Below are 71,639 nucleotides of genomic sequence, written 5' to 3' on the forward strand. Positions count from 1 at the left end.
CCAGAAGTGAAAGGTTCAACGATTACAAGAAGGGTCAGAAAAAGAGAGAGCTGACAGACCGGGTGCTCTTTGACCCTGGAGAATGATACTGGGACACTGACAGAAACAATGCACAGTGATCTGTTATACAGACCTTCTGCCAAGGACGGGTTTTATCCTGTCTGATCGATATTCTGCAGCAAAGTCTGATTAACTGGCTGTGCTTGTTGGAATCTTAGTGTAGCCATGATCCTATTCTTTGTCATATTCCCTTGATTTTCTCTTTATTTCCTCTGCCAGAAAAATGTTGCTTTATTCAGGAGGATCTGAACTGCTGCCTGTTAGGTTAAGCTGATGGGTGCCCAGAAATAAAGACCCCAACAGAGGCTGCAGAAGAGATATTTGAGTCTAGGCTCTTGGTCAAAACCATGGGAATGTTGGGGTCAACCCCAAAAGGTGCTGGAAGATACCATAGGCCAACGTGGACCTGGGGAGAGCTGGAAAACCAGGGCAAGGCACCGAGTCATGTGAGTAGGCATTGTGGAGACACCTAAGATAAGCATTAGTATGGCACCCATGCAATGGGGGTCAATGAGTATCAGCAGACTCTATGAGCCAAATAAACAGTTATTATTCTGTGCATTTCCTCCTACTTTGTATCGATTTTGCATTAGTCAAATCCCAGTTCTCCCTGACCTGCAGCCAGCTGAATTTGGACAAGCCAGCTCTGCCTCCTTGCACTTCCATCTTGCTGTCTGATTGCCACCAGTGGAAATGACACAGCTCTCAATGTAGGGCAAGTAATTACCCTGCACTTCAACTGGGTAGACTCTCTGTGTAACAGCTTTAGGGTCAGGAAAACAGAGCTGCTTCAATTCTCGGCAGTGGGGGGTAGGAGGGATGGAGAAAACAAGGTACTGAGCATTTGGAGGTCTTTTCTCCCCAGCTACTTGCATCAGATTTGGAGATTAAATCACTTGACACTGTTCCTTTGTCATAGGAGATGAACATCTCACTTTGTCCCTGATAGGTTTCAGAGTGGTAGCTGTGTTAGTCTGTATCAGCAAAAAGAACGACGAATACTTGTGGCACCTTGGAGACTAACAAATTCATTTGAAAATAAGCTTTTGTGGGCTAAAACCCACTTCATCGGATGTGTGCAGTGGAAAATATAGTAGGAGGATATATATACACAGAGAACATGAAAAAATGGATGTTGCCATACCAATTGTATTGAGAGTAATCAATTAAGCAGGAGGAAAAAAAACTTTTGTAGTGATAATCAGGATGGCCCATTTCCATTATTGCAAGATCATCCTGATTATCACTACAGAAGTTTTTTTTTCTTCTGCTGATAACAGCTCGTCTTAATTGATTACTCTCGTTATAGTTAGTATGGCAATACCCATTTTTTCATGTTCTCTGTGTGTGTATATATATATATACACATATATATTCCTACTGTATTTTCCACTGCATTCATCCAGTGAAGTGGGTTTTAGCTCACAAAAGCTTATGCTCAAATACATGAGTACTCCTCGTTCTTTTTGTCCCTAATGTTACCTTGTACAATTTGTGTCAGTGTATTTTTTATATAGTTTTAAGAGGTGGGTGGCATAGTTCTTGGGACCTACCGGTGTGTGGTTCACCCAACTATACTCACTCCTACAGTAGATCCTGGGCAGGAATGGATTGAAACAGGACTCATGAGCCCCAGGGCTAATGGACAGAGGGTGCCTAGGCAGAGCAGTGTGCCTGAAGCAGAGGGACATACCTGCTGTTTCCCTGACGAGGTGGGGCTGGGCTGCCTCATTTCAGGGGGATGGGCAGAAGGTACCATTTGGGAAGGAAGTGACATTTCTGCCCCACAGTGTTGAGTGGTTTATTCCCATCACCTATTTGGACCCCACACCTGTCGTAAGGTGACATTTGCCATTTCTCTAGGTGGCCATTAGATGTCGCCATTGCCACACTGTGATCCAGCACACCATGCACTTGTCAGTCAGCAGTGGGCAAAGCACCCTTAAGGGGATGGGTCAGACCTCAGCTCCCTCAAATAATCCATAGGAACTGGCCACAGGACGGGCTTCAGCCACAAGAGAGCATCCCCAGCAGCAGACAAGTCCATGAGAGACTTGTGGGCCCTGGTTGGGGAGTTCTTAATCGAGGTGACAGGAGGGTGAAGCATGCACCTTTGGGTGAGTCCTGTGTTGCTTCTCACCCCAGTAGGATGGGAGCCTTGGATTGGAGTCAATGACCATATCCCAAGAGCCTGGAAATGAAGACATGCTGAGGGCAAGGCCGGGGAGTGACTATTCAGGACACCAGCACCTCCCACTCAGCAGTTGCTGCTCTTCCAGACACTCTCCACTTCCTGTTGCTGCTAGACGAGAGCAATAAAGCTGGGGAAATGGCTGGGCAGGCAGAAATGCAGGGGACTGGACTAGCAGAATACTGGGGACAGCAGAGAGAGAGGAAGAGAGGACCTGGTTTTGAAGGTGCTCAGAGAGAAACAGAGCAGACGTCAATCTGTTATACCGGATGCCAAGCTGCAGGGAGTGGCCTAATCCATCACACTCACTCTCCCATAGGGTGTATGTGGGGGGGGGCGCACAATGGAGATGCACTGGCTATGGCCGCAGCCTCTCAAAGAGCAAAACCCAGCAATGGTGCAAGCATCCCCATGTGGGAGTCTAGCTCCCGTCCCCACGTGGTCTTACAGTGTCAAAACCACTGGCCAGTCCCAGGGGAAAAAGCCCTGGTCACAGCTGCTAACCCTGGCAGAGTCTGGGCTTGCAGAGAGATTCCTCTGACTTGGGTGCTTTCTGCACATCTTTGTGAGGACACAAACAGCCGGGCTGCCTCCCACTCTCTGCAGAGCCAGGGAAAGGCTGTGGGAAGAGAGTGGGTGGGAACTGCTGATCTATCTTATGGAAGGACACTTCTCAACACTGCACACAGATGGGCTGCTGATGTGACTTCTACCAATCCCCCCAGCACATTCCCTTTGAAGTGAGGACAAGGTGTTAAACACAGATATTGGATTATTTCCTTTTCCTTCCCCTCTGGGTGGAGATCAGATCTTGTTTGTCCCTATTTGCCTCTGGCCCTGGCAACAGGTGTGCCTTATTATTCTCAATAACTCTGTGAAGAGGGCATGTTTTCACACCACTACCCCATCCCCCAGCCACAAGAGCCCAGGGAACACCACGTGGGTCTTTCCCAGTCTCTTTCTTTCCAAGTCTGAAATGTAAGATCCAGGGGAGATCCCACCCCATACTCATCATAGGAGCACTCTCCTGGGAGGATCTATTCCCAGGTTTTAGAGGAGATCCAGTACCCGATGAGGCAGGCATTTATACAGTTGCCTGGTTGGATGTCTCTGACAAAGCTGCTAACTCTTTGCCTTAACAGCAAGTCTTGGTTGGTGTATTAAACTCCACCAGCACACAGGAGCGGCGCGAGGGTTTTTGGCATCCTAGGTGCAGCGCCGGCTCGCCGGTCCCACGGATCCAGTGGACCTCCCACAGGTGTTCCTGCGGATGGTCCGCTGGTTCCGCGGCTCCGGTGGACCTGCCGCAGGCATCCCTGCAGACAGTCCGCTGGTCCTGCGGTTCCAGTGGACCTGCCGCAGGCGTGCCTGCGGATGCTCCACCGGAGCTGCGGGACCAGCGGACCGTCCGCAGGCACACCTGCGAGAGGTCCACTGGAGCAGTCTGCCGCCCTCCCAAATCCTGGTGCCCTAGGCGACCGCCTAGGTCGCCTAAATGGAAGCGCCGGCCCTGCCAGCACAGCTGCAACGTGAAAAAAATAAAAGCCAAGAATGTTTCACCATAAGCCCCTGAGCTACTTATGAGATTGCAATTAACACTTCATAGAAAAGTAACAGGAGCTGCACCCTTTCCCTTTATACACCCCCACCCTCAGAGGCCGCTGCCTTCCATTGCCTCTAGCTGTCACCTGCTTGGATCCTGTGCTATCCACAGAGAAATACCTGGGGTGAGAACAGCACCCTGGGGCCAATCATGCAGCAAGGATCACCTGGGTCCCTTGGAAACTGGAAAGGAAGTGAGATGCCTCTGTGAAAAGATAGATTTAAAACCAATCCCTGTGGTTGGCACCGACAGGGAACTTGCGTGTAGGGCCAAAGGCTCCGCCTCTCCCCCGAACTGCTTTGTTTCCAAGGGAGTGACAAGCAGGGGATGACTCCAGGGCCTCTGTGGCCTGCAGGCCCTCATTGTGGTGGAGAGAGAGACAGGCCCCCTGGTACTCCTGGGGTGTTACGTGGTGGACCTGCCACATCCTGCTCCCCCATCACTCGGCCAAGCTCTGCTAGTACTCCTTGGCCTCCTGCAGCTGGGAGAGGTATTCCTCCTCAGTGGGGTTATCAGCACACTGCTGCCCATTGTTGGGGGGCCGAACAGCATGATACCGGCTCCAGTCCCCCTTGCACAGAATCCAAGGCAGCATGTCCACCTTGTAGTGCAGCTCCGGGGAGAACTCCGTGCTGATGAGGTTGGGGGCGCCAGCCCCCTTACCCCGGGTGATAAGCTTTGTGTGCTCGTCGTAGCAGCAGTGCTGGGCAGCCAGTGTGGTGCTGTCCAAGGAAAGCATGGACCGCAGGCAGAAGCGGGCTGTAGGCTTGTAGATGTCCAGCCGCTCCTTGGGACCGCTGGCATCACGCCAGCGGAAGTTCTTGCCCTGGTGCTCATCCCGCAGATTCACAGCACTGTAAACAGCCTCCAATGGGTAGGAGCAGGGGCAGCTGGGCAAATCCGTCAGCACCTTGCTCAGATACCTGGTGAGGAAGTCGCTCTTGCAGTTCAGCCACTTCTCACAGCTGTCCACATCTGGAAGAGAGAAACAAGGGCTGGAGGGGACCATGAACAACCTCCCCACTCAGAGGGCAGGGCCAGCTTTATGACTGCAGGGCCCGCTTGGAATACTCGGCGGCAGTCCGGGGCTTCGGCGGCACTTCAGTGGCGGGGGGTCCGGTCCAGGGCTTCCGCAGCACTGAAGGACTCCCCACCGCTGAAATGCACCCGAAGACTCCTGGAGCGGACCCTCCACTGCCAAAATGCTGCTGAAGACCCCTGGAGAGAGGCTCCCTTAGGCACGGGGCCCTCTTCAGCAGGAGGCCCGATTCTGGGGAATCAGGGGAATCGGCATAAAGCTGGCCCTGCCAGTGGGCACCTCTCTGAGGTCCAGCCACAGCCCTGGGAATGGAGTTATACCACAAGAGCTGGGCTAACAATCACAATAGCCTCCATGGAGGAGCTGGTACTAGGGAGGAGATTGCCAGAGACAACAACCCTTGTGGCTTGAGGGCAACAGCTGATGGAAAGATGGGGGTCAGAATAGAATCTGTCTCCATGGGACAGTGTTGCACAGCAAGGTGCTTAATGCAGGCTCTGCACAACCTCTAAGCATCCAGCACCAGCCACTGTTGGAGAGAGGCTACCAGAGCGGCTGCACCGTCGGTCTGTTTCAGGAGGGCACATAGCAGAGTGAAATCACCAACAGGAACATGATGCAGTCCTGGGTCGTGTCCATACCACTACAGCTGGTGCAGATGAGACCTTACCCATGCCTACAATCTGTGCTAAAGCTTCACAGTGACTCAAAGTTCAACGTGCCTCAGGGACTTGGGTTAGGTTCTGCCTACCCTGCATAATGGAACCAGACTGTAACCAGGCTGTGAGACCACTGTGCTGTTACTGGGCTTCCCAACATGAGTGTAGCTGTAGCATGGATATGGGCCATAGACTCATGTGACTGTGAAAACACCTAGGTGTGTGCAGCACCAAATCTCTCTCTTGCTTCAGGGTGGGACTTCCACTGGGGCATTTCTACTCTTCCAGTTATGAAGCCACCCTTGAGTGGAATGCCTAGCCCATGTCAGCACCCTCTGTCAGAACACGGTGCCTGGCACAAGCTAATGCAGAGGACCCTATGTGGAGAGGGCTAACTGACATTTCACGCCTATGTGGATATTTCACTGAAGTCCACCAGAACCTGGGCCCCTTGGCAGAACACTCCCATCCAGGTAGCAGCATCTCCTCCTTGGGGTGCTGCATCATGAAATCCCTTAGGAGCTCCCAGGGCCCTATCGTACAGAGGAGAAACGTGCTAACCTGAGTTGAACATCTCCGTGGTGTTCTCACCCTCAAATGGCGTTTCGTCAGTGGTGAAGACCATCTCCCCATCTGCTCCTTTGGAGACAAAACATACAAACAGAAGTAATAAATCCCATTCCAGGGATGGGCCAGAGGTCCTGGCTGGGGTTGGGCACCAGACCCTTGTATTTCCTCCTGCCCCCTCCCCACCTTCACGGAGGCCTACCCCTATGCACAGAAGATCATCGGGATGGTACTGCAAGGAAGATAACACTAAGGGAGTGTAAAATCGCTGGTTGCGATGGATCCTGATGGTTGGAGCCAGCTCTCAATAAACTTCCAATGAAGATTTCAGGCTTCATATGTAACAGAGTTTTGAAGTTAGGCAGCAGATCTATGATCCATGGGCTACTTATGACTGATTATGGAATGACAAGCCACACTCTCTCTTCAGGATGGAAAGAACCAGCCATTTTTACTGGCCCAGATCAAAAAATTGAAAACTGTTAACCCTTCAAGCACTAGCCAGTATCCAAACAGAGGAAAAGAAAGCTGAGTGTTTTAAGGGTTTAGGAGGCAGGCCAAGGACCACAGAGGGATTTGGCCTATGGGTTTCTTTTCTGGAGTGAGTCCCACCTACATCCCTTCATCATGTTAGAAAGGGATAAAGTTCTCCCTGCCCTGTGAAGATGGAAAATTCCTCAAGTGACCCTCCTGCCCCGAGCTGGAAATCCATCCCTCCCCCCCATAGCAGAAACAGGATCTTGCTGTGGGCAGGGCCCATTGGGTGGATGAGTTTGAGAAAGAGCCCCCTAAGGTGTTAGGGGAGATAGAGAAGTGGCTCTGTCTAGAGCATGAGGAGTACAATAGGCTCACCAGGGCAGCGATGCAGGTCGCAGGTTCTCGACTCGGTGGCTGTGCAGGCGTAGCCACAGGACCGGGTTCTCTTCTGGTTCCCACTACCACAGGTCACACTGCAGGGGGACCAAGAGCTCCACTCCTCTTCATCTTCATAGTCTGGGGATGGCAAGAGAAGGATAAAGCATGAAAGTCCTTGTGCAAAGCCCAGATGGGAATGAAGCCTGGAGCTGCTCTGGACTTCCCCGCTGGCTTCCCTCTGCCTACATCACCCTGCTCCTACCTCCCCCTGTCCTGCCCTCCTGAGCTGTCTCCAAAGGGGAGCTGGCTAGAGCTCAGGAGAGCACTTGAACAGATTTATAGATTTTTGAAGTTGAAGTCATCTAGTTTGATCTCCTGTATATTAGCAGCCATAGAACTTCACCCAGTTATCCCTGCATTGAGCCCAATAAGAAACATAAGAATGGCCATACTGGGTCAGACCAAAGGTCCATTTACCCTAGTATCCGGTCTTCCGACAGTGGCCAATGCCAGGTGCCCCAGAGGGAATGAACAGAACAGGTAATCATCAAGTGATCCATCCCCATTGCCCATTCCCAGGTTCTGGCAAACAGAGGCTAGGGACACCATCCCTGTTCATCCTGGCTAATAGCCATTGATGGATCTATCCTCCATGAATGTATCTAGTTCTTTTTTGAACTCTGGTATTATCTTGGCTTTGGCCAAGCACGATAGTTTTTGCTTGGCCAAAGCATATCTTTCAAAGAGGCATCCAGTCTTGATCTGAAGAAACCAAGAAATGGAGAATCCATCAATTCCCTGGGTAGTTTGTTCCATAGGTAATCAGCCTCACTGTTAAAAACATGTGCCTTGTTCCTACATGGAATTTATTTAGTTTCAACTTCCAGTCATCAGCTCATGTGACGTCTTTCTCTGCTAGACTGAAGAGCTCTTAAGGACCTCGTATTTCCTCTTTGTGAAGAGACTTCCGCCCTGTAATCAAGTCACTTCAATATTCTTTTTGATGAGCTAACCTGATCAAGCTCTTTAATCACTCACTATAAGGCATTTTCTGCAGTCCTCAAATCACTTCTGTGACACTTTTCTGTACCTTCTCCAATTTATCAATATCCTTTTTAAAAATCTGGACACCGGAATGGGATGCAGTATTCCAGTATTGGTCTCACCAATGTTGTATACAGAAGTAAAATCACTTCCCCACTCCTACACACTACTGCTCTGTTTATACAGTCCAGGGTCTCACTAGGCCTTTTCACCACAGCATGACATTGGGAGCTCACATGAAGTTGCCTGTCCACTACAACCCATATATCCACTTTAGAGTCAATTCTTTCCAGGATATAGTCCCCCATTCTGTAGGTAGCCCTGCATTCCTTGATCCTAGATGTATGACTTTGCACTTGGCTGTATTAAAAGGCATTTTGTTTGAATGGGCCCAGCCTACCAGGCGATCCAGATCGCTCTGTGTGACTGTCAAGTCCTCATCATTATTTACCCTCTGCCAATCTTTGTGTCACCCGCAAAGTACATCAGCAGTGATTTTATATTTGCTTCCAGACCATTGATGAAAATGTTGAATAGTGCGTAGAAGCGATCCCTGCAGAACTGGAAACACTTCCATTCAGTGATGATTTCCCATTGGCCCAATGTGAGAGGGCAAGAGCACATGCATACAGTAAGTACCTTAAGGAACTGCTGACAGCACAGCCACAAGCCCTAGAGAGACTAGAGGTGGGCACATCCGATTCCTCTCAGTCCCCCACTCTGGCCAGCTCTGGGAACCACATTGGCTAGTTCTGGAGGGCGCTGCGTCCAGTCCCCACCACTGTGACATGGGGAATGGGGGAGAAGTGGAAACATCAGGGGACCTGAACCGTCCCTGAAGTGCTGCCTTCTCCCCCTTTTCTAATTGCTCAGAGTTGTTCATAGATGCCCCTCCTGACAACCCGGAAGTGCAGGCACTCTTCCAGGTTGGGGCAGCAGTAGATGGCCGCACCTGCCTTCGCTGACACCCTTCTCAGGATGTGCTTCCTGGGAACAGAGTGCAGGCGTCCCGACTCCCAGTCTTAGCCACTAGACTAGTGGTTCGCAGACTTTTGTACTGGTGACCCCTTTTCTCTTAGCAAACCTGAATGTGACCCCCCCTTATATTTAACACCATTTTAAATGATGGATGCAAAGCTGGGTTTGGGGGGGAGGCTGACAGCTCACAATCCCCCATGTAATAGCCTTGCGACCCCCTCAGAGGCCCTGTCGCCCAGTCTGAGAACCCCTGCACTAGACCATTCTCCTTCCCAGAGCCAGGAACAGAACCAGAGCCCCAATTCCTACCCTGGCACACTCTCTCTCAGAGCTGAGAGCAGAACCCTGGAGTCATGGCGCCCAGTCTTCTTGCGCTAAGCGCTATACCAGGGCTCAAATTCATTCAGTGGGGAGGGATGAATTCCATGCTTATTGATGGTCCAGGGGCTGGATATACATTTAGGACTGCACAGTCCCCTATCCACAACCACCTCCCACGGATGGCAGTGGAGGTTTGCCCAGAATCAAGGTTAGAATACAGCCTTGCTGTAGTAACTCAACTTTTAGGTCATTTATTATTTGTTCAGTACCTTAATGCCACATTCAGTCTTTCTCACTTCACTCTCCCCCTCTGCCCCATTCTATCTGCTGGAGTCATCAGCCATAAGATAGTTAATGCTGAGACTGAAAGATCATAAGAGTCACAGCTGTTAAGTCCAGAAGGGGCCATCATCATGTAGTCTGACCTGCATAACACAGGTCAGAGAACCACACCCCCTCATTTCTGCATGGAGTCCATAACTGCTGTTTGATCTATAGCATATCTTCTGGAAAGGCAGCCAGTCTTCATTTAAAGCCTTCAAATGCAGAGAATCTGCCAGATCCCTAGCTAAATTGTTCCAATGGCTAATGACCTGCACGGTTAAAAATCTGTATCTTTTTTCTAGTCTCAATGTATGTACTCATTAGGCTTTAGCATTAGCAATCCAATCAGCTGGGAATTCAATTCACACCTCTGAGTTATTTATCTAGTCTGTCTGCAGACTCAGGCAGACTTCACTGTTTTGGTTCCATTTGGGGCACATTTGGAAAGTTTCCTTCATAACCATAGCAGCTAGAAACTTCCTTTTTTTTTTTTTTTACACACAAAAGCTGAGATTTATGCAAATCCATCAAGCTGCCATCTGTCTGACATCCCTGCACTAGAACAGGCTGTCCTGTGGATGCCCCCAGTGCCTTTAACAGCAATCCAGCCCCTAGTGGACAGGGAGGTGGCCACTGCAGAATTTGGGGGGGCATCTGCTGAGGGGCAGGGGATAACTCACCATAATTATATTTTTCCTTGAAGATCCAGTTCTTCTGACTTGGCCACCTCTGGTCCCAGTTGCCTCCCACTCCACTCAGCACTGTCTCCTCCTCTTCCTCATACTCTGTTGTATAATCTTCCTCCTCCTCTCCTCTGTCCAGGCTGTCATCCTCGTCATCCTCCTCTTCCTCAGTGGGATCCATGTACTCCCAGAAGAGGGGCCAGAAAAGGTCCTTGTGTGACAACCACTCGGAGGAGGTCAGGGACCAGTCATTGCTGGTCTCCTTCAGCAAATCCATCTCTATCTCAGCCTGGGGATCATCCACCACCTCGATGGTTACCTGAGAAGCCAGACACAAGGCAGGGCAATAAGGGAGGTGCCAGCACTTAAGCCAGGGCCCCTGGCTGACTCAGCTGCCAGGGACTCTCTTAAAGGGCAACAAAGGACTTTCCTGTTGGTCCAATAGCTCCCTACTCAGGATCTAGACATTCCAACTAGTTTCCCCCTTTGGCCGGGTTGTGCTATGTGCAGGACACAGTGCTAGGCCCTGCTAGAATCCTCCCACGGCTGATGGCTCCAGTCACTTTGTCCAGGCTTTAATGCTGGGATCTCAAACACAAATCATCACGAGGGCCAGTGAGGACTAGTACGTTGGCCCGAGGGCCATATCACTGACACCTTTTCATATAAAGATGCAAAAGGCCCCCACTCTGCTCCCAGTCCCGCCCCCACTCCACCCTTTCCATGAGGCCTCGCCCCTGCCCACCCCTTCCCCACCCCCATTCCAATCCCCTCCCCAAAGTCCCTGCCCCAACTCCTCCCCCTCCCTGCCCCTATTCCAACCCCTTCCCCAAATCCCTGCTCTGGCCCCGCCTCTTCTCTGCCTCCTCCCCTGAGTGCACTGCTTCCTGCTCCTCCCTCCTGGAAAGCACAACACACCACCAAACAGCTGTTTGGCGGTGGGAAGCACCTGGAGGTAGACAGAGGAGTGGGGACGTGGTACGCTGGGGGGGCAGCGGGTGAGGGGAGCTTGAGGCGGCTGCAGGAAATAACTCCTGGGGGGGCGGGGAGCTTGGCAGGCTGCAGGAAATAACTCCGGGGCTGCATGCAGCCCATGGGCCACCTGTTTGAGACCCCTCCTTTAATGTGTCATTGAAAAAAACTGACATCACAGAGTCTGGAGGCAGCAGGAGGCAGATTGCATAAAACAGCAACAACCCAGGAGACCAGGGTAGATTCAGGTTTGGTAAACAGTCTACGAAGCACGCTGAGGTGCCTGAGGCAGGCAGGGAGTCGGTCAAACAACATATCCTCCAGGAATAGAAACAGCCCCCACACACCTAGAGAAGACGCAGTTTAGTAACGAGATGGGTGCTACAAAGTAAGATGTCTCTGGGGGTTAGCTGGTCCCCTGCTCTGGGAATGGAAAGCAGCAGGACCAGCACTGAGGTGATCAGGTGGGCTGAAACTCCAGCCACACTCCTAGAGAGGCCAAGATTATCTTCTGTCTTGAATCACTAGAGCAGTGAGTTTGGTGGATTTCAGCCTAGTTGCAAGCAGACCTTCCTCCACAGTACAAAACTCAGCCTGGCACAACTGGAAGGAGGGACCCAGGACTGGAATAGCAGGGATTGCTGCAAGAAAGGATTGAGGTACATTGGCAGAGGTGTGTGTGAGTGGGCGAGGGCTAGACTAGCAGGGGGTGTTGTAGGTCAGTCAGGAGACATGTTTAGGGGGTGGCTAGCCCAGCCAGGTAGGGTAGGGGAAAATCTCTCCTGACCGCAGAGGGCCAGTACATAGGCTAGAACTCTTAGAAATTCAGTGCTTGTATCTCCTTAGGAAACTATCCATGAACTCATCCTTGCTCTCTAAAGGGAGGAGTTCTAGAAAGAAGTGAGAGGGTCCAGGAGTACAGAGAATCCTGACCGAGCCGATCTGGTTATACAGCATTCATTCCCTGGTGCAAGGAGTTTATATGCCAGCATCTCCTGTCTTAAATGGGTGTGGCTTATATGTGCCTGAGGATTATTTGCCAAAATATATGGTATCAGCCTTGCAGAGTCTAGGAAATGGGGTCCCCACACAAAAGGTTTCCAATTAGGAGACCAAACAAGGCCAGAGAGAAAACATCTGGTTAATTGACCCCACCCTGCAGTCTGTTTGTGGCACTCCTCAGGCCTGGGTCCAGTTCTAGTCTGCCACAGCGCCCTCCCCGTGACAGTCTCAGCACCCTGCACACATGCCGACTGCCAGGGCCCAGCTAAGGCAGCGATCAGGCCCTTTAGGGATGAAGAGGAAAGGGAGATCAGAGCTGGAAGTATTACCACTCTGCCCAACCAAGTCCACACAGGCCCCAGTCCTTCAGCACATTGAGGGAGTGTTCCCGAGCTGATCCTTCCCCAATGGATTTTGTGCCAGCTCTGTACAGGCAGGGTGAGGGTTAGGGGACTTTGTGAATAGGCTCCCCCCAATACAAGGTTAACCATAGCAGTGGTTTGCTTCCCATTGCTCCTATGTGCTGGGAGTTTATTTTGGCCTCTCTTCCCCAAGACTCTAGGAAAAATGTATCGCCCCAGCCCCTTATACTGCCCGGGTTCAGTCAATTGGTGACTTGGATTGGGCAACGTAAGAGCGGACTCAAAAGGAACCTTTGTGCAGTTTCATCCTGGAGCCAGGTCCCTTCTCTCATCCATTCCAGACACACCCACCTCTCCACTCGGATTCCTTCCCACCCATAACGATGGAGAGCTGTAGCAGATCTCAGTGTCTCCCTGATGGAGCTTGGGTGTAACAGCCATTAAAAAATCTGCCACTGCTTCCCCATTAGTTTGGCCCGAAATGTACAGTGAGCCCATAAGCATATGCCTCTTAGAGCGAGGAAGTTCCTGTCAGATGTGGCAATACTGCCCCAGAAAGTGCCCCCACCCTGGCATACGGTCACTCCCCACTGGCGTCTGCAAGGCACTTTACCCTAAAAACTATTGGTGACAGAGCAAGCTGTGGTGGAATCAACAGCACTGGTGATAATCCAGGCTGAGACCAGCTGCCTGGGATAGTGTACAGATAATGAAATCAATCCTGTCATGGAGCACAGGAAGGAGTTTGGGGGCCCTTCTGGTCCCTACCACACAGCAGATGGACAAGTCATCCCCAATCAGGTTGTCCCTCGGCCGCTCAAGTGATTCTACGCTTGCATAATCCAGCCACATTACTTTTTTGCTCCTGCCTAAAGTGTCCGTGTCCAGCCAGTGACAGAGACTTGTGCTCCTACCTGTATGTTTGGGTTCTGGGCACTCAGGTCAATGTTGGCCAACCCTGGCAGGTTCTGTAAGTCCAGCACAAAGGGTGTGCTCTCCTCCTTGCTAGCGCCACCAGGCCAGAGTGGCACTGGCTGGTTCCTCGCAGCCCGCTGGGATGACCATCGGCGTTTGTGCCGGCGAGTCCCAGCCTGCCCGCTTTGCCTCAGGCTCCGAACCTTGTTGGACTGTGGCATCTCCTCTTCCTGCGTCAAATGGGTGTCAGATGAAGTAGAGACCTGGCAATGAAAGAGGCAGCAATGGCAGTTCCAACCCCACCCTGACCATCTCCATAGCTACCATTCAGGACTTCCTCCACTACATCCTCACCCCAGAGACAGGGCAGGAGAGCAGGCACTATGGAGGTGAACAGCTGCCTGCAAATGTCAAGGAACAGATCCCCAAAACACGACTACTAAGAACAAACGCAAGGCTGATTGACCCACCATCTCCCTATTCCTCCAAGTGTGGGCTGAGACAACAAACAGGCCATACAAGCAAACAGCATATTGACTGCTACATTAGATCTGGCCACCGACTTATCTATTCCACTATCCTCACCTCCCCTGCAACACCCAAATGGAACAATTGACCATCTAGTCCAATATCCCTGCCACTCTCGAGCAGAGCAATGGCTCTATTATGTCTGGCATTTCCCTGCTTTCCGCCACATCAGAAACCAGTCCAGTATTTGCACCTCTCTGCTATAACACTGTCCTATCTAATCTGGCATTTTGATTTCCCTGCCCATACCAGACCAGTCTGCTAGTCCACCTTGTTTGGGATCTTCACTTCTGACAATGTCCGAGACCAAATTCTTTGGAGGAAGGACAAAAATATATAATGCATCTGCCCAGCTGTTCCATATTTTACATGGAGGGAAAATTCCAAAACGCCCCCCACCATGATCAGCCCCTGCAAACTATCAATTTTCACCTTGAGGCACGAGATTTGATAACTTCTAGCTGGAAAATGACAAGTGCAAAGATTATTAATGGTCACAAAGTCACCCAGCCCAACACTCATATCTGGTGAATTAATCTGAGGTGAAACTTTCCCAAGATAACCCGGCCGTGTAAAAACTATTAGTATCAGAGAAAACAACTTAGACTCAGACTTTAAGGTCAGAAGGGACCATTATGATCATCTAGTCTGACCTCTTGCACAATGCAGGCCACAGAATCTCATCCACCCACTCCTGTAACAAACCCCTAACTTATGTCTGAGTTACTGAAGTCCTCAAATCATGGTTTAAAAACCTCAAGGTGCAGAGATTCCTCCAGCAAGTGACCCATACCCCATGTTGCAGAGGAGGGCAAAAAACCTCCAGGGCCTCTGCCAATCTGCCCTGGAGGAAAATTCCTTCCCGACCCCAAATATGGCAATCAGTTAAACCCTGAGCATGTGGGGAAGACTCATCAGCCAGCACCCAGGAAAGAATTCTCTGCAGTAACTCAGATCTCAGCCCATCTAACATCCTATCACAGATCATTGGGCATATTTACCTGCTAACAATCAAAGATCAATTAATTGCCAGAATTAGGCTATCCCATCATACCATCCCCTCCATAAACTTATCAAGCTTAGTCTTGAAGCCAGATATGTCTTTTGCCCCCACTATTCCCCTTGGAAGACTGTTCCAGAACTTCACTCCGCTAATGATTAGAAACCTTGTTTAATTTCAAGTCTAAACTTCCTAGTGTCCAGTTTATATCCATTCACATTGGTACTAAGCTTAAATAATTCCTCTCCCTCCCTGATATTTATCCCTCTGATATATTTATAAAGAGCAATCATATCTCCCCTCAGCCTTCTTTTGGTTAGGCTAAACAAGCCAAGCTCTTTGAGTCTCCTTTCATAAGACAGGGTTTCCATTCCTTGGATCATCCTAGTAGCCCTTCCCTGTACCTCTTCCAGTTTGAATTCATCCTTCTTAAACATGGGAGACCAGAACTGCACACAGTATTCCTGATGAGGTCTCCCATGTCTTATGTAATGGTACTAACACCTCCTTATCTTTACTGGAATACTCAACTTGATGCATCCAAGACCGGCATTAGCTTTTTTAATGGCCATATCACATTGGCAGCTCATAGTCCATCCTGTGATCAACCAATTACCCAAGGTCCTTCCTCTGTTACTTCCAACTAGATGTCCCAGTTTTAACCAAATTGTTATAATCCTAAATGCATGACCTTGCACTTTTCACTATAAATTTCATCCATTACTATTACTCCAGTTTACAAGGTCATCCAATCTCCTGTATGATATCTCGGTCCTTTTCTGTATTAGCAATACTCCCAGCTTGTGTCATCCACAAACTTTATTAGCAACATTCCAACTTTTGTGCCAAGGTCAGTAATAAAAGATTAAATAAGATTGGTCCCAAACTGATCCCTGAGGAATTCCACTAGTAACTCCTTTCAGCCTGACAGTTCACCTTTCAGTATACCTGTTGTAGTTCCCCTTTAACCAGTTCCTTATCACCTTTCAATTTCATATTGATCCCCTCTTTTCCAATTAGCTAATAATCCCATGTGGAACCATATCAAATGCCTTACTGAATTGAGGTAAATTAGATCCACTGCATTTCCTTGGTCTAGAAAATCTTTACCTTCTCAAAGAAGAGATCAGGTTGGTTTGGCACGATCCACCTTTTGTAAAACCAGTTGTATTTGTTCCCAATTACCATTGACCTCAATGTCCTTAACTACTTCTCCTTCAATTTTTTTCCAAACCTTGCACACTACAGATGTCAAACTAACAGGCCTATAGTTACTCGATCACCGTTTTTCCTTTCTTAAAATAGGAACTACGTTAGCAATTCTCCAGTCTACGGTACAACTCCTGAGTTTACTGATTCATTTTTTGCTAAATGGACTTGCAATTTCACGTCCAGTCCTTTAATATTCTAGGATGAAGATATCGGCCACCGATTTTAGTCCCATTAAGCTGTTCAAGTTGCTTCTACCTCGGATGTGGCATATCTACCTCCATATCCTCATTCCCATTTGTTATCCTACATTATCCCTAACCTCCTCATTAGCCTCATACAGACTGAGGAAAGTATTTGTTTAGATATGGCACATCTAGATTACTCTAACCTACATCCACCCTCAATGTTAGCGTCCCCACTTCTTCTTCTTGTTTCTTCTTCTCTTATATGGCTATAGAAACCTTGACTATGTGTTTTTTCCCTTTGCAAGGTCAACTCTACATGGCTTTTGGCCTTCTCATTTATCCCTACATGTTCTGACCTCCCAAGGTAGCTTCCTTGCTAAATCCCTCCATCTTCATCCTTGTAGGCTTTGCTTTTTCTTAATCACCTCTCTGAGATGCTTGCTCATCCAGTTTGCTCTACAACTCCTGCCTATGAATTTTTTCCCCTTTCTTGGGATGCAGGCTTCTGATAGTTTCTGCAACTTTGACTTGAAGTAATTCCAAGCCTCCTCTGCCTTAAGATCCACAACTTATTTGAAGTTGGTCCAGTAAAAGATATTACCTCATCTGCTTTGTCTTTAGGAACCTCTTGAACAAATCGTCTACTAACGGTCAATAGGAAAAGAAACTGCGAAAGATGAATGGATGCATTTTACATTGTAGGAAACAGATAATGGATGGTTAAAGCCCCCTTGTATAACAGACTATGAAGCAAGATAACTTATAAATGGTACCCGTGACTCAAGCTGTGTGTTAACTGACCTGCTCTCACTCTGCTGACATTTTTATCCATTCTGAGGCACACTGTGCTCACCTCTGCATTCCCACTCTGGTCTGGGAGCTGCATCAAGAAACAGTTTCGTGCTGATGTCATCTTCCAGGAAGCCTGATTTTCAAGAGGGTTCCAGACCAGAATGGGTTACGGGTAGATTTGGAAAGAAGCAGGATTAACTCCTCCGAATTAAACCACTTGAACCAGGTCCCCACGTCACTAACCTCTGCGCTCAACACACACTGGGATTAAAGGGTGCAAGTCAAAGGGGCTGCAAGCTTCAGCGCATCAGAGAAATCGGAGCTGGGAACAACCTGTCAAGCTCTCTGCACCCCAGTCCTCACTCAACCAAGGCAGACTTCCCTACAGAAGGTTCTCCAGTGGTCTAGGATTTAACTTCCCAATCTATGTGCCTTCCACCCTGCCTGATCCCCCAGATTAGTGCATCTCGCAGGTAGCAGGTATTTCGTGATGCCCAGCCTAAATCCCCCTTTGTTCCTAGCTCTCTTCCCTGGCACCACCAAACCCTCCTTCCCCTCCATGAGCCCAGACTGTAGCTGCAGGATTAACAAAGACGGAGAAGCTCCCCTCCCCACCAGGGAGACAGAACAGCACTTTTACCTGCAATTAGGACCAGATGGTTTGGGGAGGGACTCCCCTCCCTTTCATCCTGATCACTGGAGCACTTCAAAGAGAGCTGGAGCCAGGCCAGGCTCACATGAGCACACATACAGCATGTCAGCCAGGCCTGTTCCTGCACATCAAAGGCCTGGTGCCCTTCTCCCCCGCCCCCAGAGAAAGGAAGGGAGCAGCGGGGACACTGCTGGTCCCTTTGCTGTTTACCAGAGTGGAGCTGGCTGTGGCAGAGACTGCGATAGCTTTGTCCAGATGGGCCAGAGTACAGGTTGGAAGGGGGTTCTGGGTGAATATTCCATGTGTGGGGAGAGTCGCTGCTCTGTCCTGGAGGAATGATCAGGGAGGACGGATATTAGGCCCAGAGCTTTGTTGGAATTGATCCAGCTCGGATGCCACTGCCCTGGGCAAGCAATGGCTCCAATCTAAGATATTCATGGCCCCAGGGTTTTGTTTGGGGTCTGTCCGTCCCTCTGATTTGACATCCCATTGTGGGAAAGGGGGGACAAATGCAGGACAGGGTTTTTTTTATATTCGCCAAGCAGATGTGGCAACTCAATTAACTCTCCCAAGTCAGCTAGGGCTGTGCAGCAGCAGGGCATGGTGGGTCCTACTGTCAAGGATTCAGGGGACATTTTAATGGGTTCTGGTCAGGGTGGGGTTAACACTCTGAGATTTGGGTTCAAAACACAAAGAACAATCAGTTCCAACAACTTTGGAGAACCTCAAAGCCCAGCCCACGGATGGCCTCTCTCCTCCAACCCCCAGCCCCAGACAGCTTTCACCCGCAAAACCGTGGCCCCTGGAATGCTGCTACCCCCAGCCCCTACCAAATGCTACAATCCAGCCCCTGGATAACACCCCCCCTTAACTCCACAGTGGGCCAGGGCCAGGAGTTAGTTGAGAGCAGGCACCACAAAGAGATTCTGTATAGATTTCACAAGATTCACCACACACCCATAAGCTGAAACAGCTCAAAGGAAAGGCCAAGTCCAATCAGACATGAATTGCAGTCGGTATTTCCAAGGTTCCTCCCCAGTGCGGCTTGCTCTGGAATTCAAGCCCTTCTGTTTCTGGATCCTGACTTGCATCACGCTAAGCCATTTCGAACCTGGGCTTCCCTACCACGTGGCTCAAGACATTGAGAATAAGTCACTACTAAACCACCACAGCGTCTGAGTGCTTTTCACTCCTAGGCTGCTGACCAGTCAGTGAATGTCTTCACCCTCTGAGAGCTATTTGCTACCTGCAATCTCTCAGTCCAGCTCTGAGTGAGAAAAGCATCCACATCATGAAGGTCAGCATCACAGTTAGTCCTTCTCAACAGAGAGGCTGAGGATGAATAGGCCACAGGCTGAAGCACCAACATTGGCTAATGTGACGGAAAATGAACCTGTTCTGTGGATAAAGAGACTCTTGTCGCTAGCTCTGTCAATAGCACATCTTTCATGGGCACTACATTTTCAGCAAACTGTACATTAAACCTTGTATTACAGTAGCACACAGCACTGCAAGAAAGTCACGTCAGTAAAACACTGGTGATACATAGCCCTTTTATAGGGCTTTTCAACTGTAGGCCTCAAAGCGCTTAACAAAGGCAAGTAGGCATCATCATCAGGGCCGGCTCCAGCCACCAGCTAAGACAGCAGGTGCTTGGACGGCCAATACAAAGGGGCGGCACGCCCATGTCTTCAGCAGCAGGTCCCTCAGTCCCTCTCTTCCTCTTTGAGCTACCGCCGAAACGGAAGAGAGGGAGTGAAGGACCCGCCACCGAACTGCTGCTGTAGAATGGAGCGGCGCAATTGAGCTGCCGTCGAAGTGCCACCGATTGGCTTTTTTTTTTTTCTGCCGCTTGGGGCAGCAGAAAACCTGGAGCCAGCCCTGATCATCATCCTCACTTTACATATGTGGAAACTGAGGCACAATGCAGGGACATGTCCATCACACAAGAAGTCACAGTGATAGAGCCTGGAGAAGACCCAGCTCTCCTGATTCCCACTCTTCTGCCCTATCACTGGCCAATACTGCCTGGTTCAGATTTTACACCCTCACCAACTCAGGAAATTCAGATTCTGGTTCTCACAAGGGTAACATAATTCTGCTGAAGGAGACCTGGAAAGAGCTGATAAGCTGACAGACTGCCAGATTTAAGAAACCCCTCACCTATTTACCAAGCATAAAGTCCTCTGGAATCATTAGTTCCTTTTGCTATTCTACCAACATCCCCTGCCTCAATTCCAAGCCACAACACACACCTGGCGTCCTTAATCTCAAATGAGGAACTAGGCAGGGGCACTCCACCATCCCTATATTGCACACAGTGGCCATTGAGCTCCTGGCAATACCAATGTGCTCAGACCCTAATATTTTAAGGATTGAAATAGGCCATCAGACATATTTTTTTAATTTTCCAGTCACTTATTAATATTCACCAAATTGCCCAGCACACCTCCCCAACAACTCAGTGATCTTCTCAAATAGTCAGGGGATGAGTGAGTGTCTCTCTGAAATCAAAAAAGGTTTGTATATATCAGAAGCAATCCCTACTGGCCAAGTTTCAGCACAATATCCCAAGCAAAGGCAGAGGCAAAACGTAACTGTTGATAGAGCGGGTGGAGGGGCATGATTTTGAACTCTGTGAGCTGGTTGGATGTCAGTGTGAAAATATGCATCTTTCATGTCAAAAGCCGAGTCCTCTAATGAGGGAACTATTGATGCCAAGGCTATCATGTGGAATTTTAGCTTTCAAATAAACTAGTTGAACTGTTGCAGATCAAGAATTGGTCTCCAACTCCCATTCTTCTTGGAGATCAGGAAGTAGAATCCCTTCCCTTGATATTGAGGTGGAAACCTTTCTATGGCTCCCCTGAGGAGAAGAGAGTTCACCTTTTATTGTAGAATCTTGTGACAGTGGTCCGGTAAAAGAAACTGAGAAGGGTGTTTGTGAATAGGAGATACCAGAAACACCATCAGATAACCCCATCATGAATAATCTCTAATATCCATTTATCTGTAGGTAAGGCCCTCCAGTTTTTCTGTGAGTTTTATAAGGTGGCCTCCAAATATTAGGGGAGAGGAATGAAATGGCATCAGTAAGGGGATGTGGATCTCAACAGTCCTGTCAAAAGAAACTCTTCATTTGGGGGTTAGAGTACGATGTGGTGGTGGATGTTTCAGAGGTTGGGCTCCTGGGTCTATAAAACTCTGACTGGTGCGTGGTGGCTCCTGAGGACAGTGGTGGTAAAATGGCTGAAAATGTCGTCTTTCCTTATACCCCTCTGTCTCATGTAAAAGCCCAGTGAGCGAAGCATTGGCCTTTAGTCTTAAGAGAGTTGAGAGACTCCACCATCTTCCCATAAAAAAGGTTGACAGTATCAAACGGCAGATTTGGGATGGTGCTCCATAACTCTCTAGGGAAACCTGAGAATTGCAACCATGAGTTCCTCCTCATAACTATGGGTGTAGCCATCCTCCTAGAAGCAGAATCTGCTGCTTCCAGTGTGGCTTGGGGTGGAATTTTGGACACCAGCCTGCTTTCATCCACTAAGCCCTGGAAGCAGGCCCTATCATCCTCAGGGAGCTTGTCCTTGAATTCCAAAAACTTATTATAGTTGGTAAAATCATATTTGGCCAAAAGGACCTGGTATTTTGAGATCCTGAACAGGAGGGAGGTGGAACAGAAGACCTTTCTTCCTAGTAGGTTGAGTCACTTATGTGCCTTATTAGAGGGAGTAGACTTTGGATGCTGTTGCTTGGACGGATCTGTAGCCATCTGCATCACCAAAGAGTTTGGCACTAGGCGACATAAATCTCCCCCCCTCCCCCCAATGGAACAAAGTAGCATTTCTCAGGCCTCATAGGGGTGGGTGGACAAGAAGCAGGGATGTGCCAAACCACCTTTGCTGGGTGCACGATGGCCTCATTGATGTGGAGGGCCAGTTGGTTGGAACTGGAAGGCTGCAGAATGTCCAGTAAACTGTGCTGAGGCTCCTAGACATCCTCCAGCTGAAACTATAGCTTCGCTGCCACATTGTGCATGAATCTCTGATATTGTTTAAAGTCATCTGGTGGAGACAGAGAAGATGGAGTACCTGCCTCATCTGCTGAAGATGACAAAATCGCTCCCAGAATCGTTGGAATAGTTGGATCTGGCTCACCGTCCCCTTCTGAATATTCTGACAGTGCTGGTTGTGCATAATAGGCAATGGCAAACAGGGCTCCTGCACTGAACCCAGATGTCTCTGGTAGGGCTCCCAGGGTTCCCAAGATTGCCAGTAGGATGGATCAAATGATGGAGGAGAATCCAATGCCATTGGCTACTGCCTGTCCCTTGGCCAATCATCTCTAGTCCGCACCCTGATCATTTGGGGCTCGTGGCTCATGCTCCCTCTGACACCACAGAGGCTCCTACAGAGGCTCAGACTTATCCGACAAGAAAGCCAGAAGCCTGATCTCTGGAAGAACCAATGGTACCTATGGTTGCACTTCAAGACTGACAGGGAGGATGGGGACTCTGCCTTGCAAGAAAAGTATCTTCCTCTGGTATATCCGTGTCCCGGAATAGAGACAGTTCTGCTAGGAGGGGTGAATGCAGGCAGGGAAGAAGATGTCCTCTGGGGAACCACAGGTATCAGAATGTCCTGGGTTACCAGCAGAGTCCATCAGCAGAGCCATTGGAACCAGAATGGTCACTGTGGCAGTCAGCTTCCTCTGAAGCCATGTTCCTTCCAGGTACCACATCGGCTCTAAAAGTAGATGGGAATGTCAGGAGCCAGGTCTTCACTATAGTCACTGATGTTCATACCCTTGCACGCCTCCTTCTCCTGTTGAGAAGATTTACTCAGACCTAAGTCCTTGGTGTCCATGAACGCCAGCTCCCCCACTTTGATGGAGTCAGGAAGTGATCCTTTCTCTTTAGGAACTTGTCCTTATGTCTAGCAAAATGCCCCTTATCCTCATGTGAAGCCATCTCTTTAGGCTTAACAGTTTTAGTCTCCATTCCCAAGCTCAAGCCTGCTTGTTGAGACTGATGTATGGGTGGGTTCTGCTGCCTGGATCTGAGTGGGGTTTCATTGCCTTCCCCATAAAATGTTTTCTGAGACTCACGAGACTGGGGAGGAAAAGAGCAGCAGATACTGCACTTGGCAGAATTATGAACCTCATCCAGGCAGTAGGCAGAGTTGATAATCGTCGCTCACTGAAAAGGAATGAGGGCAGAAAATACAGTTTTTGAACCCTGGGACTCTGGGCATAATCCTAGACTTCTCAGAGGGAAAAGATCCCTGAGTGGGTGTAACAGGGTGCAACTCAACACTGTGGCGCCTTCTGCTGGCTGCCCTGGAGATTAGCTCTATGCCTTCTTCTGGTGGTGTCTTGCCTGCCATGTGGCTCCAAGGACCGCAGTGTCCTCTTCAGGCCACAGCCCTCTGGCCGTGCTGCACGATACGTTCTCCCCATTCCAGAGGAATGTACCACAGTGTGACGGTCCAGTGACTTACTCAGTGGTGACTGCGGGTGAGGGGGGAATCGAGGCCCGCCCACTTCTCTGGGTCCTGGCCCAGGGACCCTGTAGATGGCAGCCATGTGCTACGTCCCCTTGAACTTCTCAGTATACTTCCCTGGGCCACTTCCCCGGAGCCCCAGCACACCTCCTCCTTTATCTCAGGGCCTCAGCATGCCAGCAGTCAGACGGGAGCTTGCTTTCACTCCCCTGATCCTGCCCTACACTGTTCTGTCCAAGGTGCTAGTGTTCTTCTTCCTGCAAGGTAGGCAGGCAGTCCTCCCTTCTCGAGCTCCAGGGAGCAACTGAACCTGCTCTGCCCTGCCGCTCTTCTTAGGTGGGCCAGCCTGGCCCTGAAAGGCTGGTCCTCACAGCCCCTCTCTAACTGGATGCCTCCTGAGCAGCCTCCTTCTCTCTTAACTCATTTATAAGTCAGTATGGGGTGGATGCCCCATCACAGTGGGGAAGAAAGAGGGAAAACCACTATCCAACTATGCTGTGTAGAACAGACTATGCTATAAAAATACTAAAAATTATTAAGCTGCTCAGAACTAACTATACGTAACCCTTCTGCCAGGCCGAATTGATAGCAGCAAGGGCCAGGTTCAATACATAGGGGTCCCTTCCCTACAACGTAATGCAAAACCAGCTCGAGCCCCCACCCAGTGACCTGGGAAAATCTTACACACACCCCTGGGTGCCTCGAAGAGGCAATACTTCCCCTCTCGCAAGCACAGAGTCTCGGTGTAGCAGAAAAGGTTTAATTACATGAGATAAACAACAAGCATTAAATTGGGAAAACACCTCAACTAAAGTTCATAGACCAAACCGTGAGCAAAGACCCACCTCAGGAAATTGGGCCGTGTCCTTTTCCCTGGGCTCTTGAGTCCAGCAACCCCCAAAGATCACCCACAGTCCAAAAAGTCCCGCAACCCAAAAGTCTCTGTCCCCGGTCAGTGCAGCCCCAGAGTTTGAGAGTCTATCTGCAGAGGTCCCCCTCCCCCAGCCTGGGTAGAAAGGGGCACCTTACGTGGTCCGGGGCCAACTGCCTTGCCTCTCTGTGGGGTTCTGCTTCCGCCTTCTCCACGAACTGCTCCGCTCTACCAGCCACTCCACTCTGCTCCACCAGCCGTCCCGTGATCCACTCCAGCCGTCCCCGCATACTGCTCGGCTCCACTTGCTCTGCAGGCTGCTCCACCCGTCCCACAGCTACTCCGCTCTCCCAGCTGCTCTGCTCCACCAGCTGTCCCGTGAGCCGCTCCAGCCGTCCCCACAAACTGCTCAGCTCCACTCCGCTCTGCCAGCTGCTCTGCTCCGCAGTATAGCTTCAGGCTCCCCCACTAGTTAGCACAGTATTCAGTGCTCTCAGATCAGCAATTCCAGCTCTTTAGTGATTTCAGCTCACAGAAGGGGAGCCCCAGTGCTAGTGCACCATTAGCCCAAAGTAAGTTCAGCACAGTAACCTGTATCTAGATTCTTAAGAGAATCAAAAATCAACTCTGATATTCCACCTATTCCTCTCTCCACTGTGGAACTGGTGCTTCTGGCTCACACAAGAAGCCTGCACCACCAGGTACAGATACTTATCCCCAGCCTCTCTCAATTCACTGGGTTTTGGAACTCATGTCCCTTGTCTAGCAAGTGCTATTTAGTTGATAGTGAAACCCTTTATCATAAAACAGTTTCATAGTTCCTCATTTACTTAATCAGGGTGACAACACTTTATTCCTCCTGCCCCAATAACAAAGAAATTGGGGATCCCACAGCTGTGAAAGTAACCATTTTAGGCTGCCGTGGGCTATGCTAGGCGGAGTGGGTGTGCCTATGCAAACACGATCAGCCTCTGAAATTCTTTTCCACACTTGACATAATTCACCACCAGATGTCAGGGTAGAGCTCATCCTGACTTTGCTTACATATATACAATATCTTACAGCAATGATGCAGTAAAAACTGAGCGGAGGACACCAAAGATTTCAACTCAGATCATGCGGCACTAAGAAGGAACTGGCAAGGCATTGGCCTGCACGACCTTTTATGCCCTTGGTGCGGTGCACAGGGAGAGCATCTGTGGGTCAAAGGACACTGCTTACAAAAAATGGCAGACTCAGGCACAGAGTGCACACGTCTACCCCATGTGCGGAATACACACAGGGACCATCACTTGAAGAAGAACCTGAAGGTATAAATAAGTCAGTGTTTCCCACTGTGCCCCAGTAAAACAGCCAGCAACACAAGGTGCCTCACTACCACCAAAAATAAAGTGACTTTCCACTTCAATTTACAAGTAGTTATTGAAGAGAGTTGTGAATATTGTCAATGTCTTGCGGTTTTATAAAAAAAGTGATGACCGCTATTCTCTTTGGTGACTCTCGCTCTAACTATACATGTTAAATTGCATTCCATATAATCATTAGCAGTACACTTGCTACAGATCTGCATAGGCCTGCTTGGTATATATCAGTTACTAGTGTTGTTTTTAAGAAGCTTTGGTTGTTTAATTACTTTTGATAAAGTTATTTTTGTTTGTTTAAAAAAGGTTTTGAAATTTTAAATAAAAAATATGAAGAAAAAAAAAAAGAAGGAAACAAAATAAACTTTATTATTTCGGCCTACTCACTCAAGATAAAACTCTTCTTTCTGATCATTTTTCCCAAGCTCTCTCTACTGTTCTCAAGTCTGTATTGCATCTAATTCACCTCTGCTGTGAACAATTAACATTTCATACAACACATGTCAAGCAGCTGCAAACAAACCCATGCATGAATTATTGAAGGGGAAATAAAAGGGGTCTGTGCTATTTTTTTAAGCAGAATATTTTTTTTCACCTACATCCACCTCATCAAAAACCAGCTCTATAGATTTTGATCAAATGTTCCAAATAAGTTTACCTTTGAACTGAAACCAAGCATGAAAAATTTTCAGCCCAAGAGGAACGTTTTTTGAGAAAGTTATAGAACTGCTGAACACAGGGGTTTTAGAACCAAACTCAGTGTGATTCCTTTACAGAACAGATCCTGAACAATTCCCACTGCTGGTGAGTGGCAGAAAGGGGTGGGGTGCAATCTATTACAACATTGTTAAGATTCTTAAAATACAAGAAAATCCCCAAATAACTTTAACAGCATTTTAGCCAACAAGAATAACATTTTATTCATAGATTCCAGGGCCAGAAGGGACCATTGTGATCATCTGGTCTGACCTTTTGGCAAGCACAGGCCAGAGAACTTCCCCAAAATAATTTCTAGAGCATCTCTCAGAAAAACATCCAATCTTGATTGTAAAACTGCCAGTGATAGAGAATCCACCAATACCCTTGGTAAATTGTTCCACTGATTAATTACTCTCACTGTTTAAAAATGATGTCTTATTTCCAGTCTGAATTTATTTAGTTTCAACTTCCAGACACCAGATAATGTTATACCTTTCTCTGCTACACTGATGAGCCCATTATCAAATATTTGTTCCCCATGTAGGTACTTAGACTGTATTCAAGTCACCCCTTACTCAGAGGTGAAAGTAAGCCAGTATGGTCCGGTACAGTGTATCGGCAAGAGCCAGTATGCTGTGCTGGACCGCACTGGCTTCCGCGGTCGGGATTAAAAGGGCTCTGGGCTGCCCACAGTGACGGGGAGCTCTGAGCCCTTTAAATCCCACCCACAGCTTCAGCGGCCGGGCTGGGGCCAGGATTTAAAGGGCTCGAGCTCAAGCAGAGGTGGCTGGGAGCCCCTAGGGCTCACAGGCAAATTAAAGGGCCCGGGGCTCCGGCCACCATGGAGCCCCTAGCCCTTTAAATCCGAGATAGAGCTGTCTCTTTCCTTTCCTCTGAACAGGGCAGTGTGAGCACAGGACCGGGGGCCAAGGCTGTGACCCTGGGCAAGTTATATTTGCTCTCCAGGCCTCAGCTGCCCTATCTATACAATGAAGTGGGGATCCTGCCTTTCTTCACAGTTACATTGCAAGGATATTAATAGTTAAAGGTGAAGTTTGAAGTAAAATTGAAAAAAATGTGTTGTATGCCCTCTAGATCTCCACTGTGATGGATTCACTTCTGAGGGAATTCTGTGCCAAAAAATTCAAAATTCTCTGCACAAGACTTTAAAACTCTGCAAAGTTTATTTGTCAAATAAACCTAGAGGCTCCAGCATGGCATTGGGGAGCACAGGCCACTGGCTGCACAGAGGTGGGAGATCACTGTGCAACCCCACCACACCCCGGAACACGAACTCAGTGGTAAGACTGCACCCAACCCTGACACAGCACAAGGACTGGGCCTGCCCCAGAAACACCCCAGGACCCTGCCCCTCCATGCCAGGTGCACCAGGTGTGGTCAGGTAGGCTCAGCAAGGCAGGATCCAAGTGTGATGGGGCTTAGTGTGAGGGGATCCAGGTGTAGGCTGAGAGAGTTCTGTGAGGTGCAATCTGGGTGTGGGCTCAGTGGGGGATCTGGATGCACAGGGATTTGTTGGGAGGTTCTGGATGCAATGGTAATTGGACTCTGCAGGGCAGTCCAGGTGAAGGTGGTTGGGGCTCAGCAGGGCAAGGTCTGGGTGTGAGGAGTATAGTGCTAGGCAGAGGGGTCTGGGTGTGGGGGCACAACAGGGGGTCCAGATGCTGGGGGAGTGGGGCTCAGTGGGGTGGGGATCCAAGTGCAGCTGGTTGGGGCTCAGTAGGGTAGGGATCCAGATGCATGTGGCTTGTCAGGGAAGCCCAGGTGCAGGGGGAGTGGGGCTCATCTGGGGGTTCTGAGTGCAGGGGGGTCTGGTATGAGGGGGTCAGGATGGACAGGGGTTGGGTGGATAAGGAAGCAGCTCCCTGTACAGTGATCCCTTCCCCTGCAGCTGAGGAGTGATAGGTGCAGGAAGCACGGGGGGGGGGGGGGAGAAAGGGGAGGGAGAGTTTGTAGAGCTTCCTACAGTCAGGGAAGAAATCTGGGGGTAGGTCTAACATGCCCCCGGATGCTGTGCAGGGAAGGAGGAAATCCCATCCTCCCCAGCCCAGTCGGGACTAGCAACTGAGCCTGCTGCAGGGTCAGAGCCACCAGCCACGTCTTCCCAGTCCCACCCCCTGCCCCACAGTGATTTACCTCTCTGTCGGCTGCCCTAGGCACCCAAAACATACTGCTGGGGGGAGGATGCATGACCACTCTTGTGGCTTCCCTGTCAGAATGTCATTTTTCTGTGGGGAAGCAAAGAAATCTGCGGGGGACATACATTTTGCCCATGTGCAGTGGCACAGAATTCCCCCAGGAGTAAATGGATGAAGACACAGAGCCTCAGACTAGAAACACCAGAGGATCTTTCCTCTTTACAAAGAAACCACAAAGGGCACAAGCTTCTCATTTCCTCTTTGCTTTGCAGCTCACCTGTAATGACTGCTAAATGCTCTGAGGATGAAACACATTCATTGCCAGTATTTCGCCTGCTGGGTTGGCTGGGGCAGTGTTTCAACAGCATCCTCATAGGAACCTCTGATAAATAATAATAATAATTTGTATTGCAGTAGTGCCAAGGAGCCCCAGTCGTGGACCATGATCCCATTGTGCCAGGTGCTATAAAAACACAAAACAAAAAGACAGTGCCTGCCCCAAAGAACTTGCTACCTGTAGCCTCAAATTTCATTTAAACAACAGTTCTCACAAAATTCCCAGGACCAGCTAGTTAGGAACTGAGGGACTTCGTGCTCTGATGGTTTACGTATGAGACGCTTGGGATGTCAGAGCCAAGAAACAGAACATTCCATGAGCGTGAGAAGAAACTTGATCTCCTCCCCCCAGCCAGTGTTTACTTAGAACAAAAGTGTACAAGGTGGTTGAAGTTGTGTTTCACATGCTAGTTTAGCTTGGTTGGGGGTACTTGGTGAGTGACTGCAGGGACGGAGCAAAGCAGTACAGGAGAGCTCTTATTCAAGATCAGTTTGCAGAGTGATGGTGCAGCCCAAGCAGCTGTAGCTCTACTAAAATAACCATATTAACCCTGCACCCCATGCGCACCTGGGATGACTTCCACCACAGAGTGCAGCCAGCACCAACCTGTTCCAGAAACAATTTGCAGTTTGCTCTCAAGTCCTCCACCTAAAGCAGTGCTCAAGAGAGCAGATGAGGCACAAGAACCCCTTTGTTTACATTAAGGACCTACATTAAGTAACACTTTCTAGAAATTTTTCAGTGGTGGATTCACTATGTTCACAATAGAAATACCAGGATTTACTCCAGAGAGTCTGCCCTGTCATACACCTTGGCACAAAAACCAGCCACAACTTCCCCACCATAAGGAGTGGGGCTAGCACAGCCCCCAAATGGGCAGTGCATGGTTTGGGTAGCTGAGGAGTATGGCAATTCCATGCATCGTCCAAATAACCTCCATTGGAGGAGCCTATGGAGTCCCAGACCTGGGGCGCTCCAGTACAAGTGCCTGCCCTCTCTCATGGTGAATCCCTTCATGTGTAGATGACCAGGCTGTAAAAACGAAGTGAATCCTTCCTCAGGGCAATGAGTGACTTGGCCAAAGTGACACAGAGAATCAGGATTACAGTTAAGAACAGAACTCAGACCACTTGACTCCCCATCCCCTGGTTTAACCACTAGCTTACCCTTCCTAAGAAGGATCACATTACACATGCAATTTGGTTTTGACTAAGGACCTGAGCAAGCCCCTTTAACCTGATCCTGGAGATCCTGTAACTCATTCCAGAACAGATCTGTTTACTCAGATACAATGCTGGAGTTATAAGAGCCTGGATATAACAGACCAACAGAATTGTGTGGCTCACTGTTACATTTTAACACTTGCAGTCCTAGGTTTATCAAGACATCCTGGATAACATGGCATCGTTCTCTCCTCTTAATATTATTTCATCTGCCTTGAAATGGGAGCTACAGGTATAGCAATCAGTAGATTCATCTTATTTGACATTTATTTTCACATTCACAAAGCCTTTCACCCCAAAGTACTTCCCAAAGCCTGTACGCACAACACCTTTGACACCCAGTTGGATCTGGGATGGAGGACAACAGCTAGCACAAAGCAACATTGCACAAAATTAGGTGAGGAATTTTGGCTATAGAGACAAAACCCAACCCACTTCTCACCCAAATATGCCCTGGGATGTTTAATATCCAAGCAAAGCCAGACAAGAGCAGATTTTTAAAATCTCTCTCTGCACTGATCTAGCGCTCATCACTGTAGTATCCAAAGTGCCTCACAACCATTAGCAGATTTTACTTTCACAAAACCCCAGTAAGGTAGTGAAGCACTAGTCCCATTTTAGAGATGGGAAGATCAGGCCCAGGGTAGATTGGGTGGTTCGTGCAAGATCACATAGGAAATCTGTGGTTGAGTCAGGAATTGACTTTAGATCTCTTGAGTCCAAATCCAATGACTTACCCAGCCTAAGATCCCATCCAAAAGTTTCTGAGAAGTGTTCTAATGGTGACTTCCACCAGTGTGACTCCCAATAAAGATCCCTCTGCTTCCCACATAAATACAGCACAAAACAGAGCAAGGGAGACTACTTCCTCAGCAGCTGAAGCACAAAACTGTCCCAAGCGGCTTCTTCAGAGTCACTGGCACTTTTTGTCCTGACACCAATAGGTTTTGCATAAATGTCACAGTTCAAGGGAAAATCCATTGGAAATTGGAGTCTGACAAGACAGTTGGTGCCCACTGCAGGCAGCCCCACACCACTGCTGTTGTAGTTTTACTGCCCTCGTGCTACTAGGACAGAAAGACACTCAGAATATGCATCGGAGTACACAGTACAGGCTGCATGTAGCCAGATCTAGATCAGAGACAGAGACAGTCGGACACATAGAGACACACCCACCCAGATAGGCAAATTCTAGTGTTAGGGCACATGTTTTCTGTTAACATAGTTGAGCTGTAACACACATAAGCTCTTAATGCATGGGACTGAATTGCTGTTAACTTGTTCCAGCTATAAAACCCATGTGTTTCAGTAACCATTAACTTGTTCCAGTTAATGATATACATTTGTTAGCTTGCACAGGGTACCCCATCAATGGCTCCAGCTGCTGCTTCCTTAGCTTTTCAACTTATGCAAAGCTGTGAAAGAAAGAAAAGAAGCCAAACAAGAGCCCTCATCCCACACACGCCCCATCTGAGTAACACTGGATAGCTCATGGCTCCCACCAAGGTGTCTGGATGGATTTTTTAGACTGAAATCAAGGAGAGCAGATCAAAGACAACCTCCCTGGCTCCCCTAACCTGTGGCAATGTGTTGCAATGGGAATCAAGAGGGGATGGTACACCAGCCAATAGAATGTAAGGCATGTCTATTTCCCTATACCAGAGGGATGGCTTTGGATGCACTGGGGGAAATTGGCAGCGGGGCCAAGCCACAGACTCATCCCTCAGTAGCAGCAATGAGTGGTGTAACCCCAGCCGCCCAAGAGCTGCCAGCAAACATCACAAGCTACAAACCACAGACACTTCCCAGTGGGATCAAAACCCACAACAAGCAGAAAGCTGGGAACTCAGCTCTGGCTGGAAATCCAGCCTGCTCCTCCCTTGCTTACACACTCTGGCCTTTGGGAGCCAGGTTCGGGGGCTGCTGAGAGGATGCAGCAGGAGGTGGAGCACAAGGCCAAGGGATTAGGCTGCCCAAAGAGCCATCACTATCACAGCTGTGGGTCTGACACCTCTTGTGGGGAAACTGAAAACAAATAAAAACAGTTGCTATGTAAATCCATCATTAAGCACTTTAAATCAAAAGCGTTTCAGGAAACTGATTGCTTGAGCTGGCTCCATTCATAGCAATTACGCACCCCAGATATGGAAGGGTCCACAGAGGAGCACTAGGATCTCCCTGCCTTGTAGTGGGGCATAGAGCTGTCACCAGGCACCTGATCCCTTCCCTACATGGGCCTGTTTAATTCCAGCAAAATCATCCTCAGCAGCTGGATGGCACAGCTGCATCTTCCCAGCAAAAGGGGCTCCCCCTCCCAGACCCTTGACAGCTCGTCCCACTCCCGTGTGGCTGGAAGCAGCTTGTTCCTTCTTACCTGCACAGTATGGAAAGGCAGCTAACACCTCCAGGCTGCTGCTGGACACTGACATAACTGAGCTGCCTCCTGTCCCCCGGCCACAGCACGGGCGGGAAGGGGTTAAGCCCTACGGACACATTGTGCACCAGGGCCCAGAGAACCTGACTGCAGCGGCTTCAGGGAACCCGGCTAGAGAGGTGGCTCAGCAGGGGAGGGCGCCTAGGGGACAGAGTATCCCCACACTCCTGGGGTATGACCCAGGGCAGGAGGCAGGGGCGGCTGATGAGGAGGTTAAGCCCCTTCCCTGTGGGCTACTTTGGAGTCTGCAGGTTTGGAGAGTGAAGAGGCTGGAAACTGCTCCCCCCACACACACTCCAGAGCTTAGCTGAGGGGCGGAGAAGGTTCCCTATGCCAGCGCTGTGTGGGGTTTTGGCACATGCAGGGCTTGGCTCCTCCTGGCCAGTGCCCTGGAATGAGGGTCTTGGGCTTTACTGGGGCACCAGCCCAGCCAGAGGCAGAGGGGAAAGGAAGGAGCCTGCTGGCCAGGCTGTTGGTGAGTTGAGTGCTCTGATCAGGGGCTGGTTCTCTGCACAGCGCTGCAAGCAGGATGCGCCCTGGTGGGGGGGATATGGAGGAGAAGGGGGGCTGAGGGTGGGGTGGTGGTGAAGGGTCAAAGGAGGGAGATGACAGCGAGAAGGGGAGCATGTAAAGGGCTGATGGTAGGCAGTAGAGGCGACATGTAACTGGCTGCCACCTGGCACCTGCCTGCACTCACCAGCCACCACAGCGTGCAGCCAGCACTGTCTGGAAACAGGATGGGGGGTGGGGCCCTGCTGGCTGAGAGCTGAAATGCAGCAGGGGCTGTGCTGATGGACCAGCAGGGGGAGCAGCCGGCCCTGCGTGCTGCAGCTTTCCCCTGCCACCAGCCTCGCACACCCACCCCTATCATCAGCCACTGGACCCCCCACTCACCACTGGTAGGCTGGCAATCAGGATTCAGCCAGCAGCAGGACCCACCAGGACTGATGGTGATGAGACAGAAAATATGGGACAATCTGCTCGTTTTTAAGAAAAAATCAGGACACCTGCAGGAGGGCTTAAATACGAGACTGTCCCTTTAAAAACGTGACAGCTGGTCACCCTAGACATGCCCCCTATGTTGGGGCTTGACAGCAGACCTATGGCTGTCTTGAGCAGTGCCTGTGCCAGGGGGATTCTCCCCTGGCCAAAGACAGGGCTTCTGTATAGAGTTGCCAAGTGTCTAATCACACAAACCCAAACACCATTGCCCTGTGCCCTGCCCTTTCCCCAAGCCCCCTCCTCACTCACTCCATCCCTCCTCTCTCTGTCGCTCACTTTCCCCCACCCTCACTCACTTTCACCAGGCTGAGGCAGGGGGTTGGGGTTCAGGATGGGGTGTGGGCTCTGGGCTGGGGCCAAGGGGTTTGGGGCGTGGGAGAGGGCTCCAGGCAGAGCCTGGGGCAGGGGGCTGGGGTGCAGGAGAGGGTGTGGGCTCTGGGAGGGGGTCTCAGGGCTGGGCAGGGGTTGGGGTGCAAGAGGGGGTGAGGGGTGCAGGATCCGACCTGGCAGCGCTTACCTTGGGTGGCTCCCGGTTGGCGGCATAGCTGGGCTAAGGCAGGCTCCCTGCCTGTCTCATCCCTATGCTGCTCCAGGAAGCGGCACAGCACATCCCTGCAGCTCCTGGGGCGGGGGCAGGGGGCTCTGTGCACTGCCCTGCCTGCAGGCAACACCCCCGCAGCTCCCACTGGCCACAGTTCCTGGCCAACGGGAGCTGCGGAGTCGGCGCTGGGGGTGGGGCCAGTGCACGGAGACCCCTGCACCTCCCCCACCCCCCGACCCAGGGGCTGCAGGGACATGCCGGCTGCTTCTGGGAGCAGCGCGGAGTCAGGGCTGGCAGGAAGCCTGCTATAGCTCTGCTGCACTGCTGGACTTTTAGCAGCCTGAAATCTACCAGTCTGGCTTCAGTAGCCTCCAGGAGATGGGCTCTATCTCCTGGAATTGGGCTGATTCCGGGAGACTCCCAGCAAAACCAGTAGGGTTGGCAACCCTAGAACTTCTATAACCCCTGTATATCTGCACAGTGCTGTGCAGTGGCCACAGAGGGAGAAAAAACCTTCCCTCAGAATCTAGTCTATTCTATTTAAACAGATTTAATTTATTCATAGGCTATTCAATGACATTCTTCCCCAATGTCTGAGTGCCTCACAAAAAGGAATTCATTTATCTTCACCTGCCACTTCACAGAGAGGAAGCTGAGGTTCAGGGGAGTCAAGTGACTTGCCCAAGGTCCCCAGGAAATATGTGGTAGGGTCAGAAATAGACGCCAGATCCCCTGAGTCCCTAATTCCAGCTCTGTCACTACCTCCTCTGTCACCTTTCCTCTCTGAGCCTTATTGGTAAAATCGAGATAGTAATATTGAGCCACTTTGCAGAGGAGTGGAGAGGCTAAATTACTCTTTCCAAAGTCATAAACAACAAAAACACCACCCCTCACAGGAAGCCTTTTCATTTATGGTTTTAACATTGGCATTTAAATTACATCCATGCAGTGCTGGATGCTTCACAGCCCAAAGCCCTGTTTTGGGATACACGGCCCCATACACAGGCTTTGCCAGCATGCAAGTGCCATAAAACCAGTGAAACAGCCACTTGGGAATTCCTCTGACCTTGGGAGCTTCCCCAGGCTAGGTAGCGCTGGCAGAGCAGACCGCAGCCTCTGGCACAGGGGTTTGCCAAGAATTACAGCAAGGTATGGCTGGAGTACACTATGCTAGTCTGGGCAGCTGTATATTAGAGCTGTCCTTAGGGCTGCTTTAATTTATGCCAGAGACTGAACGCACAGACTCCAGGGAAGCCACCCCGCCCCCCTACTGCTGGACCCAGCTCAGGACCAGAGGATGGGGGTGTCATGAGAAATTTCAGATTTTGATTTTAGACTCTTGCTTACCGGCTCTTTTGCTACATTTTCAAACAACCTGCTGAAGTCATTTCTGTTCATAGCCAGTTTTGCAAAAACCCTTTCAAAACAGCAACGCTCATATGTAGGCCTAAACAACTCTGTCCAGCCCTCAGAATGCTATTTACAGGTGTGAAGAAAACTAAGAGGTGGGGAGACTGCAAAGGGGCATTTACAGAGAGGTCGCTGGGGCGACTGACGTTGTCCATAGAACCCATTTTCCCCATAACACCCACTGCCTTCCCGCTCTGGAGGAGTTTCCCTTTATAACAACGTACTAGATATAGGACAGGATCATCTGGGGGTTCTGGCCTGTAGTGGCGTCTCCCCCTGACACTTTGCTAGTTAGTGTATCAGCATTTTCTGAATGTAGAGGGACCTAGAAAAGGAAGTTCAAGATTCCCCAGTGTCCACTGCACACCCATGCTTGTTATTGTGAGCCCCACTCACTGCTGCAGAGGAAGGCAAAACCCTCCTGCAAGCCCTGTGCAATGAACTGATGAAGTACAACTGCAAATAACATCCCCCCTACACCCTAGTTCCAGCAGTGCAGTGCATCCAGTGCTTCCAGGGTTGGCAGTTCATAGCCTCGGCATCTCTGTCATTGCAAATTAAGCACTGAGTGCATCCCCACATCACATTTCACCCAGAAATCCCCTGGGACACCCCCCACTTACACATCCTGGGATAGACTATTGGTTGCCTCCTCCCTTGAGCGAGGAGTCAGCTTCGCTATGTAATGCAGCCACAGTCTCTCTGGGAAGCTGAAGGGTGTTGGGGGTGGGAGAGGGAGAGCAGATGTGAGCTTAAGACATCTGCACAAAATCTCATCTCGGTGAAGACATTGCACAGTGCTCCGCACCTGGTGTCCTCTGGGTTATTAGTGAGGAGGCTGCCTGCGCCCTGGGAACATGCAGCTAAAAATAGAGTGGCAGATTTTAGCAATATATTACAGGGAAACCAAGCAGGGAGACGCCGACCTTGGCCTTCACCACAATGAGGGAGAGCTGGGTAATGACTGGGCATTTGACGAAAAGGGAAAGGCAAGGCTGAGGGTAATTTAATCGTGGGGGTGATCAGGAATGACTGAAATACTCCTCTCTCCCCACAGGGCAGCCTTCTGTCCCCCCCACTCTCTCCCCTCACGCTCACACATTTGTACAGACTAGCTGGCTGTAGGGTGACCAGACGCAAATGTGAAAAATCAGGATGGGGGTGGGGAGTAATAGGAACCTATATAAGAAAAAGACCCAAAAATCGGGACATCTGGTCACCCTAGCTGGCTGCTCCACAAACATTTGCACTTTATCTCATAGCTCCCTGACAGGCTTCAACACAACCAGCTAAGTGTTAAATGTCTCCATTGCCTTGTCTACACTAGAGTTCTAGAACATGTTAAACCCATCGAGGCTAGGGGTGAGCATATGACAGCGAACACATGCTATCGATCATGTTTGAAAAGTTTAGGGTAGGCAAGGCAGTGTAGGCTTCTGACGTATGCCATACTGGTGAACCTAAAGCCTAGGCTCCCCCTATGTAGAATGTGCTAAAGTTGGGCGTATACTAGACTTTCAAATGTATGCATTAGCATATGAACACATGCTAAATCAGATCTTAAATCCTAGTCTAGACCTGGCCCTAGGTATGTCTACACTGCCATTGGAGGCGTGATTGCAGTTTGTGTAGCCATAACAGAGCTAGCCTTGATCTAACTAGCATGGCAAAAAATAGCAGTCAAGGCTCAACGCATGGACCCTGATGCAGGCTAGGAACAGAAGTATGTCCCACAATTCCAGGCGAGTTTGTACAGCCCATGCTGAAGTCCATACCACTGCAATGTCACTGCTTTTTTTAGCTTCGCTAGCTAGATTAAAGCTAGCACAGGTACACACTACAATTACACCACTGACTGCAGTGCAGACATGCGCTTAGCTAGAATGTGTCAGCTAACACCTTGTAACCCTAGTCAAGATCACGGCTCCCTACCTCTTCCCAACACACACTAACTCCATCCAGCCTTTCTGTTGCCTCTTCTTGCTGTCTCAGTGCAGGGGGAGTCTGCCAATAAGCAAGAGGAAATTTACAACATTTTGTTCCCTTTAACTTTATCCTTCCCTTGGAGACTAAATAAAACAACCAATAGCCCAGGAAATGTTGCTTCCCTTCACACCATGAGCCACCTGGGGCAGGGATGCAAATAGACCACCATATCTCTGGACTCCTAGCTCCAGAAGTCACAGACATCCTCTCAGCTTCTCAGTAAAGCCCAGGAAGTTACTAGACACCTGGAGCAAGCAAGAACTGAACAACGGCAAACAAGTCACTAAAATGGATTCTGACAGCTGGTCCTTTAAGCCTATCCTGTAATCCATTAAGGATTTTTTTCCCTGTGAAAAATTTTCAACAAAACCCAAAAGGTTTTCATCAAATACTGAAACTGTCAGTTCTTTAAAGAAAAAAGTTGCAGAAATCTTTTTTTCACCTTTGTTAACCCCAACATTTTCAATTAAGAGAGAAAATTTTGGGTAAAAATGCCTGTTGCGTCAGTGAGCCATTGTTCACCAAACAAATATTGGAGGAAAACTTCCCAAATAGCTCCAGTAACCAAAGACATCCCAAGCGTTAAATGCAACAGCCTGATTTCACACTGCACCAACTACAACCCAGCTGCACAACCACTACCACCTCCACATCTCAAGACAAGCCATAAGTCTGCTCCCAGCAGGCGCCAGGGCTACTTTGGCAGTACATTGGTCTCTCTTTAACTGTTTTTAGTGATGGTGAAGGATACCAATTGACCCCATGGCAGACAGGAGACCTCTAATCCCCAGAAAAGGTCCAGCCTGGGCAGCACCAGGGCAGGTTTTCCACGCTGACACACACACCACCCTGATCATATGCTTCAACCTACTTTGGAGAGAATGTATTTTGAGGGGACACCAGTCTCCATAGGCCAGCCTTTGGCAAACTCTGGGAAAGGCTGGGAAGATACAGACACCCCTCCATTAGGAACCAAACTGAGGTATGCTACCCGTCCCAGTCCCACTCTGCCCCCACCCCCAACGCATTCTACAACGGCTATGTGCCACTGCTTACCTGGAGCTGGATTTGAACCAGCAAACTAGATGTGCAGAGAGTCATTGCTAAAGGGTACACAAGCACCTAGCTCATGAAAATGGCTCCTCCCTGCATAGCAATTCATGCCTAAGCCATTCCCTTTACATGTGCCTTTTATAGGCACCCCTTTAATTTCTGCAATAGAAACTCAACAGGCCTATTTGTTCCACGAAAAGGGAAGAAGCCTCCTGATCCAGTAACTTCCCTACAGCCAGCTCCTCATTGTTTCTGCTCCTGAGTCAGCCCCAGGGCGGAAGGGTTTTCACGTTGTTGACTAAGATAATTTGGCACTTCTCAAAAGGAAATTTGCTACAAAGGGTAAAGTACCTTCCTGTGCACAAAGAGCCCCTTTCAGAGCGGAACGATGCTTCAGTGCACGTTTTATACCAACAAATCCGACCCCGGACAAGGACAAAGCCGGAGACAAGAACGCTTAATTGCTGAAGAAATGAAAAGGTAAAAAGCACATCCGCAGGCAAAATGACTCTGCCACTGACACAGCCTGCAGCAGCTGTGGGGAGCTCACTGCACACTCGGCCTGCTCAGATCCTGCATCACGTGTCCTTGGGTTCTCTTCCCCCCCTGGGTTATCATGGAAGACAGAGGAGCTGTTCCCTTGTCACCCCTGCAACTCCGTACCTGAAGCCATCCTCCACCATCTGTGGCAGCACAATTAGCTAGTCCTGAGATGTCAGTAAGAGAGAGGATTGGGAATCAGCAGTAGGAGCTGATAGGTTCCGAGGAAAGTAAGATCCGGTTTTTATTCAACCATCCCTGGTCACAAGAACGAGGGAAGAACAAAACAAATAGGGCTATTCAGAGCAAAAGTGATGCTAAAAGGAATGTTTTCCAGAAGGCATTAGCAGCTTCACTGCAGAGATGAAGCTAGGGGAACCCAGTTGGGTCCCATCTGGTCCATCCACCCAGAGATCAATGAGAGATTGCTCCTTACACTGTGTTCTCCAGGGCTTGCTCCGATCCATGTTTCAATGTCCCAAGCCATGGGGCTTCTGCTATTTCCACTTTTCCTGAAACTTGGGAAATTTTCCCTCACGCTCAGCCTATATTTTCTTTTCCTGCTTTTAATTCCATTAAACCTTTTTATACCACTTTGGAGCACCCTAAATAATCCCTTTCTCCCCTTGGTAGTCATATCTCATAGATCACTCTAGACAGGCGCCATTTAGTGATACAAATTTGACTTTGAATTCATCCTCACAACTCAATCACTCCACCCATTTGCTCACAGCCTGGATTGACTAAATCACAGATTTTAATCATGATTTAAATTAGCAAGCAGGAAACCTTGATTTAAATTTTTGTTTTTAATCCTGCTTCATATGTGAACTTTTTAGTTATTTTCCTAAAGAAAAGGTATACAATAAAAAAGAACCTAATATATATTTATTCAGTCTTAATTTTTTACTTTTTTATTATGATAGAAAATGGCAAATGCTGCATTTATTATTTACTAGATGATAATTTTTTTGCTCATGGTTTGTGTCAAGCAGTATTTGAATGGAAACTGGAAATCAATTAAAAATACACAAAACGGCAATTTAAAATTGTTTATTATCAGTAAATAAAATAACTTTAAATGTGCTGGGTACATAGGGAAAAAAGTTGATCAAAACACGTTTTGCATTTAAAACTAACTGATTTATTAAACAAAGGATGTTCTAACTGGTATTAGGGAACTGACAGATTGTTTCTGGTTACCATGGGCCAGATTTTCAAACGGTATTTAGGAACTTCGTGAGATTTCAATGGGAGTTAGGTGCCTAAATTCCTTAAAACCCCCATGTGGACGAGGCACCTATCAGCATCTTTAGGCAGCTAAAAACACCTTTGAAAATCTGTCCCCATATCCTTCAGGTTTTTAGCATCAGTAGATCTCATTTTCTTCCAGCTGGGTTTTATTCATTGATTGGAAGAGCAGGACAAGCTTTTCTGCTTTTTCAACTCCTAGTTGGTTTCTCAACTTTGAACGAACCAACCCAAATTAAATAAATATTCTCTCTCCCTCTGCTTGCTAAACTGAAACCAAAAGGAACAAAGGCCAAAGCTTTTCTGCACAACAGAAACTAAAAGTACTTACATTAGAAAAAATGTAAAAAACAGCATTCACTCCACTGGAAAGACTGAAAATAGCACAGCTGCTTACACGACATTGTCACATATTTATAAAGCTTGAGTTGACCTCAAAAGTTAACGTTTTCTGACTGATTCTGTATATTCTTAAAGAAGCATCACCCTTCAACTCATTACAATGTGATGAGCAGGGCTCATTGATAAAGCATATTTTATTTATTTCAAGGCGTTTACTACTATTAAAGTAAGTTTATGCCTTATCATAGGTTATCAATTTCATATTTAACTGAAAATAGGTTTTTTAAAAAAAACAACGTATTCAACTAAAAGATACCATATTTTTTATCCACCTTGTTTGATCATTTCTGTTGTTCTTCTCTGTACCTCTGTCCTCTCCTCCAATCTATCCACATCTCTAGGGCTTTACCCAAAAGTAACCAATATTCCAGATGTGGTCACACTGGTGCCATCAAGATAGGGACTGTCAACTCTGTGACATGAACCATCTGTGTATACAACCCAAAAATCACACTGGTATTTTTGCTACCCTGTTGCTTTACAAGCTGATAAACCCAATCTGCTGTTCCCTCTCATCGGCAGAAGTCTCTCAGCACTACTCGCTTTCTACATCTCTCACCTCGCATTCAGTGGCTTCCAAAAAGAATAACTATACACATCCAATTTAGAATTATTTTCTAAGTGTCAACAACCTTCCCTCTGCTGCACAAAACACAAATGAAGAAAGTCCCTGCCCCAAAGACATTACAGTCTACAAGGCACACACAGACATGACAAGAAGCGCTGGTACCCCCTAGGAAGCCTGTGTCTCCATCTTATCTCTTGCCTTATCTCCTAAGCCCTTTTGTATAAATACGATATAAAACTTCAGTAGAACCCAGAGGTCTCAAGTTGAGACCTGTTGCGCTGAGCACTGTACAAACACATATGGAGACATGGGTCTCTGGGCATTCATGCAAACTCCCTAATTCAGAATCATTCACAAATTTGTGCTGATTTATTCCTCTTCCTTTGCTCGCTGATTAGTAAAACTGGGCCTAACATAGATCTCTGGGGTTCTCCACTGGACACCGCCCTCAACTTCATCCATTGCCATTTTATCATTATCCTTTGATTACGGCCTACAAGTTTGCCTTTTCAGGTAAGATTCCATAAAGTACCATATCCAATGCTTTACTAGATACCATGGCTTTTCTGCAAGAGTTTGGGTGTTAACCACAGTCTCCTGGTTGAACAGCAGCTCAGGTAATTTACATTATGCATGCCTAGAATTCCAACTCTTGTGTGGCTGCATGCTATTACACAGCCATGTTCCACCAAGAGGTGGCTGCATTTCTGTAGTGAGCAAACTGATACAGGTATATATGTTTGCAGAATTTCCCAGGAAAGGCACAATATAAAAGTAAGATTATTGTCTAGATATAACATTTTGAGCAATCCCCCTTCATCCATCCATTGGTAATTCAATCAAAAAAAGCTATCCAACCCATTTGGCATGATTTAGGCAAAGATAAAACCAAGCTCTCTGGTGCTTGTGGTTCAATTATCTTCCCCTGGCTTTCAGATTCACTCTCAACATTTATCCCACTATTTTATTAAGGAGTGAAGTTCAATTGATCAGCCAGAAATAGCCAGGATCACTCTTTTTAGACTAGAAGCGCCACATTTTAGTAATAAATAACAATAAGGTATATCTCCATTTCTCTGTAACATTTCAAAAAGAGCTGCCAGTCATTCAGTAAACTCATCAGCCAACCCCTCTGACACACGGGGATTAAAATCTATCCACCAAGCTTCTTATACTGATGCCTATCACTGATGACTATCTGGGCTGCTACTACCTCGACCTACTAATTCATATCCAGTCAGTTTTTCCACATATTCCTTTTACCTGTTTTTTATCAGTAGCTTTAGTCACAAGGTGAATACTGAATTTTTTTTCCTTATTGTCTAACCCCCTTTTCATTTTCCTGCTAAGAGATCAATTTAAAAGGCAGTTGTTTGGTTCAGCCATACAGAAGTCACTGTGTTTCCCCTCCTTGTTTGTTAAAGGGCCTTTTTTCTCTAGGATTGCTATAGATTTGCTCCCATGCCACTGCTCTCTCCCCCACTCAAACACACAGTGGGTTTCCATGCATTTTGATCCCATGTCCTATAAACCCACTAGTCACTGCTGTCTTGAAGCCACAGGGGTAGAGTCAAGGTTTCCTTCCATTTATCTTAGCTGGTCTAAATCTTTGAAAGACAACACACAGGTCTAGCCAATGAGTTCCTGCCACAAGAAGAGGCAAAATATAGCCCCTGGAATACAATGCAGCCCCTGGCCACCTCCACCTTTTACAGAGAGCAGGGGTGGATGTAGCCTCCCAGTTCAATGGGTGCACTAGAGAGAGGGGATGGGGGTTGTCAGAGCTCAACCCTGTCAGGTTGCTGCCCTCTCTGCGGGAATAGGTGGATTCTGCCCTGCCTGAGACTGGGGAAGGGGGGGACACGCCTGTTCCCACCTCTCCTTGAGCTCCAGCCCTGCTACCAGTGGGAGCAGTACTCCTGACCCTCCCTCTGGGCTCTCCACCTGACAGGTCACCTCAGACCTGGTGTGATAATGCCAGCAGTAGCAACAGGTGTGATCTGGGTCCAGTCAGGGTGGACAAGTTGTTCCCTATGCTACTGATGGCAGATTTCAAACCTGAGTGGTGCTGTGACCCTGTGTGCCAGGTTGCTATGTCACTCACTCAAATGTGGCCTGGCCTCCCCTCTGTCATCATGGAGAAGCAGCTGGGACAAACATGAAATGTAGACCCTTGCACCCACAGAAATCATTGCATTTTGGTTAATCTGGGCCTGATTTCTGTGGGTGCAGATGAACCCATGAACCCACGCTAAAGTCTACCCTGCTTGAGTGGTGCAGCATATTGAAATACAGAAGCCAGCATGCCATGCACCTTCCTATGCAAGCACAGGCCATTTGAATCAAGAAGGAGCGTGACATTCTGGAACCTGTAGCCACCATGGTCTCCACCTCCAGGGGCAAGATTGCTGCAATCTGCTGCATTTAATGCCAATGTGGTGAAACATTTGTGCTCCTGACAAGCTGCAAACCCTGCCCTGGTCTTTGACTCACCTCTCTTGTGACAGATATTGTCCTTTGGAGGCAACAGACCTTCCTGCGCATTGAATTATTAAACTTAGCCTCAGTCTTGAGGCGTCTGAAACCACATTGCCTACTCCCATCCCATGGAAGGCTGAGATCTCAGGCTATCGTACACCTTAGGATTGTGGGGAAGGAGCTCTGTCCTTTCTGGGCAAAAAAAACAACCAATCAAGCCAAGGAGGAAACTAAAAATCTGACTCTCTCAAGCAGCAGCTGTTACTCATTGTGTCATTCAGAGCTCTGGGTAGGACCAGGTGTGGCCAGGATACACAGATGCATTTTGAATATGTAATGTAATTACATATTAGCTTGGCCATGACCAACTTCAAGGGAGTCCTCACAGTTTTAGCAGGAAGGACCCTCACCTCTATACAAGGGTGTGCTGTCCCCTTCCTCATGCGCAGAGATGCTGGAGAAGAGCTCCTTAGGGCAGGAGGCATTGCCATATGCTGAGACTTAACTAGCTGCAGTTGGGCTTTTGAAGAAAAATCATGCACCTAAAACAAAACGAGACCCCATAGGGTCCTACCTCTCCCAGCCACTCCTGGGGCAGATACTGGATTTTCTAGAGCTCTGTCCAGGCGACTTTTTAAATGTCTCAGAGGGCGAGAGGCTTCCACCACATGTGCTATCTCTTTAGAAGCCCTTCATGTGCCATGTTGGGGGTGGTTCATCAGAACACCCCCCAGGTTACACTCCTGTTCTGTTCTTCTGCATCTATGCCCCCACCCCCAACAATATCCAGAGTAAGAACTAGACACTGGGCCTCACTTCTGGTCTCAGAGCAGCGAGCAGCCAGTTGCCTTACCTCCATCAGCTTGTGACCCTGCTCCCTGGGGCTGCTGGTGCGTTGTTTCCTCAGGGGAAGCCCTCTCACCACCGCCAGAAGAGTTGTCAGAAAGACGAAGCCTAGGATAAGTACAACTTTCCCTCTGATCCCAGACATCTCTTCCTCCGCCCTCCCCACTAACCCCTCTCCAGGCACAGACAAGGCAAGCAGCCAGGCACCCCTCTGCCCACTAATCCAGCCTGCTAATATTACAAAATCAGTCCCTGAAGGAATAGGAGAGGGAGGATCAAAAATTGCAGATGAAAACTGCAATCCTCTTTCCAGCCTTCTGCTCCTGTATTGTTGTGTCCCTGGCAGGGCCCAGAGCCGCTCAGAGTGTGAGAGAAAGATTACTGACAGTGCCCTGGCTTCCGGGGGACTCTCCTCTGGCCCGTGGGAGGGGGGGGGGGGGGCCTCTTGGAGGGGGGGGGGGGGTGTTAATGGCCCTCTGATCTCGTCTGCAGTTTTGCTGATCCACGTTTGGATTTAGCTGCCCTTCCCTGCCCTTCCAGTGCCTGGTCACACTGATGCTGAAGGATAACCCTGAAAAGAATTGCAGGGGAAAGAAGACACAGGAAGAGGGCTTCACTCCCAACCGACCCCCACCCCCTTTTCTAAATCCTTTTGCAATCTGATTTCTTTTTCCTCCTCTCCCCCCCCTTCCTACTACCTCTAGTCACTTGGGCTGGTGATGATTTTGCTCATAGCAGTTCAGAGCCCGTCTCGTTTATCCCAAGTGCAGAGGCTCTCCCTCTCTTTGTCTTTCATTAGGCGGGAACAAAACGCCCTTTTACATCAGAGACAATGAAAGTCTCTCCCTATTCGCCAAATCGAAGTGCGCGCAGCACAGACTAGGCTACTCACTCGCTCGAGCTACGACTCGCGCTGCGACCGCGTCCCCCCCCCCCCCAGCCCCAAACGGAGGCTGCTACTATGCTCCGAGAAATCACAAATTTCCTCTGTTTCCCTCCAAATGTTTCCACCTCTCGGGGCTCAGCCAGTCGCTTCTCTCTTCCCGGATGCTGCATGTCCAGGCTACCTCTGCTGCAACCTCTCCCCTCTGGTCCCATGCAGGGCTCCCGCTTGCCTCTCCATGGAGCGGGGGCGGAGGGGGCGGGGGAGCCTGGGCTCGCCGGCTCGCTCCCCCGGCTTTGCAAACGGGGATGACCTGCTCTTTGTTCTACAAACTCTTTGCTCTTCTCTCCCTTTGCAAAGCTTCCCCCAGCCGCCGGAGGTTTCGCCTCCTTTAGGCTGAGCTCGCGGCAGGCTCCTTTTTGCTTCTCCTCCGTGGCAGTGACTTTCCCTTTGCAGCTCGCTCCTTGAGGACCCTTGTCTTTAGCCCTGGGATCCTAGCGCTCGCTCTTCCCATTCACATTTCCTCCTTGCGCCAAGTGCCCCTTGCTTCCCCCAGCGAGCCCCTCCAGTGTAACCCCCCAGCTGCCGGCCTCTCCCGCCTCCTCTCCCTCAGACTCCTGGGAGCGCCGCGCTGAGTTTGGCTTTGCCCCTCTCGGGCTTTGCAGCGCGTGTGCAGACCCCCCTTGGCTCGCAGCATCAGGGCTGCCTGCGCTGCTCCGCTCACCAGTGACTCTTCAACCAGCCCCCAGCTGCTCTGACGTTGGAGAAGGAGGGTCCCCACATGCACAGAGTGAGTGAGTGAATGAATGACTGACTACGTGAATCCGAGGCCGTGGACAGAACAGGGCAGGGGAGAGAGAGAGAAATCCCACACAAGGGTTAAAAATATGGTCAGACACAACCGAGGTTTCAAGCCCTCCGAGCTGCGCGTTTTACGCTGGCAGCTCCTAGGAGGCAGAGCCTGTTCACAGAGCTGGGGCTGCTGCTGGACAGATTTACAATCGGGCACCTTGTTTGCAGGATGCATTAAATTGCCATGTTTCAGGTGTCAGCATTGTCTCTGTGCAGGACACAGGGGCATGCAGGGCCGGTGCTTCCATTTAGGCGACCTAGGCAATCGCCTAGGGCGCCAGGATTATTGGGGGGCGGGATTTTGCTAGGGGAGCGGCAGGCAGCTCCGGTTGACCTGCCGCAGGCGTGCCTGCGGAGGGTCCGCTGGTCCCGTGGCTCTGGTGGACCTGCCGCAGGCGTGCCTGCGGAGGGTCCGCTGGTCCCGTGGCTCTGGTGGACCTGCCGCAGGCGTTCCTGCGGACCCTCTGCAGGAACGCCTGCGGCAGGTCCACCGGAGCTGCGGGGGCACCGGGCGGGGCAGTGAAATGGCCGTGCGCCTAGGGCACCAAAAACACTGGCACCAGTCCTGGGGGCATGGGAGGTGGGGATTAGCAAATCAGCCTGGCTGTAAGGAGAGATTTGGACTCATCCGCAGGACTCGCCTTGCCTAAACTAGTCAAACCATCCGCTGGTGCAGCACCACCAGCACCACACAAGGGACAGGGTCGGTGCAATCATTTAGGCAACCCAGGCGGTCGCCTAGGGTGCTGGCATTTGGGGGGTGGCCTTTTCTTCGGCAGCGACCGTGGCGGCCGGATCTTCGGCCGCCCCAGTTGCCGCCGGCATTTAGGCACAGGGAGCTGGGAGAGGGGAGCACGGGGATGGCTGCCTGCAGCATGTAAGGGGGGGGTGGCACACAGGGGAACTCCCCACACCCGTTCACACCTGCCCTGCCTCCTCCCCGAGCATACCGTGACTGCTTCACTTCTCCTGCCTCCCAGGCTTGCAGCGCCTAAGCTGATTGGTGCCGCAAGCCTGGGGGTGGGAGAAGTGAAGCAGCCATGGCATGCTCAGGGAGGAGGTGGGGCAGGGGTGAGCTGGGGTGAGGGGGGTGCCTCAAGACAGAGGGTGGGAGCTGCTGCAGGGGGGGCACCTCAGGGCGGAGGGTGGGGGCTGCCATGGGGCAGGCACCTCAGGGCGGGGGCTCGGGTACAAGGGAGGGCGCAAGGTGGAGGTTTCGCCTAGGGCACGAAACATTCTTGCACCGGCCCTGACGGGGGATCTGGCATAGCCAAGGTGCTGGTGCTTTAAGGAGTGCCACATGGATCTGTTCTGAGCAGAGATGGATGGCAGCCACACAGGGATTTGAACACCAGCAGCTGCCCAAAGCCCCATCTACACCAGCATTCCTACCTTGCAGCGGACATTTTTTGTTATACATGTTATTGTGCCTTTTATTTGTATTAAGATAGTGCCAAAGAGGCCCTTAACCAAGATTAAGGCCCCATTGTGCTACCCATGGTACCAATAATAGTGAGGGACAGTTCCTATGCAAAGAAGCTGACAGTCTAAACAGACAAGGCAGGGTGGTGGGGGAAGCAGGCACAGAAAGGTGACAGCAGAATAGTGCCAGTCTCCTGCACCCACCCTTCCATGGGCTCAGGGCGTAACCTTACACTCTGTGGGTTTGTTGGGTCTTTTACCAGTGAAAGAGCCTCACACAGTAATCTCCCACTTAACCTTTATTAACAATCGCCAAAACAGAATGCACATGCTAAGCATACAATGCTCACTACTCCTAATAAGGCAGATTAACTTTTCTTGATGGCCACTCAGGATCAGGTCATCTGGGAGACTCCCGTTTCTGCACAGTGTGGTTGGCAGGGTGTTGTGATCTGGCAACTCTGATCATGGGGCTGTGTCCTGGTGTTGGTTCCCAAGAACTTCCTTTTGGACCCTAGTTTACGTAGTGAAACTTGAGTCTTGCTTAGCTGTACCTTAACCAATCATTTTACTAAAATATTACTAAACAATTTTCTAACCAATCCTAACATATTGTAAAACAATCCTTTAACCAACTATACCCCACCACCATAGTCGATTTACACCTAGCAAAATTAATTATGCAACAGGCAGAAACAATCAAAGAACCAGACAGAGACCATACAGATAAACAAGAGAGAAGGGGGGACAAAACAGTAGACGTATAGATTTTACAATCACAACTGTTGATAAGTGATTCCTTGCCAGACAGGATGCTGTCAAACTAAGTCTTCTTTAACTATCTTAAAATCCATTCCTTTATCTAGTGATGGTGGGTGCTATTAGGACAGGATTGCCTTCTTAACAGCCTGATATTACATCGTTTTAATGTAATTTAGATGGAATGTGAGGATGCGACTTTCTGCTTCTTGGCACATGGCTGCTTCTCTCCTAATATGGCTGCAGAGAAAGGCCTCAGACCTTTCAGTAGGTCGTGCTCACCTGCCAATGCCCTGATCCAATTAGTGGAACAGTTTGTTTTTCCAAAGTGCATCAGCTTGAGCCGCATTGCCAACTGATCCTGACCCTGTTACTGCCATGGCTTCTCCCAAGTGAGAGCCTGCATCATCATCAATAGTACATCTCCCATACAATGTCAGTGTTAGGACCTCACCACAGAGCCCCAGGAAATACATGCAGAACACCATCCAGCTCCAGTTGTGCCTGGGACCGCCCCCGCCCCCCAATCTGTGTTCCCATGACCTCTTTTGCAACTCTCCCCTTCCTTTCTGAAATTCGTGCCTTGGTCTTTATAGACCCGCATGCATGTGTGTGTGGCAGGGGTCTCTGGAACAGTGGTTTCCCCAGGAATTGAAATTGGAGGGGGGGGATGTTCGAATTTAGGGAGAGTGTCAGGGCTGATGAGGGGTGGGACTGAGGGTGAAGGTGGGTTGTATGGCACCATAGTAAACACTGAAAAATGTTTAATGACCATTTTATTAGATTTAATTCATTTTAAAATCATCACACAAATTAAAGTTGGCTACTCAAGCCTTCTATGAAGCACTAAGTCTACATCCTTCTTGGTTTCTTGTTATAATTTTGGACAACTCTGTTAGTGAACTTCTTGACTACAATGCCTTCATCTTTTGTGGCTTCTCGTGTGTCCGGTACTTCCATTCCTTCAGTTGATATGCTCATTAGTTCGTTCACATGATCAGGTCAGAAGTCAACTTCTTTCAGAACACAAAATTCTACTCAATGATGAAAAAGAATGCTCAGCGGTAGCTGTTGTGACTGGGAGTAGCAAGAGATGAATTCCTACTTCGTTCATCCCAGGAAACAGAACACAAAGATCGGGTCAAGCCACTAGTGATGATAAAAAAGAAGTTGAAGTCAAATCTTCCTTCATTCGTCGTATGATATTCCACTCTGTGTTCAAATACTCTATTCTGTCCTGATCACATGGCAGGCCCATTGCTGGTAGTGCCTCACTCCACTTAACTGTTGGTGTTTTATAGGACAGGCATCTGTAAAAGCTATATAGAGGTTGAGTAGAATCTAGAAGTTGCTGTTGTAGATTTTTAAGAATCAAATCTGTGTACTTTTTCAGTTGTCTTAAACACTTCTTGTCTTCTTCACTTAAGGATTCAATATAAATGCCTTCATTAGTCAACTTCTGGACTGAAGTCTTTGCTTCTTCTAGTACTTTTTCAATGGATAATTCTCTGATTGATCCAAAAGTAGCTTCTATTGCTGGACAAAGATCTACTACTGTTGTAGCAGATGCCTGGATGGCATTGTTTAATGACCCAAGTGGTTTCAACAGTAAACTTACAAAACAGAGAATGGCAATAGTCTTCTCTGTACGTAGTAGCAAAAGTAATCCACCAGCCTCACTACTTAGAGCCATCCCATCTTGGTAGATACTTACCAAAGTCAGTAATAAACGGCTGGCATAATTTTAAGACAACAGCCAAGGATCACTCATGAGAAAGCCAGCGGGTTTTCCCTGGTTGGACTAATTTGAACTTCAGTCCCAGTGTATCTTCCATATTTTCCAAGATATTCAGTCTTTTTGGACTTTCGCTGAAAAAAGAATATAATGAAGACATTAAATTTATAGCTTTTTTTAATGTCTTTTGACGATTCTGCAGCTCGTACTAGTGCTAGTTGGAGTAGATTGTCTCTACAGTGTGTATAAGAGAGATTAGCATTACACTTTTCTCTGAGCAAAGCTTGTACTCCACCATGTCTTCCAGAGAAGTTTGCAGCTCCATCAAATGCACAAGCAGCCATCTGTTTGGGGTCCAATTGACAAGCATTTAACTCTTCTAAGATGTGGGTTGTGTCAGATGCAGCCGATGTGTCTTCTATAACTTGAATATCTAGAAATGCGTCTACTGGCCTACCTCTGACATCAAGATAACATACACAATGACTTAATACTTGATGTCCATTTGCATCGGTGCATTCATCAGCCATGTATGCAAATTATTTGAATGGGATGAGAGAGTTCTTCATTTTTTCAACTGTTGAGTCTTTCACTGTTGCACTGCATGCTTCTAGCTAGTCAGTTGAGTTTCTTGCAGAAAGACAGTGAGTATTTGCTGTTCTTGTTCGGAACAAGTGTTCAACTTCAGGATGAACAAGTGACAATGCACTTAACATTGACCTCCAGTTTGTAGTGTGTGGTATCTCTTGCTTAAATAGAGAGTAGGATGCCACAGCCATGTTTGTTCGCATGAACTGTGTTGTGTCTCCAGCATTCTTAACAGCTTCATTAAGTACTTCTAAAATTGGCTTTGAAAGTGGGCTTATAAGGCTTTCTGCATGTTGATGTACTCCAGAGGCTTGGTGTTTTGCAGAGACTTTTCATGTAGTTTGTCAGCATTGGCTTTGCTAATGGTTTGACAAACCAAGCTCCTCCACTTTTACCAATTATAGCATAGGGAAGCTTTCTTTCTTTGTAAGCTTTTTTGCAAGAGGTGCACCAGTAGCTATCTTTTGTAACTTCAATGAATGGGAACACTTTGACCGACAAACATCGGGAACTGCCTTTAGGTTTTGGAGACACTGTTTCTTTGGTAGGTAGCTGTATTTGTGCTTCGCGCTGGTCGGATGTAGATATACCACTTGAACCTTCAGATGACACGTTGATATATTCTTGGTTCTTGATGCGTTCTTCACTTTAGTTGGTTTTTGAGACCTTCGAGTGGAAAAATTGTTGTAATGTTTTTTGTCTTTTCATTTTCACTTTGACCTGCAACATATAAAAGAGATGAATAAAGTAAATGTTTTGTTAGGATAATGCAAATTTAACATAAGGATAATGCAAGTTACACCAAAACACATAACAGGTCTAGATTTCTAAACAAATATAATTTAAAATAAATGTATTTAATTTAAATTGACTTTTGAAAAGTGAGCCATCATGGGATAAGAGGGAAGGTCCTCTCATGGATCAGTAACTGATTAAAGGATGGGAAACAAAGGCCTGGAATAAATTATCAGTTTTCAGAATGGAGAGAGATAAATAGTGGTATCCCTGAGGGGTCGATACTGTGACCAGTACTGTTCAACATATTCATAAATGATCTGGAAAAACAGGTAAACAGTGAGGTGGCAAAATTTGCAGATGATACAAAACTATTCAGGATAGTTAAGTCCCAGGCAGACTGAAAAGAGTTACAAAACTGGATGACTGGGCAACAAAATGGCAGATGAAATTCAATGTTGATAAATGCAAAGTAATGCACATTGGAAAACAATCTCAACTATACATACAAAATGATGGAGTCTGAATTAGCTGTTAACACTCAAGGAAGATCTTGGAGTCATTGTGGCTAGTTCTCTGAAAACATCCACTCAATGTGCCACAGCAGTCAAAAAGGCAAACAGAATGTTGGGAATCATTAAGAAAGGGATAGATAATAAAACAGAAAATATCATATTGTCTCTATATAAATCCATGGTACGTGCACACCTTGAATACTCCATGCAGATCTGGTCACCCCATCCCAAAAGAGATATATTGGAATTGGAAAAGGTACAGAGATGGGCAACTAAAATGATTAGGGGTATGAAAAAGGAAAAGTGATTAAAATGACTGGGAATTTTCAGTTTAGAAAAGAGACGACTAAGGGGGGGATATGATAGAGGTCTATAAAATCTTGACTTGTGTGAAGAAAGTGAAGAAATGTTATTTAATCCTTCACACAACACAAGAACTAGCAGTCACCCAATCAAATTAATAGGCAGCAGGGTTTAAAAAAAAAAACAAAAGGAAGATTACTGTACCAATCATAAAGTCAACCAGGGAACCTTTGCCAGGGATGCTGATAACAAAACTATAACAGGATTTAAAAAAACTAGATAAATTCTGGAGAACAGGTTCATCTGTGGCTATGCAGGACGGGAAGGTGCAATACTATGCTGCGATGTCCTCTAGTCTGTTTCTGAATGGCGAAGAGGATTTCACTTGATAGAACTTTGTTAATCCCTCAGAACACCTGGCTGACACTGTCAAAAGAAGATACTGGCTATAATGGACATTTGGTCTTGACCCATATGAATCTTAGTAAAATTATTTAATAAAAAAATGTTTAGTAAGAAACTCCAACATAATGACTCTCAAGATAGCACATGTAGATAACCTTACAAATATGCATTTAAAAATTGGCTATAGAAACATATAAGTTTATTTCATTCACAAATCTAGATTCTGGAGCAAAGTCACTAAAATATAGTCCAACAAATAAATGTTTAATGTGCCCTACTCTACCGGTGTTGTCTTGTCATATTCACCCAGCTATGCTCCAATACATTGTTAGTCTATAAGGTTCCACAGGACTTTGTTGCTTTTACAGATCAGACTAACGGTACCCTCGAAACTTGGCAGTGAGATTCAGAGTTCAAGGTGCTTTGACGTGAGTAACTCCACAGGGGAAGCAAGAAGGATCTTGCTCGTTCCTCCATCTGCAAACTTCGTTCTGCCTGGTGTTTGTTGGCCACCATTCATCCACATCTGTTGAATGCCGCGGATCACCTGCCTGACTACTCTGCGATTGTCCTCTTGAGTTCACCACACCTCTCAGTGATTCAGCTGAGCTCTCAGTGGGAGCTCGCTGCTAGTCGAGTCTGCTGTCTCTTTCAAACACTGTCCCACAGGAAGCTAAGCACTAACTGATTATTAGTGATTCAGCTGCATGTCTATAAAAACAATATATTATCTTGGAGTTAATCAGCTCCCCCCCCCCCAGCGGTCTTTAAATGGAGGACAGTCCCCACTCTCCTTTCTCTAGTTTTACAGGGCCGCTGGGGGGGGAAGTGGGCATTGCCCAGCCCCAGGCTCCAAGGACTGCCCAAGAGAAAACAGAGTCCTCGTCTCCTGACTCTAGCAACAGCTAAAAGATTCCCGACGTGCAAGCGTCATCCGGGTCGCCTCCTAAGCGCGCACGCTCAGATGCTGGTCAAGGGGGGGGCTGCGAGCTCGGCTGAGCGGAGGTACATGAGCCGCAGACGCGCTGCAGCTGTTTAGGCGACGCTAGCTCTGTGAGCGGGGCAGGGTCTTGGGTCAGTCAGGAGGGGAGAGTTGGAGGCGTCATGGAAAAGAACGGAGGGTTGGATTGTGGGCGTCGGGGTTTTGCAGGATACAGTGGTGGGTTGGGTGGGTTGGGGACAGTGAAGGAAGGAGCAGGATGATTGGAAGCGAAGGGCAGTCGGGGCAGGATTGGTGGGGTCAGATAGGGCAGCAGGCTTTGGAGGTACAGTTCCCGCCTAAAGCTCATCTCAGCATATATGAGGAGCAGAAGAGCCAAGTTTTAGTTTTCTCGTTAGGGTACCATCACCTTTCACTTCTAAATGCAAATTATATCATAATATTAATTCATTGCATAGGAGATTCATGTCAGGGAGGGACTTCATTTAAATTAGCACTGCAGGAAGATCACTGAGAAGCAATATCTTCCCAACCTAAAATGAGAGACCCCCGGCATTCCCTGAGGTATAAGGGTTAATTCATTGTTTCAAACTTTGTCCTGTGACCTTCATATACGAATCATTAGTGGGACCTCTCCTTAATGAAAACTTTTTGTATATTTAACACTATTATAAAATGCTGGAGGAAAGGGTTTGAGTGGGGTGACAGTGCGCCCCAGTATAACATCTATGACCTGAGGGTCCAACTCATTTGAGACCCTGTTATTTAATTTTAGCACCGTGTCCATCAAGTCATGTGCTATTTTGAGCATTTCAGTTTTACATAGGCTAATCCAGATTCTGGAACAGCTTAAATGCTAAGTTCTGGAGTATGTGCATAAGCTATCTAAGACAAACCACAGTAACTCTCCAGTTTTGAGGACCATGGACATCTCTAGAAACAGATAAATGCATGGAGGTTAATCCATTAATGGCTATTACCAAGGATGGGTAAGGAATGTTTCCTAGCCTCATTTGTCAGAGGGATAATGAGGATGGCAGAAGAGATCACTTGATACAATGTTAGGTTCAGTCTCTGGGCACTTGGCATTGGCATTGTCAGTAGACAGATCTGGCTGGATGACTTTGGTTGACCCAATATAGCTGTTCTTATGTTCAACTAACGAAGCCAAAGTTGGGATATGAGTCAAGGAAGCAGCAGTTATATCAGAACTGGAAAAATTCTGACTGATGGCTCAGCATTGTGTCACAGCTGAGGTAGTTCAAAAGTTTGGAATTTTTTTAAACAGATTTTTTTATTGTTTCTTTAACAATCAAACACAGCAAACAGAAAAATTGACCACCAATTCTGAAACCTAAACCATATAGAGTTTGCAGACGAATTTCAGCTTTCAATAAAAAAAAAAACAACAAATTTTGATGGAAAGAACTTGTTATGATTTTTTTCTTTTAAAAACGCTAGTATTTCGACTCAAAAAAGTTTGATGGAAAATATTTGTCCACCCTTTCAATGACTTTCGTGCCTATTGGCTAGCTGATGCTGAAACCAGTGATACCTTTAAAGAAGTTTTCTCAAAAACTGGGTTTTGTGCTGAGATGTGAAGGTTTATTTTTCCAGTCTGCCTGTGGAGGGAGCAAGTGGGCAATTGCCTGGGGCCAAGGGGCCCCCACGAGAATATAGTATTGCAATTTTTTTATGGAAGGGGCCCCTGAAATTGCTTTGCCCCAGGCCCCCTGAATCCTCTGGGCAGCCCTGCAGTCAGCACAGGCTAAGTACAGTTCTACTGCCCTTTACTCATACAATAAGAACAACAACATTTCATCCCTCCCCCCACATTCAAGTGATTTGTAACCCAACCCCAGTCAAAATCTACCCTTTGGGCAACACAGCTCTGTTTGCTGGATACCTAGGTAGATTAAGTGTGAATGTAAATACAGTCTGGTCCTGAAGCCTTTCCCCCCAGCCCCAGCTCATCACTAGCTATCAGGGAGAGCTCATTTAGGCTTTGCTTACAGATCAGCATTTGAAATTATTAGGTTGGCCAACATCACCAAAATGAATGCACTGACATGGTCATAAAAAACAACAGCTGTATAAGGAAGCTAGTCTATGTTCATACGTCTCAAATCTATTACACTTTTTCAGATACACGTATTTTATCATACACTGTATATGCTTTTAAAGTGTGTATTAATGTTTCAATTTCAATTCAGATTTCCAAACAGTTACTAAATTGTAACTAGTTAACAAAACGGGGGGGTGTTGGGGAAATTTGGGGGTGAGGGCGTGTAGGGAAATCACTGCTCTGGAATAACAGAGGGCCTAGTGGATTGTTTAGGCCCAAAACTGGCCCCCAGCTCTCAAGCATCCAAGCGTCTGACTCTGGACTCACTGGCCCAGGGAAGATTAAGGTTTCTTGAGACCCCACCTGGGCCAAAGCAAGTGGAGGCCCCCTCCTCACCCCCTTCCACCTGCAGCCCTGCCCACAGCCCCACCCCTTTCTGCCTCTTCCCTAGGGCCCACCCCTGTTCCACCCAGGGTTCCCCCATTTTGCCCCCTCATTGCAGCACCAAGACCAGAGAAGCTCTGTCCTCGAGGCTGCAGCAGGGAGTGAGAGCTCCTCCAGTCCCAGGGCCGCAATGGGGGTCAGGGTGCTGAGGCATCCCGGGCCACCCTGCATCCTTCTGCAGGGCACCAGAGTCAGGGCATTGGGGCTTCTGCTGCCTCTCCCGGCATTTCTTCCAGAAAGCAGGTTGGGTGCGGGGTCTTGCCCTGCCACCCTATGCCTTCTGGTGGGGACAGGGGCCACCGTGGGGAGGCTTCCCCTGTCCTGCGGCTCCTGCTGGGGATAGGGTTAGGGGCACTTCCCCTGTCCTGCTCACCCACTGCTACTGCTGGGGAGCAGGTTCGGGGCACTGGGGCTTCCCCTGCCCCACCCAGGCTTCTGCTGCCCAGTGGCGGATTTTTTCCAGGGCCCCTGGGCACGGGCTTTGTTGGCCCAGTGGCTAATCCACCACTGCACAGGCCTTTATAAAGGGTGACAAACATTTGAGGAACCAGAGTCCTATCCAGGCCACTCTGAGGAAAATGCGAGAGGTGTGTGTGGGGGGAACCTACTGAGAAGTATTCATTATCATAGCATATCCCAAGGGATGTAGCCTCCTTGCAGATCAAGCACAGAAATGTTTGGGTCTCCTTCAGACAAAAGAAATACATTTTCCAAATGAGAAGAAGCTAACAGGAAGCCTCATTTGCATGCTTAAATCAGTATTCAGTCACCTACAGGTCAGTTTGAGCACCTGTGTTGGAATACCAGATGAAAAGGTTACTCACCTTGTGCAGTAACTGACGTTCTTTGAGATGAGTGTCCTTGTGGGTGCTCCACCCTAGGTGTCGGTGCGCCCCTGTGCCTTTGATCGGAGATTTCTGCAGCAGTACTCATACCGGCCATGCATGCTCAGAGCCCTCCCTCCACAAGTATACCTCTAGTGAGCGTGCGTGGCCGGTTCCCTCAGTTCCTTCTCTACAATGGAGGCTACCCCAATTCCGAAGTAGAGGGGAGGAGAGTGGGTAGTGGAGCACCCACAGGGACACTCATTTCAAAGAACGTCAGTTACTACACAAGGTGAGTAACCTCCTCTTCTTCTTCCAGAGATGTCCCCGTGGGTGCTCCACTCTAGGTGACTTCGAAGCAGTGTATCTCAAGGAGGTAGGACTTTGGATCTGGTAGGAATGCAGTAGATAATTCTGCCCTGCCTAATCGAGTGTCAGAGAGGGCCCTGAGTAAGGGCATAGCGTTTGACAAATTTGTGCTCGGAGGACCAAGTGGCTGCTCTACAAATGTCAGTCAATGGTACTTTACGTAAGACAGCTACAGAGGTAGATGCAGATCTAGTGGAATGTGTTCTGATCAATGCTGGAGGTGTAACGTTTTTTATCTGATAGCAGAGTCGTATGCAATCGGAGATCCAGTTTGAAAGTCTCTGGGTAGAGATAGGCATGCCTTTGGAGCGCTCCACGATGGAGACAAAGTCTAGGAGAGTTTCTGAAGGGTTTGGTTCTGTCCAAATAGAAGGACAAAGCCCTGCGCACATCAAGTGTGTGCATTGTGACTTCAAAGGAGTTCGCATGTGGTTTCGGGAAGGAAGTTGGTAGATGTATTGGTTAATTGATGTGAAATGAAGCGTGAACTTTTGGAAGGAATTTCGGGTGTAGCGTAGGGTAACCTTGTCCTTGAAGAAGAGCATATATGGTGGATCTGCCATAAGGGCTGCTATCTCTCCTGCCCGTCTGATGGAGGTAATTGCCACCAAAAAGGCTGTTTTCATCGAGAGGTGTAATAGGGAGCAGGTGGCTAAGGACTCAAAGGGTTGATGAGTTAGACAGGACAATACTAGGTGAAGATCCCATGGAGGGGTAGGTGGCTTATTGTGTGGATATAAGGTTTGGAGTCCCTTAAGAAAATGCTTGGTGATGGGATGAGTGAAGACCAAGGTATTGTCAACTGTATCATGAAAGATTGTGATGGCAGCTAAGTGGACTCTGATGGAGCTGAAGGAAAGGCTGGATTGCTTAATGTCCAATGGGTAGTCGAGTATGCGGGGGAGGGGTGCAAAGGTAGGAGACAGCTGTTTAGTTGAACACCATTCCATGAATCGCTTCCACTTTCGGAGATAGGTGGTACGGGCAGATTGTGTTCTGCTGTGTAGAAGCACCCTCTGAACTTGGTTGGAACAGTCTAATTCTCCTTGGGAGAACCATGCAGGTACCAGGGTTTGAAATGAAGCATGGAGAGATTGGGGTGAAGAAGCCGGCCGTGTTGCTGTGATAAGAGGTTCGGGATGAGAGGCAGAGAGATCGGTGGTTGAATTGACATTCTGGTGAGGAAAGGGAACCATGGTTGTCTCGGCCATGAAGGTGCAATCAAGATCACAATGGCAAGGTCCGTTCGTATCTTTATGAGGACCTTGTTGAGAAGTGGTATTGGGGGAAATGCATAGAGTAAGTCCCCGGTGCTATGGGATCATGAATGCGTCTCCGAGGGAGTGTTTGCCAAGTCTCGCCCTGGAGCAAAAATTGAGGCATTTCTTGTTTTTCACAGTTGCAAAAGAGATCTATGGGTGGGTGACCCCAAGTGTGAAATATGTTGTAAATGATTCCATCATCTATCTCCCATTCGTGTTCCAAAGGGAAACGTCTGCTTAACTTGTTGGCAGTGGTATTCATCACCCCGGAGTGATAAGCAGCTGATATATGGATGTGATTCACAAGGCACCAATTCCAGAGTTTTATGGCTTCTGAGCAAAGAGAGTAGGAGTGAGCCCCTCCTTGCCTGTTTACGTAGAACATGCAGGCAATGTTGTCTGTCATTATGCGTACATGCTGATTCTTGATTAGTGGCAGGAAGTGGCAGCAGGCATTTCGTATAGATCAAAGTTCTAGAACATTTATGTGCAAGGAGATCTTGGAGGGAGACCATAGCCCGTGGACTGTTTGGTCAGAGATGTGGGCTCCCCAGTCAGTGAGAGATGCATCGGTCGCCATTATCAGAGTTGGGGAGGTCTGGAGGAAGTAGACTCCAGAGCAGAGGTTGGAGGGGACTGTCCACCACAGGAGAGAGTCTTTGACTCGGTAGGGTATGGCCAGGGGTTTGTTTAAAGAGTGCACGTTTGGTTTGTAAACTGTGGCCAGCCAAGCTTGGAAGCACCTCATATAGAGACGTGCATTCTGGACCACAAAGGTACACGAGATTATGTGCCCTAGTAGTTGGAGGCAGTCTTGGGTGGTTACCCTGGGGCTGTCGCAAAGTCTCGTAGCCAGCAGTTTTATGGTATTGAATCGGTCAGGTGGGAGAGATGCCAGCCTGGTTGTGGAGTCGAGGCTCACTCCTATAAATGCCAGGTGCTGGGTAGGACTTAATATGGATTTGCTTCTGTTTATTTGCAGGCCCAGAGATTGGAAGCAATCGATGGTGAGTTGTTTGAAGCGGAGGGCTTCGTCGAACGTGGAGGCCTTGAGAAGGCAATCGTCGAGGTAAGGGAATATTATGACCCCTTTTTTCCAGAGGTAGGCAGTGACTACCGCTAGGAGCTTGGAGAAAACTCAGGGGGCAGTGGAAAGGCCGAAGGGTAGAACTCTGTATTGGAAATGTGTTGAGCCAAGGGTAAAATGAAGGAAACATCTGTGGGCCGGGTGGATAGTGACGTGAAAATAGGCATCTTGTAGGTCGAGGGCTGAAAACCACTCGCCCTGCTCCAGGGCTGGAATTATGGTGGTGAGAGTAACCATCTTGAGCTTTTGCTTTTTGATAAATTTGTTGAACCGCCTGAGGTCGAGGATCGGACGTCATCCTCCAGTTTTCTTTTCTGTTAAAAAATAATGGGAGTAGAACCCTTTCCCCTTGTGGCATTCGGGCATGAGTTCGATAGCCCGCAGATGAAGGAGATGTTGTACTTCTTGCTGGAGGTGTAGCTTGTGAGAGGGGTCCCTGAAGAGGGAGGGGGAGGGTGGATGTGTGGGTGGGAGGTAAGGAGAGGAAGGGGATAGAATACCCAGTTGTGATGACCTCTAGAACCCACTTGTCGGTGGTAACATTCTGCCATTGGTGCAAAAATGGCCGTAGACGGTGTCCAAAGATAGTTGTAGGCGCTGCATACTCTGAAGTTGAGACAATGTTTACGAGACCCTCGACCAAAGCTTCAAATCTGCTTATTAGTTGGAGGAAGTTGGGGAGCCCCAGAAGAATTGGAGTGCCGCCGCTGATATCTGGATCTCTGGCGTTGGTGTTGCTGTTGATCCTGAGATCTTGTGAAATGCTGAGTATCTGGGGGGTAGCGTGGACGGTGGTAAGGTTGATATCTGTACTGTCGCCTTCTGGTGGTAGGGGTTTGGATTCCTAAGGACCGAGGAGTTGCCCTTGACTCCTTCATTGAGTGAAGCACCTCATTTGTGGTGGAAGCAAAGAGTTTATCACCATCGAAAGGGAGATCCTCTACGGTACTCTGAACCTCGTGAGGAAAAAGAGAAGAGGAAAGCCGTAGCGGTGGATCTTGCTGCGGTATTGGCTGCATCTGGAGCTGCTTGAAGAGCTGTGCGTGATATGATTTGGCCCTTGGAAACTAAAGCTGTAAACTGTTGTTTCTTCTGGTCTGGAATGTGTTCAATAAAGTCCATGAACTTGTTGTAGTTTCTATGGTCGTACTTTGCCAGAACTGCAGTATAATTGGCAATTCGAAATTGTAAGGTTGAAGAGGCATGCAGTTTGCGACCCAGCAGGTCTAAGCATTTGCTTTCCTTGTTGGTTGGGGTATGGCAGAAATATTGTTGTTTATTCCTTTGGTTGGCTGCGTCCACTACCAGTGAGTTTGGTCAGGATGTGAGAAAAGGAATTCAGAGCCCTTAGAGGGAATGAAGTATTTACGGTCCACTTGTTTGCAGGTAGGCTGGCGTGTGGCTGGAGCCTGCCAGATGGACTTAGCAGGTTCCAGAAGGGGTGCACTGATTGGTAATGCCAGTCTGGATGAAGAAGAGGGTTGCAGGATGTCCGTTAACTCATGTTGTTGGTCCGATACTTCCTCTAGATTGATTCTAAGCTCGCTGGCAACTCTTTTAAAGAGATCCTGGAATTTCGAAAAATCGTCTGGGGGGGGAGGGGAGGGAAGTAAGGCTTCTTCAGTTGGTACTGGGTCAGGAGCAGGAGTTAAATGATCCTGAGAATAGGAGAGTGCCGCCAAGTGTGTCATATCATTTGGACGTTCACGTCTCGTCGAATTGGAATAGCAGGTGTGCTGCCAAGGGAAAGGTGCCCATGGGGCCCAATACTGCCATGGTAGTGGAAAAGGCATAGGCGGTGCCATCCAGGGGTTAACACACCAGAAGGCAGGGTCTCAAGGATAGTCTGAGACAATTTTCCTGTGCCCGCGGGTAACAGGAGTCCGAGGACGGAATTTTGATTGCATTGAAACATCACCCTGTAGTTCAGACTCCTCTTCACTGGAGGCAGGCTGTTTGGACTCAGAATCATTCGTAAGGGAGAAGCAGTCTTTAAGTAAGGGTGACTGCAGCATAGGTAACACTAAGAGGTCATTTGACTGGGTAAATGGCAGGGCTGAGGCAGCTGAAGGTGAAGGCTGATAGAATTGCTGTGAGGGAACCCGGGCTTGCACCAGAGTTCTAAGTCTTGGCTCAGTGCCAAGTAGCGCTGTTAATGCCGGTGCTGGAGCTGGTGCCACGCTATTAATAGCGGGCTGCAGTGCGTCAGGGGGTCCTGGTATGTCGGCACTGTGTTCATCGCGGTGCTGATGGGTGCCATAATCGAGGCAGGCAACTGAAAGCCTGTCGCCTCGGCACCGGAGCTTTGCGGTGCCGCCGCAAGCATAGGTGGGTTTAGCGTGGTGCCAAAGGAGCCCGGCTCGTCGAAAGTGCTCAGGCGGGAGAGCACAGGTAAGGAGACCGTGGATCTGACCAGAGAAGGTTTGTGTCTGAGGGCTTCTTTTGAATTTGACAGAAGGTGCCTTCCTTTGCTGTTTTCTTCTGCTTTTTAGAAGCGGGAGAGCTGTGGCGGCGAGCAGAGGCAGAGTCCGTGCCAGGGTCTGAGGCTGACCCTAAGGATTTTTGAAGTAGAATAAGTTTAAGTTTTAGCTGTCTTTTCATGCTCTGGAGCTTAGTTTAGTGCAGTGAGCACATTTTTGGAGAATGTGAGTCTCCCCCAAACATTTTATGCACTGTGAATGTCTATCTGAAAGAGGGATAGTTTCCTTACAGAAGGAGCAGCGCTTAAAGCCTGTGGAGCCAGGCATGTCCGAAGCAGCTGGGGCTGAAATTTTTTTTTTTTAAACGGTAGAAAAAAGGGTAAGTAACACTAACTAACAACTAACAAGAAACCAGCTAACTACAAGTAATTTTAAGATGAGAAAAGTAATTCTTTAACAAGTCTGCTGAGCTCCATCTCAAGCCGGGGACAGTAGAGAAGGAACAGAGGGAACCGGCCGCGCATGCTCACTAGAGGTATACTCAGAGCGGGCGGGGAGGACAGGCTCTGAGCATGCGTGGCCAGTAAGAGTACTGCTGCAGAAGTCTCTGATCAAAGGCGCCGGGGCACACCGACACCTAGAGTGGAGCACCCATAGGGACATCTCTCGAAGAAGAACCGGCTGTTCTCAATTTCAAAGACGACATCTCTGATTTACAGATGGCTGAATGTAGATCTGAAATGAGCCATGCATTTCTGGGCAGAGATGCAAGTTGAGTCTCAAAGATGAAACAGACTAAGGCCTGGTCTACACTACGCATTTATTCCAATTTTAGCAGCATTAAACCGATTTAACGCTGCACCCGTCCACACGAGGCCCTTTATATCGATATAAAGGGGTCTTTAAACTGGTTTCTGTACTCCTCCCCAACAAGAGGAGTAGCGCTGAAATCGGTATTGCCATATCGGATTAGGCTTAGTGTGGCCACAAATCGACGGTATTGGCTCCGGGCAGTATCCCACAGTGCAGCACTGTGACTGCTCTGGACAGCAATCTGAACTCGGATGCAGTGGCCAGGTAGACAGGAAAAGCCCCGCAAACTTTTGAATTTCATTTCCTGTTTGGCCAGCATGGAGAGCTCACCAGCACAGGTGGACACGCAGAGACTCATTCAGCACAGGTAAGCAATGCAGTCTCCTGAGAATCGAAAAAAGAGCTCCGCAGGACCGCACGGGAGGTATGGATCTGATCACTATATGGGGAGAAGATTCCGTGCTAAACAGAATTCTTTTCCAAAGACGAAATGAAAAAAACATTTGAAAAAATTTCCAAAAGCTATGATGGAGAAAGGCCACACCAGGACTCAGTCAAGTGCAGAGTGAAAGTTAAGGAGCTTCAGACAAGCCTTACCAGAAACACAAAGCAGCAAACAGAAGGTCCGGGCAGGGCCAAAAACATGCCACTTCTATGCTGAGCTGCATGCAATTCTAGGGGGGTCTGCCACCACTACCCCACCCCTGTCCATGGATTCCGAGGTGGGGGTGGTAATCTCAGCCATGGCTGAGGATTCTGCGGACGGGGAAGATAAGGAGGAGGAAGAGGAGAACGAGCTTCAGAGAGCACACAGCACTCCGTTCTCCCCAACAGCCAGGAGCTTTTCCTCACCCAGACGGAATTACCTCCCAGCCCTCCCAAGCCAGTAGCCCAGACAATGAAGCCATGGAAGCAACCTCTGTGAGTGTACCTTTGTTATAAAACATGGTTTAAAAGCAAGCGTTTTTTAATGATTGATTTGCCCTGAGACTGGGATGCATTCGCGGCCAGTACAGTTATTGGAAAAGTTTGTTAACATGTCTGGGATGAGCAGAAATCCTCCAGGACATCTCCATAAAGCTCCTGGAGTACTCCAAAAGCCTTTGCAGAAGTTTCTGGGCAAGGCAGCCTTATTCCATCCACCATGGTAGGACGCTTACCACACCATGCATGTAGCAAGTAATCTGGTATCATTGCATGACAAAGCCTAGCTGCGTATGGTCCCGGGATTGCTGGCATTCAAGCAAAATCCGTTCTTTATCTCGCTGGTGTATGCTCAGAGAGTGATATCGTTCATGGTAACCTGGTTGAAATTCAGGAATTTAATTAGGGGACAGAGATGGCCATTCCTACTGGCTGTTGACGTGTTGCTTAAAAGAAATCCCTTCCTTGCAGATAGGCCAAGTGGGGGGAGGGGAAGGGGATAATGTGGCTAAGCTTTTTCATGTTCAGCTGGCAGGGATCTTCCCTGCTACCAGCACGCTGTGGAGGGGATGGGGGTGATTAGCAGTGATCTTCCATGATACCAGCAATGCGGTGGGGAGGGGTAAAGCACATCCCAGAGAATTGGATGGGGGGGGGTTTCTGCTGCTGCATGTTAACAGGAAAGCAGCAGCACTGAATGGGCTTTGCTTGGCAATTTGGAAAGGAGGGCACTGTGTATATGAAGCTGCAGAAACTGAAAGACAATGGGTTACCATGGATGCATGCAAGCTGAATTCTGCTGCCCTGGACCTGCGTCTGTGAGATCTGTAACACCAGATCCGCAAGCACTCAATATTAAGATGCAAAATGCGACCTTGTAGTGAAATCACATGTGCTATGTAAGGTGAATAGTGTGGTTCATTTGAAAGAGTATAAATCATTGTTCTGTAAAACGTATCTTTTTAAATACTTCTCTCCCTTTTTTACCTCCTCATGGAGCTGCAAGATTTTTCAAGCCTCCCTACTCCATCCCAAAGATTATCTCAGATAAGGCGGAGGAAAAAAAAGACACGAGACGAAATGTTCTAGGAAATCATGGAAGTAACCCGCAATGAAAGAGCTCATCTGAATGAGTGGAAGGAAGCGGTATCAAATTACAGGAAAGGTGCCAGTGAACGTGAGGACAGGAGGGACAAACGTGAGAGAGGAGGGACGCTCGAGATGAGAGGTGGCGGCAGGAAAATCAGAGGTGTAGGCAGGAAGATCAGCGGTGGCAGGTGCAACGCTGGGGCTGCTGCTGATCAAACTGACATCCTCGACGTCTGGTGGAGCTTCAGAACAGCGAGCAGGATCACAGAGTGCTGCTGCAGCCCCTGTGTAACCACCCTCACCACTCACCATATTCCATATCTTCCTCACCAGATGTGTAAGAATGCACTAGGGGAAGGCTTCGTCCCCGCCCACTCTCACCCGTGGACAGCCCACCAAAAGGCTGTCATTACTTTGAAATATTTTTAGTGGCTTTTTCTTCCCTCCTATCCTCCTCCCAAACCACACCCGGGATACCTTTTCAGTTCTCTCCCTCTTTTTATAATGACTTTTAATAAAGAATACATGATTTTAAACGATAGTGACTTTATTTCCTTAAGCAAGCTGTAATCGAAGGGAGGGTGGGTTGCTTACAGGGAATGAGTCAATCAAGGGGGAGGTTCATCAAGGGGAAACAAACATAACAGTCACACCGTATCCTGGCCTGTGATGAAACTTTTCAAAACTTCTCTGATGCGCACTGCTTCATGGGTTGTCTCTTCTAATCGCCCTGGTGTCTGGCTGCGCGTAATCAGCGGCCAGGTGATTTGCCTCAGCCTCCCACCATGCCATAAAGGTCTCCCCTTACTCTCACAGATATGTGGAGCACACAGCAAGCAGCTAATAACATGGGACATTGGTTGGCTGAGGTCTGAGAGAGTCAGTAATGTGCGCCAGCGACCTTTAAACGGCCAAATGCACATTCTACTACCATCCGCACTGCTGAGCCTGTAGTTGAACAGCTCCTGACCACTGTCCGGGCTCCTGTGTATGGCTTCATAGCCATGGCATCAAGGGGTAGGCTGGGTCCCCCAGGATAACTACAGGCATTTCAACATCCCCAACTGTTATTTTCTGGTCTGGGAAGTAATTCCCTTGCTGCAGCTGTTTAAACAGTAGTGTTCTGAAGACGCGAGCGTCATGAACCCTTCCTGGCCATCCATGTGGATGTTGGTGAAACATCCCTGTGATCCACCAGGTCTTGCAGCACCATTGAAAAGTATCCCTTGAGGTTTACGTACTGGTGCCCTGGTGCTCCGTGCCAAGATAGGGATATGGGTTCCATCTATCACCCCCCCCACAGTTAGGGAATCCCATTGCAGCAAAGCCATCCACTATGACCTGCACGTTTCCCCAGAGTCATGACCTATGGTAGCAGCAGCTTAATGATTGCGTTGGCTACTTGCATCACAGCAGCCCCACAGTAGATTTTCCCACTCCAAATTGATTCCCGACTGACTAGTAGCTGTCTGGCGTTGCAAGCCCAGACGGCTATTGCCAGTCACTTTCAACTGTGAGGGCTGCTCTCATCTGTATTATGGTGTTTCAGGGCAGGGGAAGCAAGTCACAAGTTCCATGAAAGTGCTCTTACGCATGCGAAAGTTTCGCAGCCACTGCGAATCATCCCACACCTGCAAAACTATGCTGGCCACTAGTTCTTGCTTGTTTCCTAGGCCCAAAATCAGTGTTCAATGGCTAGAACCTGCCTCATTACCAGCAGGATCTCCAAAGCGCAGGGGCCTGCGGTTTGAGAGAATTCGTGTCCATGTCCCATACTCTCGTCACTGCTCTGCTGTAGCTGCCTCTCCTCGCCTGGCTTTGCAGGTCCCGGTTCAGCATAGACTGCATGAGAATGCGCGAGGTGTTTACAATGTCCACGATTGCGGTCTTGATCTGAGCAGGGCAGGCTTGCTGTTATATGCATTTGCACAGTTCACCCAGGAAAAAAGGCATGAACGGTGTCTGCTGCTTTCACGAGGAAGGGGTGAGGCTGTACCCAGAACCACCCGCGACAATTTTTTGCCCCATCAGGCACTGGGATCTCAACCCTGAATTCCAAGGGTGGGAGACTGCGGGAACTATGGGATAGCTACCCACAGTTGCAACGCTCTGGAAATTGATCTAGCCCGGTACCATGGCACGCACACCGCCGAATTAATGTGCTTAGTGTGGCCGCGTGCACTCGACTTTATACAATCTGTTTTACAAAACCGGTTTATGTAAAATTGGAATAATCCCATAGTGTAGACATACCCTAAGAGACTCTCCCAGAGGCTTCACTGCCATCAGGACAGTGCTGCAAACATGTTGTGAGGAGGGACTAGACCAGAGCTAAGGGGCAACTCCACAACTCCTTTTAAAGCAGCCTATGTACATCCTCCATAACACAGGCCCATAGAATCGTACCCAGCAATTCCGACAGCGAGCCCAACAGCTTGTGCTTCTTGACCCACTTACAGAGCAGAAATCTTGTCAACATTTGTAAAAAGCAAACACACCCCCAAGGCCTTTTCTGAATTCTTTATTATGTAGAACAGATTATATTTGAACAATTTGTTTCCAAGCCGTTGTTTTTCTCCAGTGTTTTTAACATGCATTGTTACCCTTTTTATAGTCAATGTACCATCTGCTTCTCTTCTCCCTCCCTGCCCACACGTTACCCAGCTTCATGTTAATTCTCAACAGTGCAAAAAAAATTAGATATGTGGCATAAAATATTCTGGGGAAGCCCATTAAAAATGTCATTTAAAATGTTTCATATCTACAAAAGATCCAATATATATGTACATTATAGCAATGCAGAGGCAAAGGAACACAGAGCAATGTAAGACTTCAAAAGCTATGACTGGATGGTGATTCAAACCTGGGGCTATGGGCCACCATTAGCTTTGGGGCAACTAGCCTAAAGCCTCAGGCTCTATGGTAGCTATTTTGCTCTCTCGCAAACCTTTATTAGCCCCTTTCTGGAGTGACATTGAAAAACTGGAAATGCCTTTAGCTTAATACACTCTGTTAGGGGACTGCAGAAATACTGGCTGAACAGGGTGTGAGTTGGCAAATAGTGGATGCATACAGTGTCTGTATGGTTTACAGCACACTTCATTTGGCCAGCCATCTCTCTATCTGCAACCCCTGGCCTATTCCTGCTGCTCCACTGACACACATGCCTGTCTACAGATGAAGAAATAATTAAGTTGCTAGCTGCCACAGCTTCCTGCATCCTAAAACCTCTCCCCCCCAGCCTCCCGCTAATCCTTCCTCTCTTCCAGCAGCCCAGGGACAGATCACCAAACCTTGCCAAGCAGTAGCATGGATGCAGAGCCGTAATGACTGCACTTGACCCTTGTGTACAGATACCTCTTCTGTTTAATAAAACAAACCTTGCTGATAGGCAGGGCTGAACACAAAGCAAACCCAACCCTCCCACCCCCAAGGAACTACATTCTATATTGCTTAATTACGAGCACAGACTATCTGCGGGTTAAGAGCCATTGTATTCTTTCGAGTTGGTTTATTAATTCTTTATATTAAAAAAATCACAGTTTAAGGCATTTTAATAATACGCACGGTACAGTCCAGTCATCCCTCCTCCCTCCCACTCAACCCTTTTTTGGGACACAGACAGAACAGAAGAGCTCCAAGCTCAGTACAAAGCACTTTAACATGAGATAAACCCCAAAGGACTTCCCCTAGGGCAGACATACTGCCCATGTGTGCAAGCCCAACACACAAAACCTTTGAACAGGAATACAAGTTGCAAGACTGGGAACCTTTGCAGGAGTACAGTCACCACAATTACACTTAGTTTAAAAAATGGTTTCAAGTTAAATGGACCACACCTGACTGCTTCTCTCACCTGATGGTGGTCCACTTCAGTTCCAGCTCTAGTCCTGGAACAGTCACATTAGTGATTTACTGGTACCCTGAGGCTGAACTTATGTTCAAATGGAACAGTCTGCAGCTGCCTTACTCTTCAATACACAGGTGCTACTGATAGAGATTGTAGGTTCCAGCATGCAAGGTTCTCAAAAGCTGAGCATAACTATAGTGGTTGAGATGGAGCACTGCATTCTGGGACAGGTCTCCACAGGCCATATTGTCTGTACAGAGAGAAAAGTGGCCATGGTAGCAGTTTAGAACGCTGCAGGACACTCTCTTATGTGTGATCAGATTCCCCATGTCTGTTCTCCCACCCTCTCCCCTGCTTCACTTGAATGGTCTGTTACCTAACCTCACTAATGGATGGTACGAGTCCTAGACTGGAAATACCTGGAGGCCAAAAAACCTCTATTCTTGCCCCATTTAGGATACAAGCCAAACACTTTTCCAAAGGGGGAAGGGAGATAAAGGTGACAGGCAGATGGGAAGGAGCATTTCCATTTATATGAAGCTTCAGGAGGTCTGGAGCAGGCAAGGCTCAAGCCCTTCAACCAGTGGGAGATGCACTTCTACTTTCAGGATCACTGCTCTAAAGCATGTGGAAAAGCCTTCCATACAGCAGAGAGGAGAAAGCGATGGTAATACGAAAACCTTTTCTTTGTTCATTGTCCACTGTTGGATCAGGAAGTCAGATTTCCCTCGCATGAATGGCACTGGGCTGCATTAGTTTCACTGGAACACTTCCCTTGCCTGCTTTCAGCAGGAAGGTACAATTATGACAGAGGGTGGGGGGCATTTCTGTTTTGTAGGTGCATAAGAGAAAAATGCTGCAATTCCCTTGCTGAAAGATTCTACCTATCCCTGATAACTGACTGCAACAGGCAATAAGAGAGGGTGCAGAAAGTGCTTTAACCCACACAAGGAATTGGACCAGCTCATGCCTGGGAGCTCTGGATTAGAGTAAAGTGTGCTTTACCAGTAACCACAGGGACCCTGAGTGCAAAAAACCTCTCAAGTTGCTCCTCAGAAGTAAAAAGACACATGCACATCAGAGATACAGAAATCAAACAGTGTTAAAAAAATAGTGTGCATGCAGAGACATTGTACAAATGCTTGTCCCCTATGGTACAAACCAAATCCTAGATATTTTGATACCAAAAATAAAAAACAAACAGTCTCTTCTCCCCCACAGGAAGTAAAAAAAATAGAATTGTGACTACAGATCATGAGAACTTCATGTGCTTCCTTAACTCTAGAAAAAGATCTCCCGGGGGAGGTGGGGGGGGAGGCTAGTCCCCAGCAGGATGCAAGGACCACATCTTTCACTAGTTCACAGTGGCCTCCCTTTACTAAAGCTGAGTGTAAGACTGTGGACAACCCTTTAGGTTTAATAAAACAGACATCAGCACTTGCACTGTGTGTTTTAAAGTCCTCTCCAGCTCAGGAAGTAAGCTTTCCCCTCTCTTCCTTAACTTCCTTTTCCAGATAGGCTGTTGCACAACAAGGGTCAAAATTCAGTTCAAAGAGAAACCCTCTGCACAAGGCCAGTCTTAATTCTGTCTTGGAGCTATGCATCTCTTTATATAAGGGGGGGGGAACTAACTGAAAATTATTTTAAGCTGCTCATAAAAGTTGGCAGAGCCTGAGGTCTGCATCCTAAGCAGCCTCTCTCCTCTTCATTTCACTCTGAGAGTGACTTTCATTTACTATTTCTGCAAGGACAAAAAGGGCACGAATTTACTTCTGGTGAAAGCTTTGCAACTGCTGAGTCAGCAGTCCCTCCCACCCCTGGGTACAATGCCATCCCATTTCCACATGAAGGCAAGCATAGTCTGATGCAGCAGGAACCTGCTCTTTCATTTCTGGGGATGAAATTTTCAATGGCTCTTGAAAAATTTCCCTAGTTTTTAAGACACGACTAACTGAACATAGTGTGCCAAAGCTCAAGCTCTAAACATGTTTTTAGAAGCAATTTACCTAGTTCTCAGATTTTGGCCAAACATGTCCTCCTGAAGATAGGCTCCTGAACCAGAAAAAAAAATCCCACTTCCCATACAGGATGCAGCACAGACCCCAGGGCGATCCAAGACTGAAATTTAATCAAGTGGTTTCCCAATGTTAGCTGGGCAGAGTGTGATTGAGCCAAGTCTTAGGAATGGATACAGTATTTAATATGATGGCGTACCATAATGTAATGGTTATTGCCACAGGTCATCCCAAACAACTGTCATAGAACCCAATTGCATATTAACTATTTTGAGACTTTTTTTTAAAAAAACAGCAAACCTATTTTAGAAATACTTTAACAGAGTTTAATAAAGTAATGTATTAGTATTCTTCATTACCCTCTGTCTACAAATCCAGACTGCCTTAGCATCGAGAGACTAAATTCACAGAAAGAGGGAAAGAAATTAGGACTAACATTTTTAGAATCTAAAGTAAGTTTTCTGGGAGTTAACATGTTACAATTTTAAAGGTCCATTAGGCTGATCACATGGGGTCAGACACAAGTGCCCTGTACAGTCCTGAGAAGCCTCAAAATTCCAGGTCCCCACTGACCTACAGCCTGTACTTCTGGCTCTGATAGCTTTAAGGACTGATTTCATACAAGCTATCACTTGACCAGGCCTGGAGTGTCTTCAGGCCTGGAGCTTTGATCAGGAATTCTTGGGATGATCTTATCCAGGTTCCTGCCGCATTTAGCAGAGGGAAAAAAAACCCAG

At 48.3% G+C, this 71,639-nt stretch overlaps 1 protein-coding gene across 1 annotated transcript; it reads right to left on the reverse strand.

The window, feature by feature from the left end:
* Positions 1 to 3,769: 3,769 nt before the first annotated feature.
* On the reverse strand, positions 3,770 to 45,017 carry ISM2 (isthmin 2). Its single transcript, XM_032801994.2, has 6 exons — positions 44,611 to 45,017; positions 13,575 to 13,838; positions 10,322 to 10,643; positions 6,972 to 7,112; positions 6,114 to 6,191; positions 3,770 to 4,829 (listed from the first exon to the last, which is right to left on the reverse strand). The coding sequence occupies exons 1-6, from the start codon at positions 44,746 to 44,748 to the stop codon at positions 4,312 to 4,314; spliced, it is 1,461 nt and encodes a 486-aa protein (XP_032657885.1). The 5' UTR covers positions 44,749 to 45,017; the 3' UTR covers positions 3,770 to 4,311.
* Positions 45,018 to 71,639: the final 26,622 nt, after the last annotated feature.

The sequence above is a fragment of the Chelonoidis abingdonii genome, chromosome 4 (assembly GCF_003597395.2).
Source record: "Chelonoidis abingdonii isolate Lonesome George chromosome 4, CheloAbing_2.0, whole genome shotgun sequence".
Taxonomy (NCBI): Eukaryota; Metazoa; Chordata; order Testudines; family Testudinidae; genus Chelonoidis; species Chelonoidis abingdonii.

Excerpts from the sequence above, each read along its gene's own strand:
- ISM2 (XM_032801994.2), bottom strand. The coding sequence starts at position 44,748 with ATGTCTGGGATCAGAGGGAAAGTTGTACTTATCCTAGGCTTCGTCTTT. Across the intron at positions 7,113-10,321 it reads CAAGGAAAAATATAATTATG|ACTATGAAGATGAAGAGGAG; the intron begins GTGAGTTATCCC and ends TGCCATCCCCAG. Across the intron at positions 4,830-6,113 it reads CACGGAGATGTTCAACTCAG|ATGTGGACAGCTGTGAGAAG; the intron begins GTTAGCACGTTT and ends TCTCTCTTCCAG.